The sequence below is a fragment of the Megalobrama amblycephala genome, linkage group LG13 (genome assembly GCF_018812025.1).
Source record: "Megalobrama amblycephala isolate DHTTF-2021 linkage group LG13, ASM1881202v1, whole genome shotgun sequence".
Taxonomy (NCBI): Eukaryota; Metazoa; Chordata; class Actinopteri; order Cypriniformes; family Xenocyprididae; genus Megalobrama; species Megalobrama amblycephala.
This window is the reverse complement of record NC_063056.1, coordinates 29,884,122-29,956,210: the sequence shown is the minus strand read 5'-3', so window position 1 is coordinate 29,956,210 and position 72,089 is coordinate 29,884,122. Positions and strand designations below refer to the sequence as shown.

Genomic DNA, 72,089 nt, shown 5'->3' with positions numbered 1-72,089 from the left:
GATTAAAGAGAGCCTTTTGAACTTTTTGACATTATAATAAGATGCATAACTTACCTGTTTTCTTTCAGCTCGTTCTACTGTACAAGATTACATTCCACTCAAGTTAAAGAAAACAAAATGGAAAAAAAGAACAATAAACTTTACATATTGTCAAAATGGAATTATAGAAAACATTACACAGATGCATTTGAACAGTTCTTAGCTTGGAGCAAAGATAAATTTGTGTTGTGTTGCCAGCCGGTGTATCGTGTAAACTTAAAACCTGCACAGAGCCTGTGTGGAATGCGTAGATAATGGCTTCTGGGGCGGCCCACACAGTCAATGAGAACCAGGCATACCTTGTATAATACTAGTATTCTATAGACATAGAATCCAGGGAAATATCACAGATCATCTTTAATAGTCTGATGTTTCTACTTAGCTCTAAATATTTTATAGATACTTTTTATTTATAAATAAAAACTTGTCCTTTTCTTGTATTTTCTTTTATTTCAGCATAAGAAAATAAATAGCATTAGAACTTTCCTATATGTCTTAAGTTTTGTTTTCGAATCATCTTTACACTGTTGGGGAATAACTTTGAGAGTTGAGAGAACCGATTTGCACTAATATTGTAGAAACAGTTCAGACTCTGTAATGTTCTTTTTGTCATGTTTTTCTTCAGTTGTTCGCTTTCACTCAGTTAAAATCAAATGTGACAACAACAGAAATGCACTGCAAATAGGGGTCGACCAAGCAAGAAACTAAAACAATGCATAAATTATTTTCAGATTTAATTTTCCCTTTTTAAGACCCACATCACTCTGATGTCCAACTTGTCTTAAACAAGAAGCTGACATCATAAAAGAGAATGAGAGGCAAATCATCATGATTTCCTGAGACATTTTCTCAGAGAACTGTCTCTGAAAGTTGCGGTTGCATGAAATTCTATATTTTGTTTCCAATCCTTTTATGAAAGCTCCAGACTTTTTACTCATTTCTATGATTGCTTGGTATAAGCCACCATAAAAACAATACTTTTCAAAATTGGATGGGATTCAAACAGTATATTGTTGGCTATGAAAAATTATCATCAATAATATTTGAAAATTACTGATGGCATTTCATGTATAGTATTAACTAGAGCAATATTTGATTTGGTTGTACTGAATATTTGAAAATTGAAGCAATGACAGTTACTTAAAGTACATCTGGAGAAGGATTTGTAGAAATTTTGTTTTTATTCCAGAAACTTGTTGAGCTATTCATGTTCGGAAATACAACATTGTTACATTTGCCAGATATTACCATAATAAATAGTACGTAAATAAATCTAAATCGCATTGAAATGGTGCATGTGTGAATTGTTTTTCCAACTCTAAAAGTCAAATGAGGACACCACAGTTTCATGTTAAACACTAAGAATAACAGCCCAGGTTGAATCAACTCTTTTCAAATAATATTATCCTAAAATAAAGGATTCAGCATGCATTATATTTTATTGAGCAATTCAACAGCAGTTGCAAACAGGTGTGCTCCAACAACCGATGCCAGAGTGAGAGGTATTTTTAAGATGGCTTGCTGATAGGTCCACTTTGTTTTAGTCGGGGAGGGAGAATTTGCTTGTTTGATTTTTCCGTCAAGATTAGGTAAAGTTGCAGGGTCATGATATCCCTTTAGGTATTCACTTAATCTGTTCTCGGCACTGCCAGTAAACTGCTCGGCAGCCACACAGGAGAAAGTAATGATCAAGTCCACAGTCTTTGCTGGATTTGGATGCATCTGGCTGGTTGTGGGAAATGCAGTAAGCAGGCTGTTTGTTCAGGGCCTGATCGCCTTCATCATTCAGGTGTCCACTCCACTGTCATCAGTAACTCATACTTCTTACGTCAATAAAAAACAATTCTTTGCAAAAACAATTTCCCATTTCTAAAGCAGAAAAGGAAAGTTAAAAATTATCATAGCACCACACATATATTTGTACAAAGAAGACTTATTTGTATACAACCAAATCTATCTGAATATATATATTTTATGACTGATAAGAAAATCTGCTTAATTGAAATTCAAGATTAATATTTATATTATTTACATTATATAAAATATTAATATTTAAAAAATAATAATAATATAATTGATTGAATATATTTTTAAATCTAACAGACATATTGGTAGCACTTTAGAATAAGGGTTCATTTGTTAACACTGGTTAACTAAATTAATTAACATGAACCAACAATAAGCAGTACTTCTACAGCAGTTATTAATATCAAAAGTTGTATTTGTTTACATTAGTTAATGCACTGAACTAACCTTTTTATTAAGAAACATTAACAAAGGTTAAAAAATTCTATAAAAATATGTTGCTCATTGTTCATGTTAGTTAATGCATTAATTAATGTTAACAAATGATCCCTTTATGTACAGTGTTATTTTACATATTTAATAATAAAGAGTATATGCAAATATATTTCAAATTATATTATAATAAATATTAAATATATTTAAATTATTCCAATTATACATACATACATAATGTATTATAATCATTATAAGCACACTCTGCTGGGTTAAAAACAACCCAAGTTGGGTTGAAAATGGACAAACCCAGCTATTGTTTCAGTGGTTGGGTTAAATTTGGGTACAACTATTGTTTTAAAATTACTATATGTCTGGTTTAAAATGAACCCAAAATTAAAAATCGGAAATTAAAAATTAGACACATAATTACTAGAGGCAACAATAATAATCAAAAGGTGAACATTTATTAATAAGCAATTTAATAAATGTTTATTGTTTAATTATTATTACTCATTAAACTTATTAATAAATATTAATTTATATTCATTTAACCAAGCAATACAGCAATTTTTAAACAATAGTTGAGTTAAAGGTGCCCTAGATTATGTTTTTAAAAGATGTAATATAAGTCTAAGGTGTCCCCTGAATGTGTCTGTGAAGTTTCAGCTCAAAATACCCCATAGATTTTTTTTCATTAATTTTTTTAACTGCCTATTTTGGGGCATCATTATAAACGCGCCGATTTATGCTGCGGCCCCTTTAAATCTCGTGCTCTCCGCCCACAGAGCTCGCGCTTGCCTTTAACAGTGCCTTAACAAAGTTTACACAGCTAATATAACCCTCAAAATGGATCTTTACAAAGTGTTCGTCATGTATGCGTCGGATTATGTGAGTATTGTATACTGTTATATTGTTTACATTGATTGTGAATGAGTTTGAGGCTATGCTGCGTGGCTAACGGCTAATGCTACACTGTTGGAGAGATTTATAAAGAATGAAGTTGTGTTTATGAATTATACAGACTGCAAGTGTTTAAAAATGAAAATAGCGATGGCTCTTGTCTCCGTGAATACAGTAAGAAACTATGGTAACTTTAACCACATTTAACATTAGCAACATGCTAACGAAACATTTACAAAGACAATTTACAAATATCACTAAAAATATCATGATATCATGGATCACGTCAGTTATTATTGCTCCATCTGCCATTTTTCGCTGTTGTTCTTGCTTGCTTACCTAGTCTGATGATTCAGCTGTGCACAGATCCAGACGTTCTGCCCTTGTCTAATCCCTTTCATAATGATAATGTTGGGAACGTGGGCTGGCATATGCAAATATTGGGGGCGTACACCCCGACTGTTATGTAACAGTCGGTGTTATGTTGAGATTCGCCTGTTCTTCGGAGGTCTTTTAAACAAATGAGATTTATATAAGAAGGAGGAAACAATGGAGTTTGAGACTCACTGTATGTCATTTCCATGTACTGAACTCTTGTTATTTAACTATGCCAAGATAAATTCAATTTTTCATTCGAGGGCCCCTTTAAATAAAACTATCAAGCAGGTTGGGCAAACATTTAACCAACCGCTGGGTTAAAACAACCCAGTTTCTGTGTTTGTTCATTTTCAACCCAACATTTTTTAGAGAATATAATTATATATAAGTATACTTATATTAATTATAATATTTAATATGAAATATTAATATAAAAATGTTATTAATTAAATTAAATTCTTTAAAAATATTAAAACACACTCTAAAAATTTTAAAAACAACCCAAGTTCGGTTGAAAATGGACAATGGAAAATGAAATGGACAATGAAAATGGGTTAAATGTTTGCCCAACCTGTTGGATAGTTTTATTTAAATTCAACTAATGTTTAAAAATTACTGTATTGCTTACTTAAAATGAACCCAAAGCAGGCCTATGTTGGAAATTAACATTTATTAATGTTATTAATAAATGAACATGTATTAATAAGTGTAATTAATAATAATTAAACAATAAACATTTATTAAATTGCTTATTAATAAATGTTCACCTTTTGATTATTATTGTTGCCTCTAGTAATTATTTGTGTAATTTTTAATTTCCAACCTATTGGGTTCATTTTAAGCCAGACAAATAGTAATTTTAAAACAATAGTTGGGTTAAATAAAACTACCCAGCACATTTGTCAAACATTTAACCCAACCGCTGGGTTTGTCCATTTTCAACCCAACTTGGGTTGTATTTAACCCAACATCTTTTAGAGTGTATAGATATATATATAAAATATACAGTGTTTGTGTGCATATAACACTGATGTCCACAATCGATCTTTAACAACTGACTTTAATAAATGACCATAACAAAGCCATGACAGGTTACAGATCAAGAAGTCTTTTTTGTTTTTATGTCAGCACATTTATAATTATAAAGAAAATGCACTAAAGATGAACGTTGAAGCACAACTCATAGAATCATCTGTAGTGCAGAGACGATCTCTAGCTCCAGAGTTACCTTTCAACAGTCAGTCATCATGGCCTACGGCCTCGTCACCCCTTTTTGCACGGAGCAAATCATAGCTGAGTCACTGGTAAATGATACAAGATTAAAGCTTAAAAAAAAAAGAATTGAAAGCGGACAGTTTGTCCTTTTAAAAGAGCAAATGCTATCAATTATTCTCATCAGCAAAGGGAAGTACATGAAGCTATACTTAAAGCAGGATTTAGGCTAAACTGGTCATTAAACCATCAAGTTAAATACCCTACTGGCAACACTTGACTGCTGGCAAAACAGAAAGGCAAAACACTAACAGACTAAAGACCCAATCAGTTGCTTTTTTATGCAAAAGCAAAAGGATAAAGGCACAAGTGCAGACAAATTAATACAGTTTGACCTCACATTTATTATTTACATTCTATTCATTTATTTTAAAAACCTGCTATGGGAATGAAAATGACTGTTTGCACACTTTGTGACTTTGTAATTTAATACAGGAAGTCATATGCACTCTATCCACATTTCTCACACCAGTGACAGGCAGTGAATATTTTAAGTCATTACAAAAGCCAGAATCTTTGTTTAATAAATTAGGTGTTTTCCTGGCATTCAAAGACATTCGGCAGTTTGATTGAAACTGCTTTCGAAGGAAAAAGGGTGATTTTTTTGTATCAGAGTGGTGAATGTTATTGGCAAACATGGAAATGCAATATAACCATCATTTGTATCTCAAAAAGTGACATTACAATTCATTCCTGACAACCACCGAGGCTTTCTAGAGACTTCACATTACTTGTAACATTGTTAGTTTAACAGAATTAGCAATGCTAAACCTTTTGCAGGATAGTAGTTATAGCTTCATAAGAAAAAGTCTAAACATTACTTTATGTAAATATTACTTTTACTTTACTACATTTTTCCAGGTTTATAAATGTAAACATTCAAATCTTTCATCTGTTTGAGAGCGTAGCATTTTGTTTTATCCCAAATAAGAGCTTCTGGTTAAACAAAAATATTCCTAAATTCACAATGATCCTTTATAAACACTGTTCTTTGGTCAGACCATAATATGCTGTGGCAGAAATCATAAACATTTTTTTTTTGGTGACTAAAACATTTGAGCTCCCTCTTTGTCACTAGACACATTCCAGATACAAGATGCTACAGTCTAAAAGGTACATCTCTCTTTCAAAACGAAACCACGCCGCTGGATAATCAAAACATGCCTCATGACAGATATTCCATTACGCTGCACGGTCACGTCGAGTTGAATTACTGTCTTATGATTTCATATGTGCAAATCTGGATAATATTTCAGAAGGTACTCATCTTTATCGGACAGCAATGTATAGCTAGAATGAAGCACTGCAGGCTTGAAATGAAATAAAATACTTTTTATGTTGTCAACACAGCCATTTTTTAAAACAAATGCTTTCTTCATGTCTAGAACCATAGCTTCAATGATACAATGAAAGAAGAAAGGTGGTTGCTGATAAAGTTAAGAAGCCAGAGGGGGGGTTTTTTAATGAAAAAATTATCAGGCAAAGACTGTGACAGTCTTTGCCCATGATATTATAGGCAAAACAGACTTGAGCAGTGGTCAGATTTTGGAGGAACTCTAAAAACTGTTCTGTGTCTATGTTTTTAACAAAATCTAACAGTGAGTAGAACAAATGATTTTCAGGTAATATTTAAATAAATTGCTTTAGAATAATGACAGTATAAAGGCCAATGATTATTTACTTTAGTAAATTTAGTATTTAACTTATCATTATTATTGTACTGTATATATGAATAACTGCCTTTATAATTCCCTCACATGGAATTCATCATATTTGGGTGTTTTATGGGCATAAAAAATGAAAACAATTTAAGAAGCAAGTGAATACATACCGCTCAATGCAGATAGGCACATATGAGCCAGGACTTGTGTGTGGCTTTTTTGTGTGTGGTGTTACATTAATCCACTAATGTGTTTATCCTCTGTTAAGTTACTCCTTAAGCTTCCACTTGTTTAGCTCTCTGCTCCCTGGAGCCTCAGTTTTCGCACCACATAAATCACAGGGCAGCATTATCTGCTGGCAGCAGTTGATAGAGATAGTGCCAGGAACACGCTCCTTAAACCACCAGTGCTTATGACGACCCCTCTCCTATGTAATTCACCAAAGCTGAAGACAAGGAAATAATATGGTTAATATTTTGATCCTAAAATAGTGCGTGACGAACCCAATGAACTTTGCCGTACTCTTTTTTTGGCCCTCTCGGTGGGCCTCTTTATACTGTGTGTCAGCACTGTGTCTGTTTTAAGAAGATCAGCCAGAAGCTCTTCTACTTGTTTCATAGCAAGAGACAGGAAAACATCTATCTGTAAACCCACTAGCCAGGAGCATAAGAGCCATCTGAAAAGCCAAGTTATTATAAACTTAGGAATTAAAGCTTGGCTTATGAATATTTATTATATGGAGTTACTTTTACATTACTAAACATGTAAATATAACTGTTTCCACGACTAAATTACACACAAAAAAACAAGATTTATGCTGCTTTTTCAATATACCTAATTAAAATGAACTAGCAACACAATTCTTGAACATTTTAACACAATTTAAGTTCTGTCATGACAACTCTCGTAATGGTAATGGATGTGACAATGTTGATATGCTTGGTCTTGGCGGAATAGATCTGCTACACTACACAGAGCAAGTATGGGACATGCTACTGACACGCTGCTATGCACAACTAAGACATACTGCTGCTGTATTGCATACATTAATTACCCGTAGCTGATTTATACAGGTGGAGCTGGGGAAGGTGGAGGGTTTCTGAAAGCGCGCTGCAACTGCTACAGCAAATGCTGACCAAGTATATAAAGGTTGAGCAGCGAGCTCATTGGCTACTGCTACAGCAGCTGTGCCCCATAGAGAATGATGTGATTGCAAGCAGATTGAGTTAAGGTCATATCAGCCTGCGGCATCTAGAGTTTCATCACACTGAATTTGTAAAATGGAAGTTAAAGTTGCATAAAACGAAAACTGTGGCAAGTTTTCTTCCGTATTTTGATGTATATCTGAGTGAAATGGCTTCTCGAACAAGAAAAAATGTAGGGCGGGACATGATTTTGTCCATCGGGAATTGATTGTATCATTGGATCGTTGTGGTTTGCTGTTGCTGTGATCTCATGTGAGTGACAGGTTGAATGCGGACGTATTCGGCGTGTGTGCAATCGTGTCAGTGGTATGAAGATGTAATGGTAATTTTCCCTTCTTTCTCAGTTTCTGTGTTTGTCTAAAACCAGTGAATTAACTAAAACATATCGTAGAACAATTACTTGTCACAGACGGAAAGTAAATAAGCTATTCCATTCTATTCCAACATGCCGTACCATTTTGCTTGGCATGCCCATTCTGTTCATACAATAACTTTTTAGTGCCTTAGATGGTACAACTAATTGTCTTCTGTTGTGAAAAATATCCGCACGATGGTTTCCTGTGTTAATCTAAAGTGTAATGCAAAAATCGCTCTCTACCCACAATCTCAGTTTCACGAACCTATAGTACTGCCAGACCAAGTCTGTTTTAAGTCTAGCCAAAACAAATAAGCTTTTCCATCTCGAAAAAGTCAGACAAGCTGTCATGAAATTCTAGTCTCTCTTTGCATCACTTTAGTGCATCTGGTTTGGCGATCATCCTCAGGTATTTGAAGGGGGGATTGAGTATGCTTTGGATGGTCAAGCATCAAATTATGATTTTTTGTGATCTGTGATCTAATTAATTAAGGCTAAATAATGACCATTCTGATTCAATGAAGAATCATTAGCTGTGGAATCATAAGTTAATTTATTTCTTTAAATTTCTTATTTACTCATAAAAAGCTCACTTCACAGGGCAACCCGGGAGCCTCTGACTCCAGTGGTTATCTTTTGCCCTTTAACATAGATAGAGACAACAGTGCAGGCCATTTAGCTCTCAGTCATGTTCTTTCTGACTTAGTCTTCTGTTCTTTGTTCGCTACCTAGACTGTAAAGACGCAGGCCCATCTCTCCAGAGGAAGTTACTCAGTAAAGATCAAAAGAGGGCACACTACTATAATCCATTCTATCTCCTGGAAAACAGTCCGTTTCCACCCTTTCCCTTAGAGGAAAAAAATCAGCTGACATAAGAGCTTGAGAAAAAATACTTTGCTCTATGTTGATTGAGTGCATAATGTTCAAAATGTCTGAACTTTGTGAATTATAAACCAATGCTTTAAAGGTTTCCAAAGGAACACATCTGTGGTCAGTTCTGATCACTGGCTCTGCCTGTCTGGCCGAGGAAGAACAGGTCAAAAAGAACATCTAAATTATGGAAAAGTTGTACAATATCATTCAATTGTAAGAAGTAAATGTTTAGCTGTGTAATCGTGTTACAGAGGTGCCACAGAATATAACATCTCAAAATTGAACTGGTCATGGAAGAACTGTTGGCTGTGCTATATGAACATTTTCTGAGAATCTAAACCATCCCAATATGTTACCCATTCACATAACTCCAAGAGGCTGGAAGATCCCTATATCCTTTTGGTTTGACACTACAAAGGGTTTTTACTGTTCTGCTCACTCGAAATGAAGAAAACAGGTAAAGTTTGAATTATTTGACCTGTCCCATTTTCTGTGGGCCAATCTTGGTCTGCACTCAATCTCTACATGTAACCAGGTGAATATTTTTTCATGTATCTTGTCAAAGGCTGCGCTTTGTCAAAGGTCAGGAGTGTTTTTGGCACTTCTCTTTCCCCTACATAAACACACAAAAATACAAATGAGTTTATCAATACTGGCCAAAAAGCACGCTCATTTAAATATTGACTTTGAGTGTCAGCGAACTGTTGTTATTTTACAGCACAACAGGGAAATTTGTTCAAAAAAAGTTTCAGAGCAGTCAGCCAGCTATCCTCGGATTCCTTGCTTCCTTCGACCATGAAATCAAATGACTTTTCCTGTTTCTCTTCTCTGCTCTTTACTCAGGCCCATGTCTGTTTGACATCAAACTGACCAAAGATGATTAGTGTTTGGGTCTGATGATGTTTATTCAGAAAATGGCCTTGACTTTTCAGCAGCTGTTTCCAAGAGAATCATATGCGGTTTCAGTAAATAAGGGTCTACGACTTGTCACATGTCAGCCTCAATCCCACCTTTATATGCCTTTTTGACTGCTATAGAGCCATCGTGGATTTGTTTAAAACCAGGCAGTGGCATTTTTACGAGGTGAAAATATCACTGCACACTACTCATTCTGGGTCAGTGTTACAGAGTGGGCATGTTGTTTGTGTGCCCTTAAACTTCAATGAAGTGTATACCTAATGGAATTAGACTTGTTCTATGATGTTTGGATTCAGCTGAAGAGAGTCTTCAGATGCACCTAGATGGCATGCTTCATCAAATACATCACACTCACTGTTCTCCTGAGATATAAATTCACATGAGTTAAGGATGCACTTTAGTATGCACATGTATGTTAATACCCAAGTTTACAGGGCATGGGCAATCCTGCAACATGACCATCTCCAGTGTGCTTCTGTTGCCTTCTAAGGTTACACATTCACTCTCTGTTGTGTGTTTTCATGCTACTTCTCCATACACAGGTCATAATGTCTAACCTGCATCAATCACAGTCAAAACAAGAGGCCAGAGATAGTTTTTTAACATTTAACAGACATGTTTACCCAGCGCAGTCCTACAAAATAACAATCTGCACCACTACTCTCAAATAATTTAATGAGCTCTGGCGAGGTGGTCATAAAAAGAGACTTTAACTGGCTTGTAACGCAAATCCGATAATATTATTTATTTGTCAGTTTCATTGTTTAAAATGTTGTTGAATCTCTGTTTTCAGGATTAAATTTGATTGTAAATGTAAGATTTTGGGGGATGTATCTGTGTTTTTTCTTCTTTTACCAGCAATGATTTGTGGGTTCTAATGTTCGAAGTTAAACACTTTTAAATAAAATGAAATGAAACACTTCTGTTTATTTTGTATCAATCAAAGGTTTATTGACTTTGATTTAAAGCAGCATAATGAGTTTCTGTTTGCACAGAAACTTCACTAAAGATGTTTGTTAGAAGTTAAGTTAGAGGATTGAACGATATCTACAATGTTGATGCCCAACATATGCATAAAATGAAAAAATATATACAAATGTTCAATAATTTACAAGAAATGCTTTATGTGATCAATATTTTGCAGACCAAAAATATACAAATATTATTTATACGATCTCATTAGTTCCAAACCCATATGACTTTCATTCTGATGCCTGTTCATGTGGTTTTTATCCATTTAATGAAAGTGAATGGGGTTGGAGCTGTAAAGAAAATCACCATAAAACTAGTCCAAATAAAACCATTTTCCAAGTCTACTGAAGCCATATGGTTTATGAAGCACAAACTGAAATTTAAGTTAATTTTTCCACTGAAAATATTCAAAATGTCAGACATTTCTGATTTTCAAATTTGGATCCGTTTCTCACACAGCATCTCCTTGTATGTTGCAAAGAAGAAAGAAAGTCATACAGGTTTGTAACGACAAATTTTTAATTTTTGGTTGAACAATCCCTTTTAAACTTTCAGACGGGTCAAGATGACTGCCGGTATTAATGGAGGGTTACCAGATATTCAGCAGTATGAGAAAATGTTCTTAATTCGCAGCCAGCTCTCAGTAGAGATGACGTTTTCGGGCCAAATATAATATTCCATCTGATGCATGCTCCAGGACCTGTAAATTAAGGTCCCCTATGCTCCTTTGATGAATGAGCCTTGCCAGATAATGGTGTTCTCTAGCCGGGAAGGCATCTGCGCAGGCATTCGCACTGCCAAAACTGTCTTACTACACTTCCTTCCATAAATTTGTTGAAACCGAGGTCACACCATTTCTGTGTGTCCAGGCTTCATGTCAAGTGAAAGAAAAAAGTTAACTCTAACGTAAAGGCAAAAAAGGAAAGATAAGCTCCATCACTGTGGAAAAGTCAACCCTGAATAATAGATGTGTGTCCTTGCTCTTTATTTCAGCGCTTTTGTAAACTTCCAATGAAGTGATATAAAAGTTAACTACTGAGTTCTGACAGAAAGTCATGTCTTGCACCTCATTACGGAGTCCATACTCTTTTGTGTGTTGAGTGAATAGGGCTTTTACCAGCACATCACCAACAGCCTAAGGAGATGTGCTCCAAATGTTCTCTGGGATAAATTAGTCTGTACTTCCCTCTCTGTACTTCCGTGGTACTCTTTTTTCTTCAGAATGGATGCCAATATTTGTACCAACAATTGCCTTAGTAGACCGTGGTCAATTGCATGAACTGTTTTTTTTTTTTTTTTCTGATTTAATTTTCTTCATCGTGTTTATCTTCAAATCTCCATGAAATTGTAGAGAAAACATATGACATCAACAAAGTGACCTGCCCATCATAAAGCAACATCTTCATTACATTTTTCTTTACTCACATTCCAACTAAATGTTTTCCATCCTCTTAAGCTCTGCACTTCTAAATGTCCATTCAGAAGAAAGCAAAACAAGTGGCACAGAAACAGCCCTTGAAAGAGACACGGCACTCACGACTTTGAAGTACCTGTTAAATTAATTTGAACAGTGTGGCGTTTGTGCAAACAACACTTCAGGTCATCTTCTGCAATGAAATCCATAGTCAGTCAATAACTTGTTTGTTATAGCCTACCTTGTTTTGCTGTCTAGAATTAAAATAGAAACAGCTGCATTTTATGTATATTTTTATGTAGCCTATAAAGCTTTAGAAAGTTTGCAAATTCAAAACATGTATCATAAAAACATCTTTTAGTAGCCCAATGTGGCTTGTGTGCCTTTTTTTTTCTTTTTTAAGTATAATTGAATAATTGTAATATAATTGTAATTTTAATATATACTGTCTGTGTATAAGTAATTGTAATATAAGTAATATAGTTGACTGCTGTGAATGAATCATTCATACCGGATTTGTGAACTTAACCAATTGACGCAATAAAAAGATTCGACTCCAGAGATATTTGATTGAAATGGGAATGGCTTCTTCATGATTCATGAACTTGATGAATAGAACGTCTCGGTTACGTATGTAACCCTCGTTCCCTGAAGGAGGGAACGGAGACGTACGTCAGTAGTGACCGACGAATTGGGATATCGCTTAGAGAGCCCTATCATCTTCGTGTAAACTAAAACAAGCCAATGGAATTGGCGTGCGATATTTGCATAATGCGCACCGCCCCCGACAGGTGTATATAAATAGGAAGCGGATGCAATCGCACTCTGTTTTTCGCTGAGGAGACAACTGGTGTCCGCACTACAGCGAGGGTACAGAAACTGTGGCGACGGGACGTACGTCTCCGTTCCCTCCTTCAGGGAACGAGGGTTACATACGTAACCGAGACGTTCCCTTTCAGTCGGTCACGTTCGACGTACGTCAGTAGTGACCGACGAATTGGGATCCCAACTAAAACGCCACAGTTACGAAACCCCTTCCAGTGCCCAGCGCAAGCTCAGCCGCCCATAGCACCGGCTGACGGTGAAGGGGGCGAGCTTACACCGAGAGAGTCTACTGCTGTCTAACCACTACCCACTAAGTAAACTAGACACACTGGGGAAGCGAACCCGAAGGGACGCTGCGGAGACCACTACCTACCCAATGGGGGAGGAGTTTACGTGGGAATACACATATGGACTGGCCCGGGGGGCAGTACGCATATGGAGTCCCTGGGATGGCTCCACCTGGTTAGGGGGAGACTCATCTGACAGGTGACAGCAGAGCTGGCTCTGCTAAGGGAAAGACACGGACTCGGCCCGTAGGGAGTTTTAAACCGTGGAAAATACACATATGGGACCGCTCACGTAGAGGGGTCACGACATATGGGCCCCAGCCAACAGACAGCGTCAGCGACGGATGTAGGCCTGGCATCAGACACTCCGCAATGTCCGAGCCGAAGGGGGAGGCGGAGGAGCTCGACAGGGTTCGCCAAGCGGGGAACACGACTGGAGAGAAGTATGCACGTATCCGGCCAGTGGCGGGAATGGCATTGCAAGCCGACACTTAGAGTGGGTACAGCACGTCTACCGACTAGTGGATGCGAGTACACGTGAAGATACCGGCTCTACACGTAGGCTATAAAACCTAGCGAACGTGTTGGGTGTCGCCCAGCCCGCAGCTCTACAAATATCTGTCAGCGAGGCGCCCTGAGCCAGCGCCCAGGAAGAGGCCACCCCTCTGGTGGAGTGGGCTCTCAACCCGAGCGGGCAAGGCACGCCCTGGGATTCATACGCCAAGGCGATGGCATCCACTATCCAGTGGGCCATCCTCTGCTTGGAGACAGCCTTTCCCTTCTGCTGGCCTCCGTAACAGATGAAGAGCTGATCTGAGGTCCTGAAGCTTCGCGTTCTATCCACGTAAACGCGCAGAGCGCGGACGGGACAGAGCAAAGCTAGGGCTGGGTCTGCCTCCTCCGAGGGCAGCGCTTGCAGGTTCACTACCTGATCTCTGAAGGGAGTGGTAGGAACCTTGGGCACGTATCCAGGCCGGGGTCTCAGGATGACGTGAGAAACACCGGGCCCGAATTCTAGGCACGTTTCGTCGACCGAAAATGCATGCAGATCCCCTACCCTCTTCAGGGAAGCCAATGCAACCAGAAGAACCGTCTTAAGAGACATTAGTTTCAGATCGACTGATTGCAAAGGCTCAAAGGGATGACCCTGGAGAGCTGTGAGAACCAGGGTCAAATCCCAAGAGGGTACGGAGGAAGGGCGAGGAGGATTTAATCTCCTCGCTCCCCTCAGGAATCTGACGATCAGATCGTGTTTCCCCAGGGACTTACCCTCAACTGCGTGGTGATGTGCGGCGATAGCGGCAACATACACCTTAAGGGTGGAGGGAGACAGCCTTCGCTCCAACCCTTCTTGCAGGAAGGAAAGCACGGATCCGACCGAACATGACCGGGGGTCCTCTCGGCGAGAGGCGCACCATTCGACGAACAGGTTCCACTTCAACGCATAGAGACTCCTAGTGGAAGGAGCTCTAGCGGAAGTGATGGTGTCTACGACCGCTTGCGGGAGATCACTCAGAACCTCCGCATCCCGTCCAGGGACCACACGTGGAGGTTCCATAGATCGGGACGCGGGTGCCACAGGGTGCCCCGTCTCTGAGTCAGGAGGTCCTTCCTCAGAGGAATCGGCCAGGGAGGGGCTGTCGCGAGGAGAATGAGGTCTGAGAACCAGGTCCGAGTGGGCCAATACGGAGCCACTAACAGAACCTGCTCCCCGTCCTCCCTGACCTTGCACAGGAGCTGTGCGAGAAGGCTCACTGGGGGAAACGCATATTTGCGCAGACCCGGGGGCCAGCTGTGTGCCAGGGCATCCGTGCCGAGCGTGCCGCCGGTCAGGGAATAAAACCACTGGCAGTGGGCGGTTTCCGGGGAGGCAAACAGGTCTACCTGGGCCTCGCCGAAACGCTGCCAAATCAGCTGGACCGCCTGGGGGTGGAGCCGCCACTCGCCCGCAAGTGGAGGCTGCCGTGACAGCGCATCGGCTGCACGGTTGAGCACACCTGGGACATGAGTGGCCCGAAGGGACCTCAGATACTTCTGACTCCACAACAAGAGATGGCGGGCGAGTTGCGACATGCGACGGGAGCGTAGACCACCCTGATGGTTGATGTATGCAACGGCCGCAGTGCTGTCTGAGCGGACTAGAACGTGCTTGCCTGACAACAGCTTCTTGAAGCGGGCCAGCGCAAGACGAACCGCTAGCAACTCGAGGCAATTGATATGCCAATGCAGCTGAGGCCCCGTCCAAAGACCTGCCACTGCATGCCCGTTGTACGTGGCCCCCCATCCCGTGGCAGAGGCATCTGTGGAGACCACAGCGTGCCTGGACACTTGTTCGAGGGGTACTCCGGCCCGCAGGAACGAAGGGTCCGACCACCGGACAAGGGTGCGACGGCAGCTCGGTGTCACGGGGACACGGAGCGTGCCGCACTGCCACGCCCATCTCGGGACCCGGCCGCGGAGCCAGTGTTGAAGCGGTCTCATATGAAGCAATCCGAGCGGCGTGACCGCGGCTGCAGATGCCATATGCCCCAGGAGCCTCTGAAAAACTTTCAGTGGAACCGCTGTCCTGCGCTTGAGCGAACTCAGGCAGTTCAACACCGACTGGACACGCGCCTCGGTGAGACGCGCAGTCCGTGCAACCGAGTCTAGCTCGAGACCGAGATAAGAGATCCTCTGCCCGGGGGCGAGTTTGCTCTTGTCCCAGTTGACCCGAAGACCCAACCGGCTGAGGTGAGCTAAAACCATGTCCCTGTGTTCGCACAACTGCTCTCGCGAGCTGGCCAGGATCAGCCAGTCGTCGAGATAGTTGAGAATACGAACGCCCTGTTCCTTGAGGGGAACAATGGCCGCCTCCGCAACCTTCGTAAAGACGCGGGGTGACAGGGCCAGCCCGAAGGGTAGGACCTTGTACTGATATGCCCGACCCTCGAACGCAAACCGGAGGAAGGGTCTGTGTCGAGGTAGAATCGAGACATGAAAGTACGCGTCCTTCAGGTCTATTGCTGCAAACCAATCCCGGGGACGGACGCATTCGAAAATGCGTTTCTGCGTGAGCATCTTGAACGGCATCTTGTGAAGATACCGGTTCAGGACGCGCAGATCCAGGATTGGCCGTAGCCCACCGCCCTTTTTTGGTACAATGAAGTAGGGGCTGTAAAACCCCGACTTCATATCGGCTGGAGGGACCGGCTCGATTGCATCCTTCGCCAGGAGGACAGCAATCTCCGCCCGGAGAACAGGGGCACTGTCCAACGACACCTGAGTGAAGTGGACACCCCTGAAGACCGGGGGACGCCGGGCGAACTGAATCGCATAGCCGAGTCTGATAGTGCGAATGAGCCAGCGGGACGGGCTGGGAAGCGTGCTCCACGCCTCCAGACTCCGAACCAGCGGGACCAAAGGCACCACAGACGCACCGGGGGTGGGGCAGCAAGGCAGAGAGGGACCCGACTCGGGCGGCTTGGAAGCGGCCGCGAGTGGGGTCGGACTCTGCGAGGCAGCAGTGTGCATGGGAGACGGCGCACGGGACGCGGTCTGCGCCATCACACTGCCGCCTGCTGGCGAATGGGGAGGGTGCTGCCAGCGGCGAGGCGGGGCCTGGCACACTGGCAGACACACCTTGTTGTGACCTGGAGCTTGAGGAAACTGCTCTTTTTGTGGCAAAGTGGGTACCGCTGGACTCCGGAGAGCCAGCGGCGGTAGATAGACAGACGCCACAAAATCCCCCCGGCCCTCCTCCGGGGGTGGGAGAGCAGATGGAATACTCTCCCGAAGGGCAGGAACCTTCCGCTCCAGGTCGCCCGTCTCAGGGCCGAGTTTTCCCCGACCGCTTGCCACCTGGCTTGGCAGAGACGGGCTGGGCACCACGTCCGCGACCGGCACCCTGCTGTTTGGCTGGTGTAGGCTGCTGCTTTGCCGACTTAGCAGGGGCGGAGGAGGACGCAGGCGGGCGCCCTCGGCGACGAGCGGGCTGAGGCTGAGCCACGGGCGGCTGGGTGGAGGCAGCAGCGGACCGCCGTGGCATGACATGTCTGATAGCCTCAGCCTGCTTCTGTGCAGCGGAGAACTGTTGGGCACAGCTCTCCACCGCGTCGCCGAAAAGGCCGACCGGAGACACGGGGGAATCCAGGAACCGATGTTTGTCGGTCTCCCTCATGTCTGCCAAGGTCAGCCAGAGGTGGCGTTGCTGGACTACCAGTGTAGACATCGCCTGGCCAACAGAACGCGCTGTCACCTTCGTTGCCCGGAGGGCAAGGTCAGTGGCAGCGCGCAGCTCCCCAAGCAGCTGTTGGTCAGGACCTTCCTGGGGCATCTGCGACAGCGCTTTTGCCTGATAGACCTGCAAAAGGGCCATCGCGTGCAGGGCAGAGGCAGCCTGCCCACAGGCACTGTAAGCTTTCTCAGTCAGACCGGCTGAGAAATCACAGGCCTGGGACGGGAGACGCGGCTCACCGCGCCCGCCAGCGGCCGTTGGACACAACTGCATCGCAACAGACCGCTCGACTGGCGGGAGCTTCGCGTACCCCCTGGCTTCCCCGCCGTCCAGGGAGGTGAAGGCGGACGAGGGACCAGGCCCTGTACGAGCCCCATACGGAGCTTGCCAAGACCTGGTCACCTCATCGTGTACTTCCGGGAAGAAAGGCATTGGGGCGGGACGCTGGATTTGACCAGCGCGACCCCCCCCAAGTACCAATCGTCCAACCGAGATGGGCCGGGACAGGGTGGAGGGTTCCACCCAAGCCCGACGCACAAGGCGGCCCGGGAGAGCACAGCCGCGAGCTCGGGATCCGATTCGGGCAACACTACCGTCCCGGGCGGCAGCGCGTCCGGATCTTCCCCCGAGGACTCAGGCTCACCTTCCGACGCAGCGGTCGACATCCGATCCGCCGCCAGCACACCAAAGGTAACGGCTGGACAGTCCGTAGAGGGCCCAGCGGAAACCAACGGTGGCACGATGGGTTGCGGTGCTGATGAGGCGGCAGGGGCCCGAGGAGCGTTTCCGCTCGGCGGGAAAGCCCTGACCGGAATCCTCAGGTCGCCCTCTCTATACAGCGCCGTACCGTCATTCCGGTTCCGGGGGCCGGAAAAAACGGTCGTACGCGGCATAGGAGAGGGGACCCCCGCTTCCTGAGACTTCAGGAAGGAGAGCCTCGACCTCAGCACCGCGATGGTCATGTTCCCGCAATGGGAACATGAACCATCCACAAAAGCTGCTTCAGCGTGCAGAATGCCCAAACACGAGATGCAACGATTGTGCCCATCAGCAGGGACCAGGGAACGACCGCATCCATTAACGCACAGACGAAATGACATACTGTCAGGGTTCGTCTGTAAAGCTCTTTTAGAAGGGGAAGTCAACTCACTCGTGCTGAAGCACCCAGGGAGCGACGCGATGTGTCAGGTACACCACTCCCTGACACACCGAGGAACCGGCCCAAATCGCTCACACACACACTCTTTGTGTTGCTGTGAAAACAGCAGTTTTAGAGCTTATAGCTCAGCTCCTCGGACACTCGCGACCTCGCTGAACGTGCCCTCTTCACCAGCACTAAAAGCTCGCTGTGATCCTCTTCTGTTTTTGTTTTAGAATAAATAACAAACGAAGAAAAGAGTCTTCTAAATAGGACACCAGAGAATGGCTCCGAAGCGAAAGACAGAGTGCGATTGCATCCGCTTCCTATTTATATACACCTGTCGGGGGCGGTGCGCATTATGCAAATATCGCACGCCAATTCCATTGGCTTGTTTTAGTTTACACGAAGATGATAGGGCTCTCTAAGCGATATCCCAATTCGTCGGTCACTACTGACGTACGTCGAACGTGACCGACTGAAAGGGAACTAGAGTATATATCAGCATTTTTATTGAATGAGCTGATTTACACAAAACTCATTTATTTGTTATGCTATGCAGCTTTTAAATGATTTTAAAAATAAAAGTCCTAATATTTTTGATTTTTTTTCAGCATCTTGTGCATGAGCGCCGCATTTTTAAGACATGGTGTAAATTTAAAGCGGACCTATTATGCAAAATTCACGTTTGCCTGGTGTTTGGACATGTTGGCAGTGTGTGTACACAACAACCCTATAATGATAAAAATCCACCCACTCCTATTTGTTTAATCCACATAAATCACAAGCAGTGTCTCAGAACAAGCCGTTTCCAGATCAAGCGGCAACCTCCCCCAGTTACTCGTGAAGCCAATACGGAAGTGACTTAAACTGCGATTCATCGACTGGCCGCTAGGGACAGGCTGCAGAAGAGAGCAGAATCTCATTGAGTCCCATGTTAAATTGGCCAAGTTTACAGCAGAAAAAAACATGTTTACAGTCTGGTTCAAATTTTGGTTTTGATCTGTATAGCTAATTTTGCCCTTCATGACAACTGTGAGGGGGGTGAATTTTCTTTTTATAACTCAACCATTTAAATTATACTAAGCCTTAAAGTTCTGCATAATTAAGGGCGTGGTCACTTGAGTGACAGGTATATGCCGCTGAGGCTGCGAGCCGTCATGTCACCTCAGCAGCTAATTCCAGCCGCTGAATGTGGCATCTCAGCCGTATTTGTGCTTTTTTTCTCTCTTTTTTTAATACAATTATAAAATATGGCTTGCTGCATTAATAGTCGAGACAGATGTGCGTCTGTGAACGTGCTCGCATGCGGAAGATAAACAGAACACACGTTGTTGGATCGTGGCATTGGCTAAAAGTTCCTGAGATTTACTACAATGACAATAGCAGGAGGATATAAAACTCCGACAGCACTGCTTGGATATTATATCTAAAACTGCTGCACTATTTTGAAAAATTATACTTTGGACACGGCTCATTTGTTTGTTAGATACGATCACACACAGTTTTCAACATAAATGCTGCTCAGATTGCATTATTTCTTGAAGAACGATGATGGAGAGCAGATCATTCAGAAGAAATGTGATGCAAACAATGGATAATATATCAATATTTCATGGATTTAACGCTTTCGTGGACAAAAAGTACTGTTTTTTTGTTTAGCAATGGACATTTTACCCAAGTGCCATGGATTGGATTCATCTCGCGATCTCTATTTCATTATAAAGGTATGAAGTTCCGTTTGATTTTTCGTGTTATTTGCACACCGCACACAAATTAATTAATGGTGTTGGAGCATCTATATCTTATAAAAGAAAAAATAAAAGAAAATACCGTAGATTGACAGTAAAGCTTGGCAGTAAAACATGGGCTCCAAATACCTCCCGCCTCTTTGCCCATTTTCAGTTATCCGGGAGTGACGTGCGGTCACGTGCTGCTAAGATGGCAGCGGCCTCATTTTCGCTTCAAAACTGCTGTTCAGAACTCTATGGGTGACGTCACGGACACTATACGTCCATATTTTTTTTTTTTACAGTCTATGGCTGTTTCTCAATTCCAAGAACGCAGAGAACGGACTTGCGTTCTCGTGGAGTCCGGTCTTGCCAGGCGACCTTGAAAGAACGAACTCGGAAGGACGCGAGGACACAGAACGCATTATTTGAGAATTGAGATGTGCTGCGATCTTGCTGCTCAACTGACCGTCTCAGCATCAAATAAGTGGCTCATGCACAATAAATAGCCTACAACATAACATCACAAACATATGTCATAACATATTAAAAGATTTCTTTCATATTATTATAGACATTGTTTTCATATAATTGTATGTTTTTATTTCAACACGTGTATTTACGAAAATGAGTAGCATTGTGTTACCTATGCTTTGTCAATGTTAAGATTATTTTTTATATGCCAATAAAAATATTGCAGGCTTTCTTCAGTTTATCACTTTATTAAAATTAAGTAAAACAAACGGTTTACTTTCACGAGCCGTCACGTATTTGCGAGCTTGTAATGTTAGCTGGAATCTCACGAGAACTTTAAAGCTTACAGGCTTCCGTACGTCGACCGCCGCAGCGTCTTCTGGGATTTTTAACGGTTCGATTCTCTCAAGTTTGCATTCGATGCATCCTCGATATCAAGAACACATCCGGGTACTTTCATGCATCCTCTGTTCTTGCGTTCTTGAGTAATGGAACGAACTTCGACGGTTGATGATGACGTAGAGCAAGAACACAAGGACGCAAGATCGCTGAAGACCGCATATTGAGAAACAGCCTATGTTCCAGATCCCTGGCAGTGTGACGTCACAAAAGCCACAGGCCCCGCCCACAGTGTTGACTGACACTTAAGTTTGAACATAGAACCGCCCTGAGCGCGTTGTTTACAAGGAGTCCGCCATTGCTGCACTAACGAGAATGTCTCCCAAGCGTTTTAGGTGTTCTGTAGCTGGATGGATTAATCCACATAGCTCTCTTCATTTACTACCTAAATCTGAGCTGCTGAAAACGAGGTGGAATAACTTGGTTTTCCAGGAAAATGCTCCCTCAGTTCTGTCGAAATTAGTTTATGTCTGCGCGAATCATTTCACTCAGTGAACGAATTTCAATACAAAGGAACAATACAAAACAGAGACTGTGCTAAAGTGTGCTAGTCAAGGATGTACAAGAAAAAACTGTTCGTGATCCAGCTTACAGTCTCCAGAGTGACACTATACGGCAGTAATGAAGGTGAGCGCACATTATTACAGTTCATCTGAGTTTATTTACGGGTATAAAGTAATACAAGGATAAGAGAGAGAGTTTATGGATAATATTTTAATGCACACTTGCAGTGTTTTATTAAGCTCTTACAGAGATTTTATGAAGCATCCGTTTTCAATATGAAGAGTGAAAACGGACGCTTCATATTTTGTGTGAAGTACAATAAACGTCATAAAAACTCACCTGTATAGTTTTGGCCATCATTCGGACGGTACAACAGGCCTGTACTAATATAATGGATAAAAAACAAGAAGACAATATAAGTTATAACCATAATTTAACTAAACTATACCTGTTCTATCTCCATGCAGCATATATTCGCAGTTTCTGACATTATAGTGCGTCCTGACTGAATCCTGTCACCGGAGAATCAGCTCGTGAAGCTCCGCCCTCTTTTAGGCCAACGCAGCATCTCATTTGCATCTAAAGGGACCGCACTGAAACGGCTTGTTTTTGCTCAACCACTAAAAGTAGCAATTTTAACATGCTATAAAAAATTATCTGTGGGGTATGTTGAGCTAAAACTTCACATACACACTCTGGGAACATCAGAGACTAATTTTACATCTTATTAAATAGGGCATAATAGGTCCCCATTAAAAGAATGATGCGTTCAAATCATGTCAGAAAGATCGTAGAGTTGAATGCACATTAACGGTAGACTACATGAATACAAGTGGGAAGCTTGGGATTTTCTTTAAAGGGATAGTTCACCCAAAAATGAAAATTATTCCATGATTTACTCACCCTCAAGCCACCCTAGGTGTATATGACTATCTTCTTTCAGACGAACACAATCAGAGATATATTTCAAAATATCCATAGTCCTCCAAGATTTATAATGTTTGTAAATGGAAGCCCAAATTCTGAAGACAAAAATAATGCATCCAGCCACAAAAAAAAAAAAAAAAAAAAAAAAGACTCCAGGGGGTTAATAAATGCCTTCTAAAGTGAATCGATGCATTTAAGTTTAAGTTTAAGTTTATTTATTTTTAAAGCTTCTTTAAAACACCCACAGGAGTCAGGACTGACCAAAGTCGTACATTTGTGTACGACAAGTATCCTTATTTAAAACTTTATAAAGTAAAATAACAAGCTTCCGGCGCAACAGCCATACGCATTCGACGTATGTCCAAAAAGCGTTAACTTCCGCGACGTAGTACACAATGACATGACATTATACACTATGCCATAACGCGTAGTGTCATTGTGTAGAACGTCATGGCATTGTGAACTATTTAGTGGAAGTTAACGCTTTTTGGATGTACGTAGAATGATGGCTTGAGAGTGAGTAAATCATGGGATAATTTTCATTTTTGGGTGAACTATCCCTTTAAGCCCAGAGTTTATGCCCAGAGGCTATGTGCAACAAACTTACTTATTCTGTAAAACAGGTTGCATTGATTCCGATGTTTTGTATGTGCTTTGTTTAATATAGAGCTGTTTACCAAAAACTATAGATATACAAAGAATGGGAGAAACTGCAATGAGTCCCGCCTTCTAAATAAAAGAGCCAATCACTGATTGGTAAAGTCATTGCGTCACTGCAGATGTTATTTAATTGTGAGTTTGGCAAGCAGTTTTTAAGATTTCAGGATTCCACCAATCAAACAGATAGGACTTATTCTTGGATGTGGACTTTCAAGGGACTTTGATTTTACTCCATATACCTTCAAAGGAGCTACCAAAGATGAGCATAACCAATGTCCATCGCATATGCAGATTGAGATCTAAACGTTTTTTATTTTTCTTCTTCTCGCTAAGATTAGGATATTAAAATCTATTAAAACAGCAACAATAAAAATAACTAGCATGGTTACCTTAAAAGTCCATAGATATCACTGTCAGTTAATATTGCTGTTGACACTTTCTCCGACAATAAAGAAAGTGTTAACAGCATAGATAGCTTGCTGATGATTCTGGAATTTCTGTCAAATACTGTCTGTTTTCTCTGTGTGTAGCCTAAAACAGATTGATTATTCATATTTCTAAATATGTAGTACTTTAATTGTTGTGGAAAAAACGAATAAAGAATACCAGTCCCAGCAGCAATCGTTTTCCCCTCTGCCATTTTTTTCAGTTTGTGGCCAGCCAAACTTGGAAACTTGCGTTTTAAAGTTATCCCTGAGCATCCCAGTGATGAATACGACTGGAGAGGGAGTAAAAATCATGTCCAATTTTAACTAGGAAACTCGAATTTACGAAAATTCCAAGCACGTAAAGGCAGCATTTAACGCGAAACCCATTTTCCCATTCCGCTTCTCTCGTTTTTAAACGCGCATGTACGGGAAGCTTGAAAATCCACAAGACGTCACGTGACGGTAGATTTTTATACAGTCTATGCAGTCGTGCGGTTTCAACTTACATACTGCACCAGTCATATGCACGACGTTTACAATATCTTTATGGAATTTTGCTTTTAAGTTTCGACCCAGAAAAAAAGAGCGATCACTTGCATTCTTCAGCAAATATCCTTGTGTTCATCTACCAAGTAAAAGGGTTTGGAATGACATGAGGGTGAGTAAATGATGACAGAATGTTCATTTTAGGGTGAACTATCCCTTCAAGGATGAGGGGAATTTTGAGGTTCTTCCATGTTTCTGTCTCTTGGGGTGTGGCAGAACAAAATAAGAGGCGTCTGTGCCATAACTTCATGAGCTTGTTTTTCAGTACCTGTGCTGAATATCACGTACAAGTGTTTGAAGTCTGATGTAGTTGGGAGGGCAGAGCCCATCTGGTACAGCAATATTATAACTTCTCCATAGAATAAGGTGTATTTGTCAAATGATAAATTACCATTGTGTTGATTTACTGTACTGTGTGCTCACACACAGCCGGTGTGTGATGAGAACATAAGTGTGCAATTTACTGCCACCTCACTTAGCCTGTGGCTCGCACATCTGGAATGGATCGGGTGAGAATGTTGAAGAAAAATTAAGAAGCACTTTAAACACAGCAAAATATTTAAATTGAGCCAGCTGATAGGATGTGTGAACTATGCACACTCCTGCTGCAGGAATGCAGGTTGTGAGAGCATATGGTGCAGAGGCTTGATTTCAAGCAGACATAAGAGGGATGCACAAACAAAAGCCATACTCACACAGGTCATTCAATCTACATATTATAAAGCTCTTTCACCAAGAGGCCTCTTCATCATATGAACTGTTTTGTCATGGCAGTGTTTTAATTTTGCGTCCATTTGCTCATTTAGACACACTGGCAGCATCTGCATGTGTGCATTTTAGTAGAACAATTAGGAGAACAAAAACATACAGTTCAGTTAGTTTATAGGTTCACAAGAGAAGTGTTTTTGATGTATTAATGAGACGGCAGGTCCATATGGTTGCCTGCAAACTTCACCTTGCCACTTCATCACACTGCATGAAAACAGAAAACATAGGAAATTCCTGGTGGTATTCGATGTGTATGGCCTTGTGTGTGGAAATTGCCCAATTAAGTGTGTGACACGTCCAGACACATGTGCAGCTTGGAAGGTTTGTGGCTTATTGTACATGTCTGTTAGCTTTGAGTCCATGTATCTATATAAAGTACAATAGCATATAGATGGATTTAAAGCTAACAGCATACACTAAGAGGCATATATTGATATTAAATCAAAATGAGAATGTCATTCATATATATATATATATAATTTTGAAAGAATTTGTATTTGATCAAATACAGTAAAAACAGTAACATTGTGAAATATTACAATTTAGAATAACTGAATATATTTTAATCTGTAATTTAATGATGCAAAGCTGAATTTTCTGCATCATTACTCAAGTTTTCAGTGTCACATGATCTTTCAGAAATCATTCTAATATGCTGATTTGCTGCTCAAGAAACATTTCTTATTATTATCAGTGTTGAAAACAGTTGAACTGCTTAACATTTTTGTGAAAACCTTGATACATTTTTTGTCAGGACTCTTTGACTCTTAAAACAAACAAACAGATGTTTTAAAAATATTTTTTGCATATCCAGATGGGTTTTTGCAGGTCTGGACAGCAAAAAAATCCAATTCAAACTACAATCAGATTTTTACTGATGAGTCTCAGTCTGAATGCTCTGGCTGCTCAAATTGGATTTCAAACTCTTAATGCAACACGATAACAATAACGTCAAAACTGGTGACTGAAATGCCGGAAACATTCATATGGTGTTCAAATGGTATGTCCAAAGATTTCAACATTTTCCTGTGCAACGTAGGAGTTCTACAACACAACTCAACAGGGCACTTATTTGAAGAGCAAGATGATTCACCTCTATTTTCCCTGCATCTGTTTTAAAGCCTCGTCACACACGTTGGTTATGTGTGGACACACAAATATTACTTGATCACTTGCGATTAATAGTGTGGACAGTCTGCCTGAAAGCATCTGATCTGAGAAAAAAATCAGATTTGCCTACAGTCTGAACATAGCCTTACTGGTCCAAAACTTTTGAACAGTAGTGTCTGTATAACATTAATCCAAATATTAAGTTAACTTCAACCAAAGCTAAAGTTTGCAATGTATAATCAAGACAACCCAGTGATTAATTATCTCCACTTTCCAGATTAATGTCACCAGTCAAAGCCATTGTGACAATATTCCAATATTTTTTTAGTCAAGCAAATGACATAATTTGTTTTAAGGAAGGATTACAGTGGGCCAATCAGTGGTGAACTCAGTGTTTAGACTGAGAGCTACTTGCCAAGAGATGAGCTCATCTATACTCCCAAAGATTGCAGCTATGTGAATGCAAGTGTGAGCGTGTATATCTTTCTGGGAAATTTATTTGCTTTATTTCAAGCAAATAAAACCACCTTTAAAACAATCTTAAAACACTAAAGATTTACTTCAGACAAGGAAATTTTGAAATAATTAAGCTGGAAAAACAAGCTAGATTAATGTGGAAACGTGTTAAATTATGAAAGTATAAGCGTGTTATTATTACAGCATTCATACTGTCAGTGTGGTTATAGTCTGATTATGTTTGCACACAATGTAGATCATTTTTAGGGGCTCTGCTTTCTCATTTTTTTGGAAACTTAACAGATGCAAATAGCAAAGCATTACAAGGCCTATGATCTATATATCTTGATAAAGAGAGACACTGTGCATTCATAGATCATCTGTTTTGAGGGCTATAAGCTTGTATCTGCCATTATGCAGCATGTAAGATGCCTTGCTACTGGATTAATTAGAAGAAGATGAGATGCACTCATCAAAACTCTTCGTAATTTATAACATTTTTTTTTACATGCTATAGATAACAATGCTTTTAGGAAATGTGGCATGGAGATTAAGCACTACTTACATGCAACCAATATTCTACCAGCTTTGTCTCATCTGACAAGAAATTCGATTTTTGATACATGGTGTTTACTGCAAAGTGACAGACTAATTACTAGCATATTGACATTTCCAGTACACGGGGTGTGTTTAAAGTCACAGATGTACACAGCTCTGGTTTCTATTGAATGACTCCACCATTTTGACATTAGCACGTTTTAAAGGCTTTGTGCAAAGTAGAGACATCTCCTCTGCATATTTACACTTCCTTTTAAAGATTTGACACAAAAAGAGAGACTTTTGTAATGAGGTGATATAAAGAAAAGGCAGAAAATCTTTTGGTAATGCGTTTCTTTTGGCACAAATAAACCATTAAATGGGTTCACTAACCAAAAGGTGGCACAAATAAATACTCTTTACACTTTTTATCAGCACTGCACTATTGGTTGCAATGTATAGACTTTTATGGTCTTTTTTGGTGAACTTTGGAAAAAAAATAAAAAAAATCTGTGAAGCTAGATTCAAGTTTCCAGTCTGTAACAGACACACAAATAGCACTTATTTATTTAACAAGTCTGAAAGAACACAGACAGTTTAAAGAAGCTAGATTATGTTGAACTTTACAGAAATTAGCTCTGGAGAATTTAGAATTTTGAAAGAATTTTGTTTGGACTTAATTGACCTGAGGTGACCTTAATCTTATTTTTTTCTCCATTTGACAAAAGCAAATGAAACCATGGAAGTGTTTATTTGAATATGCTGAAAGTGTTTGTTTGAAAAGCGTGAATGTGTTTATTTGAAAGTTTGAGTATGTTTGTTTGAACACTGAGAAAGTGTTGAACTTGCCCTTTCCATTTCTAAATTGTTTGATTGGTTGCATTTTATTTGTTCTTTCTCTCATAATGCAATGTTAATTTCATTTATTGAACTTTGGGGATTACTGTCTTTACTGACTGTACCCTGTTTAATGAATGTCACCCGCTAGTATCAGTCCATTTTAGATAAAATTGTTGCACTTTTATTCTAATTATTCCATCTGTAATTTAGTATTGTGCATCTTCTGCTGCAGAGTATTGTGAGCAGCATTAGCAAATATATATGATTGTATCAGTACACCCAATCTTAAATTGCTTTCAGTCAATAAATGGCCATTGTTTCTCCAAACTGCAAAAATTTGAGTTAACTTTATGCACTTCAAAAATGTGTTTTTCTAGCACTTGCAAAATGTCAGTTTTCATACACTATTAGAGGTTAAATCTGGTGCCATGACCCAGAGGGTTTGGAATAAAACACATTTTAATTCCGTCAAATTAAAGTTAAATCATGCGATCATTCAGATGTGTTTGTCTATACATACTTTAAAGCTCGTGAGAAAGTATTTATTTATACAATAAACAAACAAAAGTGGTATAATAAGAGTGTCAGGTACAGCACTTCCTCACCATGAAACAGCGAACCCATGAGACAAGGCTGGCAAACATGTTGCTTCTTCTCCTTCTTATTGTTTTTTTTTCTTGATCTCACACTAAATGTTGAAAGGTATATTTATGGAGCAAGATTGTAAGAGTTGTTTCAGATGGTTTCAATTCATCAGCTGGATCATACATCTGTTCCTGCTTCAGACAGTAAAAAAAAATGCTTAACTTACAAAAAATGTTTATTTTGGATTATGTTTGCATCAGCCTCTCCAGTTCTAACAAGTTGTCAAATATGTCCAGATGTATTTGTGTATTTGCAGATGCTGAAATCTTCAGTGCAAGCTAAAGACTTCATCTGCAGTTGACTGGCACAAATCAAGTATATTGATCAACGAGAGCTTGTGTCTGCTTTTCATTATTTCACTATTTTTTGAACATCAAAATGACAATTTCCATTTTGAATAACTTTTAAAATATATCTTTAATTAAAGGATGAAATAATGATTTAACATGCTCTATCACTAAGAAATATTCATGGTTATAATCAGTTAAGCAGTGTGTTAAAGCTATATTATTTTCCAGTAAAACATAGGCTTTGAACATAATACAGAAAGCATGAAATGAAGGCAAATAAAGACATTGACCAGTATCTTTCTACAGGTATTTCTATCAGTATTTGTTCAGCATTGCTGGCACACAATGAAACATAGTCTGATTCTTTCAGTATCAGCAGTGTGGTCTCCTAACTAGATTTGCAATATTTTATACAAACCAAGAGCTCTAAAAACAACCAGAGTAATCTAAAAACATCTCAAAATGAAAAGAGTTGCCAGTTAAAGGTCATGATGTTAATGAAATTTGCAAGTTCAAATCTGTGTTAAAATTTTTAGTGCAGCTTTGTTATTACATTTTCTATTGAATTTGAGTTTACAGTACGGATTTTTTTTTTACTCAAAGTGAAGAAAAAATGAGCTGAGAAGAAAAACTAGACAAATGCATGCAACCAAATTCCCAAAGAGCTAAAACAAAATGTTTCTCCCAATCACTTCCATTTGATGCCGACGAACTCATTACCCCTGTAATGTAAAAAGCACAAGAGTTGATACTGGCAGGACAGAGACGGGATAGAGTGAAAAAGAGGACATTTCCATTGATTAACACCTTTAACTGTTCCCAAACATCTGTGGAGGGGTATTAAGTAAAAATAATAACAATAAATTTATAATAATATTAAAATAATATATGATTAGTCAGATTTTTATTGGGTAATTCATGGAGCTTGTAGATGCTGGGCAGGGACAAGAAAACTTTGCACTAGTTGTGAGATTTAACATTTAATGCATCTCCTTGGGCTAATAAATAATGCTTTGGAGAGCAGGTATTGCATGATGTTCTGTACGAAGAGAACAGTGACAAAAAACAATTGGAGAATGAACAACTGGCCATACTTACACAGGAGGTCTGAATGGTTTTTAATATACACTAGTGACCAATCGAGGCTAAATAAGAACTAACACAGCATGCCGTCCTAAAATCTATTAAAAGTGACCACAAAATATTGAATTTTTTTTTTCCTTTCACACAAAAAAAATCCACCAGATGCCAGGACATTTGATGTACTACCTAGCAAGATAAGATGTCCAGTTTTTCCTTTGCAATATCACTTATATCATTTTAAATGATCAAAGCCTTGTACGTTGTTCCACTTTTCAAAGGGCTTGAGAAGGGAGATTTTATTCTGTTAATAACTACACATTTGGAAGCATTAAATATAACTCAGAGATTGCGGTGCAGTCCGTTCCAAGCAAAACACATTTAGGAAATATTAGCCATGGCTTCTTTGATTTTATCCAAAGCAGTGGAAACATGATATACAGTACAAATAATAAAATTAGGGAACATTAGAGAAGTGCTTATTTGGTGAAATATACCGTTTTTGATGTTCACTAAAATAAAATGTACATAAAAAAAGCAGTAAAAGGAAAGATGAACCTAAAGATAATAGTGGTATTACAAGACAAATAAGAGCTTTCCTACATTTTGGCTTGGCATTACTCTATTCCTGTATAGTGCGACTTAACTGCAATGGATCTACTTGCATGTGATTTGGATAACATTTTGTTTTGATATGGGTTATGCCTATATTAGGTTTGGTTTCAGAATGTCTCGATAATTCAGTAATTTCGTTGCTTAAACTCTACAACACTTGAACGTGGCTCAGCTGGTACCAAAGACGCGTTTTAAATCTGTCTGGTACAAGTAAAACCCATTTGCGGCTACTGCGTATTGCCTACATTAGCTTGGCCGGCCATCATCTTGCGGGAGTTCGAGAGCCAAGAACATTAAGGTCTGACCATGAATCACTTCAGTTTAATTGCTCTGATACACTTATGCCAGTCAAAAGCAAGGTTTCCTTTCTTAAGTGCCCAGTTCTCCAGGAAAGTGCCTAATAAAAACGAATCGCTTTCAGACTGAATGTGGGCTAGCAGTCAAGAAATTGATTTGAAAATTCACGCTTGCATCACAGGAGTTTTTCTTTCTGGCGATTGATGCTATATTTGCTTTACTCTATAAATGTCAATCCAGAGTTGTCTTTCGATACACCTGACAAGCGTAAAGATTCTCAATTGGATCCCTAGAAAAGAAAGCCTCTGAGGTCTCTTACTGGGACTTACATTATAAAAGCATTTGTAATGTATTCCGGCAAGGGGTTAGACAAATAAACAAAGCAAACCAGTTCAATAGTGACATCCTGGTCAGACTTAGGCATTACACCTGGTTGAAATTAAAGAGACTATATATTGCTTTTAACAATTTTATTTTTACCTTGGAAGGAAGACATAGTTGAACATGTGGTAAGATAAATAAACCCATAAAACATGGTCTTGGACAACTGCCTTTTCCTCCTTCTTCAGGTAGGTTGAAAAATAATCTTTTTTTTGACCTGGAGAAACAAAGAATCTTTAAAAGAATTTCTGCGTTGTCCAACTTGTTAGTTCACCACCCCTTTGCGTGTCTCTGTTTATGATCAATGGAGTCTCGCTGATACTGGATTGTTGTCTACGCCTATATCAGGTTGGCAAACAGTAACCGTAGCTATTGTTTTATGCTCCACCAACCAATATAGATCATCCTTTTGCACAAAAGCCAGGCAGTTCCTCAGCTTTATGGCTTCGACCTTCAGGGCCTTACCTTCACCTCAGGCTGCCTTTGCCTCCCGGAGATGAGTAGTGTCGGTCAAATAAGGGCACAGCCTTTGAGCTCAAGCCCAAAGAGCTCATACCACAGGACATAAATTGCTCTGCTTGTTAGGGCTCTGTAGAAAACATCTGTGTATCTGACTGAAGATGAGAACAGAGAGAGCAAAAGCTACTGATTGAACTATCATCGGTCTCTGAGAGAGATTAAGATGACCTGGAGTTTTTTCAAAGCTTTAGCGAAGTGTAGGCATAACGTTTTTTTCTGTGCCAGGGAGTCTAAATATGATCCAGTTGTTCGAGTCTCACTAATAAAAGATGCAAATATTGTATATTTTTGCTTTAAATGTACACTGCCATTCAAAGTTTGGGGGGTCAGTAATATTTTTTAAACTTGAAAAAGAAAAAAGAAGTCTCTTATGCTCGTCAAGGCTGCATTTAATTAATCGCAATGCGGTAAAAACAGTAATATAGTGAAATATTATTAAAATTTAAAAATAACTGTTTTCTATTTTAACATATTTAATAAATGTAATTTATTCCTGTGATGACAAAGCTGAATTTTTAGCATCATTTCTCCAGTCTTCAGTGTCACATGATCTTTCAGATATCATTCTAATATTCTGATTTGGGGCTCAAGAAACAGTTCTTCATTTTCAATGATGAAAACAAAATATGTTTGTGGAGACCATATAATCTAAGGGCAGATCTATTATGCCATGCAATTTTATTTATTTTTAAGCTATTTTTGTAATTTAGGCCAAAGATTCAAACGTGCGCAAGCACGCTTTTCATGCTGGAATACCTTTGATACATAATTTCTTACCGTTATTTGGCCCTAGAACCGGCAAAACAAAATGTACCATAATTCAATTTAAATATTTTAGGTCACCGTCTGAAAGATGCATTTGCACTGATGTAAGATTAAACTCGAGAATGTTTCATGTTGTTCTTTTGAAACTTAAGAGCACATCAACCGCACCTGTTTCAAATCGCATTGAGAGTAGCGCATGAAATGTTTCAAGCGTCCTTTGAGAGACAGTGTTGAAAAATTTGTGGAATGGAGATCATCTTAGATTGGTCTGCACGATTACAGAAACACCCTCATGTTCTTGATTAGACATCACACAGAAAGGTGCTCCTGGTACATGTTTCTAAAAGGAATCTTAAATGATTCTTTGATTTGTATCCCTAATTAATCAAACCCAAATGAAATGTTTTTGTATGATCCAAAAGAACAAATCACTATGAGTACGCCTTGACAGAACAGCACCAGATCCGCTGATGACACCCATTCATCTCAATTCTCGATCCATATTTGCCATATAGCTTCTGTCTTCTTTCTTTGCTATCATGTATTATGACTAAATGTCTTTTCATCTAGAAAAAAGGAGTATTTTATGTTGAAAGTGCTAAAACTGAGAAGCTCGAGATCAAAATAAGGGAAAATAAAATAAAGGTCAGTAGGTCAATCGATGCTATTTTTGGAAACTTGTGAAAATTCATTGAATATTAATGTTGTCTTTTACTTGACTAATGTAATGTATTTCTGTTACATAAAGATGTAAATGCTAAAAGATACTTATTGAAGCCACATTATTTTTAACAGGAAAGCCAAGAAAAATGACTATGGCTGCAAATGGCTAAAACAGACAAAGATCACAATTTTCAGTATGCATGCAATAATGAATACTGAAATGATGCTTTACACATCATAGTATAATGCATTTTTAAAGAATAATATAAATAATTATAGAAAATATAAAGAATTAACTATATTTGTTAAACAAATTGTAATTATATGTTTCATTTTGATCCATTTTGGTTGTTGGCTGCCTGAAGGTGACACCACCTGCTGAGTGCTACTTGTAGCCAGTGCTATTCTTGCCTGGTCACGAGTCATAATATGGCCAACATATGTTGGCAGTTGTGATGTTCTGGGCATATTGTTTTCAGCATGATCAATCCTCATCTTGAGGCAGTGGGAAAGGATTCAAAGAAAATACTTCCCATAACATTCTTGAGTTCCACATTTACTTGCATGGCAAGGCAAGATTTTGTTTGAATGCTCTCAGTAGATTTTGGATGACTTTTGAACAGTAAGACGAATTGTAACAAAGATAATTTGCAATAAAACAGTCATCGTCTTCTGTGCAAGACTTGGACTGATCAACTGATTGCAGTATCCATGCGCAGCCTTAATCTCCTGCATAAACAAATAGATGACAAAAAAAGAAGATAAAGTTCTTTTTTGATAGTACACACATTTTCTTTTATTAAAGGTGCCCTAGAATTAAAAAATGAATTTATATTGGCATAGTTAAATAACAAGAGTTCAGTACATGGAAATGACATACAGTGAGTCTCAAACTCCATTGTTTCCTCCTTCTTATATAAATCTCATTTGTTTAAAAGACCTCTGAAGAACAGGCGAATCTCAACATAACACCGACTGTTACGTAACAGTCGGGATCATTAATATGTATGCCCCCAATATTTGCATATGCCAGCTCATGTTCAAAGCATTAGACAAGGGCAGGACGTCTGGATGTGCACAGCTGAATCATCAGACTAGGTAAGCAAGCAAGAACAATAGCGAAAAATGGCAGATGGAGCAATAATAAATGACATGATCCATGATAACATGATATTTTTAGTGATATTTGTAAACTGTCTTTCTAAATGTTTCGTTAGCATATTGCTAGTGTACTGTTAAATGTGGTTAAAGTTACCATTGTTTCTTATTGTAGTCACAGAGACAAGAGCCATCATTATTTTCATTATTAAACACTTGCAGTCTGTATAATTCTTAAACACAACTTCATTCTTTATAAATCTCTCCAACAGTGTAGCATTAGCTGTTAGCCACGGATCACAGCCTCAAATTCATTCAGAATCAAATGTAAACATCCAAATAAATACAATACTCACATAATCCGACGCATGCATGCAGTATGCATGACGAACACTTTGTAAAGATCCATTTTGAGGGTTATATTAGCAGTATAAACTTTGTTTATGCACTGTTTAAGGCAAGCGCGAGCTCCGTGGGCGGGGAGCGTGAGCATTTAAAGGGGCCGCAACATGAATTGGCGCATTTCTAATTATGCCCCTAAAAAGGCAGTTAAAAAAATTAATAAAAAAAAAAAAATCTATGGGGTATTTTGAGCTGAAACTTCACAGACACATTCAGGGGACACCTTAGACTTATATTACATCTTGTAAAAAAACGTTCGATGGCACCTTTAAACCATTTTATGTAAAAAGTAAAACAGGCCATGGGTGCAATTAAAGCATTAGGTATAATTTGTATGCTAGTATATGCGCTCAGTCGAACGCACAGCCTTGGAAAGTAAACTTCATTTGACGCATACAGGCATTCGATGCATGAGTTACACGAGTTACAACCCGTGTAAACATCTTTGTATTCTTTCATGCTAGAGTTGTACAAATGAGGGTACTTTATAACCTCTTCGCAAAATCTCTCATCTATCTCCATTGTCACTGTAGCTGGCATGTGTTCCTGTCTGTTCTGTTTATGCAGTTTTTCTTTGATTACCTTGTGAATCGATGCCCCGAGAGCACGGTTGCCACCTTGTGGATAAACTAATTACTGCAGAAAAAAAAAAATTAAATGCGCATGTGCAACCTGCACATACAAGTACGCATGTACTCTTCTGATGAGGAAATTCGCGTCATGCGCACTGTATGCTGACCCTCGCATACGCGTAAAAAGTAAACTATTACTTTCCAAGCAACACACAGTAATGGGTTTTCTAAATGAATCGGTTGAATGAATGATTCAATGACTCATTCATAAAGACTGTCACTTGTCGCTACCTACTGGTGTAACGATGTAACATGCAGGAAGAAGTAATGCACAAACAAAACTTAAAGTCAATAATTTTATCCATTTAAAAATCATCTTTGATCACCAAAATGACATTTTTAAACATTTTTTTCCTGTGAAAAAAACAATTCTTTATGCCATAAAATAACTTGAATGTAACTCTAAACCCCTCTCTCATTTAGTATGCATATCTATGAATATGATAATTAGCCCCACCTCCACTCACTTGCACGAGCTCAGAGATCCACTCAGTCAACTTACTGAGGTAAATGCTGCACAATGGTATTGCTTTTACAACTCTGGACACATGACGTTAATCAATATGATTAGCCTTTTGCTTGACTACGTTATCAAACAGCTAATAATGTGTTTTTCTAATGGTACACAAACCATATTCCCGTTCATCTCAGAGTCAGACAGCTCCCTTCTAAAAATCAATATCCTTAGAAAGGCTCTGAACAATTTAGAACGTCAGTAGACAAAGACATATAGTTCATCATAGCATCATAATACACCCACTATATTGCTAAATCTACCAGATTTTTCATATCAAGAAAAAAATATACCGGGATAACCTAACTTCTTTTGATACTCCCTTGCGTGGTCAGTCAATGATATGCTAAAGCCTGCCGACATGTTGATGTGATTGGTTACAAGGAAGTTTGTGACGTCAAAACACAGCGATTTCAAACCGTGTTTTTGATACTCTCTATTAGGGCTGGGCGATATATCGCATGCGATTCTCACGCGCATTTCGTCAGTAAAGCCGGTTCCCTGATTACCGCTAAATCGTCATCACCTGCTTTCAAATGGTGCGCCATTTAACAGACAGAGCCGTAGTTCACTGATAAGCCACGCAATATCACGTTCATATCGCAGATGAATCGCCTTCGATAATGAACGCGATATTTGCGTGGCTTATCAGTGAACTACGGCTCTGTCTATTAAATGGCGCACCATTTGAAAGCAGGTGATGGCGATTTAGCGGTAATCAGGGAACCGGCTTTACTGACGAAATGCGCGTGAGAATCGCATGCGATATATCGCCCAGCCCTACTCTCTTTAGATCACTGCAGTTTTAAACAGAAAATACTCAGCAATGGTGTTGACTGATGAATTTGCACACAGTCTGTAGAGCACTAAGGCACGGTCCACACAAACAGGTATTTTCAAAACCACAGCTTTTTCTAAGCAGTTTGGCCATTCGTCCACATGCAAATGCAGTATCCGGTCACTGAAACCAAACTTTTTTGAAAGCTCCTGCGAGGGTGAAGATTTTTCGAAACTCTGGTTGCAGTGTTGTCATGTAGACGGTGAAACCAGAGATTTTGGCTTGTGATGTCAGAACTGGAACTGGTAATAACCTTTTTTCCAGGCTTCTGATTGGCCAACATGGCTTTCCGGTTAGGGTTATATCACAACCTGTTGGTTTGGCATGCTCATACCAGCTCTTCATAGCTTGTTTTTGCTTTTTCAGGTGGATGCAATTTTTTTTTTAAATGGAGGAAAAAAAGTTTATAACAATACCCATGTACGTGTGGACTAGACCTAAGATTTGTTTTGCTTAAACTTTTTTTCTCTGGAACATTTTAAATTTAACTTATTTTATTAATTACATTTTAAATCAACTTATTTAATTATTAATATTAAACATAATTAGTAAATATAAATAGTATTGCTTGCCAAAACTGTAACACGAAAAAAACAAAGACAAAGTGTCAAAGTGGCTGTTATGAAACAGACAAAAATAGATTTGATCCACATCCCTAGCATTACTAAGCAGTTTCCTTGGATTCCCACACTTCAGCATTAGATGATGGCCATGTTCTTTTTGGGAGGGGATTAACATTTCTGCAAATGCTGCAGACCCCCAGTGAGCGACTAACCTGATGGCAGACAATGTATGAGCTGTGGAGGGATTAGGGTGTCTGCATCACACCCTGTTTATACCACCCTGCCTTTCACACTAAGTGTGCAGAAATGTCGAATCAGTCAAGATGGAATGTTGCCCAGCCATAAGAGAGCTGTAGGATCAGGTCAAAGTCCTGGTGCCAAGCTTTTTTCACATTCTGCAGCCTTAAAAGGCCACTTTGGTTTGATTCCAGAGCCGATTTGATTTGACTTTCAGACAGCACGTCTATCATATACACTTCACGCTGTTGCCATTATTGGTTTCTTGGTTTGAAAGGAGAGGAGGAGGATGGATAGGCTTTTATTTCCATTATATATTCCAGTGATACTATTGTAACACAGTAAGAAAGTTGATCAACACAAAGTATACATATAAACCAGATTTCTTGGATAAATGGATAAATATATGAAAACTGAGTTCAGGAATTCCAAAGTTTATTGCATTTTTTTTTTTTCATCATATAGTGGTTTGTTTGCTCTGATGTATTGCAATGATGAAAAGATCTCACATGGAGATGACGAGAAAAAGAAAACCAAACAAATTAATGCCTGCTTATAATATAAATGATTCCGTCTTTCATCAGTAACACATGTACAATGAGTGTGTGTCAATGACTACCATATGAAGAAAACCATAGAGGCACAACTTCAGAAAGCACATCGAGGAACAGAAGTGTCACTTCACAATTTGTTCGAGTTTTGCTGTGAATCATAAGAGATGGATGACACAAGCTTTTATAAGAACAAAAGAAGAGTTTAGTGGTGAGGACAGAAAGCAAACATGCAGAGCACCAGATATCCTCACGGGATGTTACCATTTTGGCATTAATGAAAAAATAGATGATTTATCAGTTTACCCAAAAATATAAATGCTGTTATTTTGAACTTTCTGTTCATCAAAGAATCCTGAAAAAAAATGTATCATGCTTTCCACAAAAACATTAAGCAGCAGTTGTCAACATATTGATAATAATAAGAAAGGTTACTTGAGGACCAAATCACCATATTAGAATGATATCTGAAGGATCATGTGACACTGAAGAATGGAGTAATAACTGCTTAAAATTCAGCTTTGCCATCACAGGAATATATTACATTATATACAATATTAAAAAAATATTAAAAAATACAATATACTTTTTTTATTGTGATAATATTTCAAAATATTACTGTTTAACTATATATCATTTTAATAAAAATGCAGCTTTGGTCAGCATAAGAGATTTTAGATACATACTGATATTTTTAATTAAAGGAAATTTAATTCCTTTTAACACAAGTCAAATGTGGCATCAGAAATAAGATAGAACAGAACTAAATGTGAATATAATATTTAATTAATCTCACTGCTTAAATACACCAACTTAATCATTCCACAAATTCAGTGTGGATTTGTAGACATTTGTACATCTCTAAAGTTGTTCATATATAAAACGGACTACTTCTATTGTGTGTTTCTGGCGTTATTTACCTAATGTGAAAGAAACGATTTATGCACATACCGTAATTCTAAGAAGCATGCAGCAAATGTCTATCTGCACATCTCACGTATGATTCTGTGTACAGAATCACAGGTTCACGACAGACTGATGGTCAGTCTCTCTCTACAGATATTGTTACAACATTTCACATGGTTCTTTCTCTCCCTGGACAAACTTGAAATGTTTAAGCCATTAACCCATGACAACACGGCATTGTACTCTATTCCATTTCTTACTGTGGCCCATTATTCATTTCTCCGTTTTAGCCAAAGGATTATGATGATGTTTTTTGTTTTCCTTTTTTTCCTTTTAGCCGTGATGGATCCATATGTTTTATTTTGACATTCACATCCTGATGCTGGAGTCATAAACCTATCATTAAACATCATTAATCCCCAGGTCCCTCATTAAACCGGCCATTCTGCAGTCTACCCAGGAGGTATTACAACAACCTTAACTACCATTGGCTGATAGACTTCAGCAAAAATTATTACCTTAATAAAGTATATTTTATAATATTTGCATGCACAAGCATCTTACATCTGACACTGCAAAGGCTGTCTGGCTCATTTTAAGTGCTCCCTCTGGGAAATTTCTTGGCAGGATAAGTGATGTGTGGCACTCCCATTTGGAGAGGGACCGCAGTGATGCCGTTTGAGTAAATATGGGCTTTTAACTCCGTTCCAAGTCATCTCATTGCGTTTTAGGTTAAAGTCGATGTCATTGCCTTCTATATCATTGCCTTCTCTACCCTTCTAGCTGGAAATATGAAAATAATACTGCAACGTCACCTCATGCTGCAGACCTCCAGAGACCAAATACAGCTGGAGGCGTCTGCAATCACCAAATTTAAGAACTGTGTTGTAAATTTAATTAACGATCACAGCAAAGCTTGTAAAATTCAATGTCCAAGAACACTGTTTATGGGTATTTAACATTTAATAGCAATGATGGTGGGAGCTGGGAATGCTTTTTGATTTGGCATGGAAAGTGTGAAGAATCCTGCTGATACTTGCACCACAGGTTAACAACACAATTTCAGTTCACAGTAGAAAAAAAAAAAAAAAAAAAAAAAAAAAAGATTGATTTTGCAACAGTTGGTTTTGTTTAGGTTTAGAGTGAATAACATTTTTAAAGGGGATAATATAAGGAATAACATTAATGAAATTAGATTAAGTGTATGTACAGTGGACTCTTTATATGAACACTTAATCCACTGTTAAAAAACTAAAATAAGAAGAAACGGCAAATGCCAAAAAAGATTCGATAACCTAACTTTTAAATTTGAAAGATCATGGCTCTGTGACATTTGGTATTAAGATTAAAAGTCAACACTAAATTATTCAATGTGAGAACGACAAATGGTACAAGACACATGATAGTTGCTTTGCTTTCTGTTCCTTACTAAGAGGAGGGGTGTCTGAAGGGATAGCAAGCAGATGCTTGGCCATAAACTTCACAAGTCCTTCCCAAATGAAAACCAAAGGTCATAAATCTCATCTTAGTAATGGCTGTATGTGCTTTTTTAGAATCGCTCATCAAAATATTACAAGATTTAACTGACATCCAGACATCCAGAAACGGTCTATAATTGTTAGGGCAGAACGAGGTTAGTTGTCACAGTTTTTAGTCCAGTGAATATTTTTCTAGTGCAGGTCAGTTTTTCTACAGTCATGTACCTTAACAAGTTTCACTTGAACTACTGAAAATATACAGAAAATTTACATGGATAATATTGCCCAGGTAAAAAGATACAGCCCCAGACTAAAATGCATGTTTGAGCTGTTTTAACAGAAAGCAACTTGCACTGACAAATCTTAAAATATGTCAGTGCCATTTTTTGTCTCAAGAACAGATCTCGCCCCCCTTTTATTACCATAGTAGGGACAATAAATACTATAGTAGTAAATGGAGGGCGAGATCTGTTTGGTTACTGACATTCTTCCAAATATCTTCCTTTGTGTTCAGCAGAACAAAGAAATTCATACAGGTTTGGTACAACATAAAGGTGAGTAAATGATAACAGAATTTTCATTTTTTGGTGAACTATCCCTTTAAATGTATGCTGTGGTTTTACTGTACCTTACTGACCTAACCTTAAAATTACTTAGGTATATCCTTTGTGACATCCTCCCCTTGTGAAATTGTATCTTATATAAAGTAGCTCTCAGACAGGATTTATTTCCTTGAATGAGCCCCAACTCCAGAAAATCCTTTTCCCACCATTTCTTAAAACCTAATGCTTTCTTTAATGTCTTGCATCCACTGTGAATTCTTCACCCTTCTTGAAGACACGTATTATACTCTTCTATATGAGCGAGACCACCACTGCTTTCCTTTCGCCTCTGTCTTCATGGGGAGCACTGGATTAAAATCCTGGGGGGTGGATTATGGCAATAACCATTTATTCATTTCTACAGGCTCAAAGGTACAGTATGATCTGTGAGAAAAAGAGCAGGACAATAGAACTCCTTCATATCCTGGTGTCTTGCAAGATTCATTGCCGTGTGTTACTTTACAAAGCGCCAGTGAAAAGAAACAGATGCTGTGTATCTGATACTTATAAAAACAGTGTAAATCATTGCTACCTTTGAGTATACATTTTTAAGATGATCAATAATACCTATACTTAAAGCTTGAGAACAAAGGCTTAAAGATCAGGTTTAAAGATAAAACTTCATAAGCAATTCAGAGCAGAAGAATTACAGCATATCTCAGAAACTTGAAGATTAATCAAGCAAGCGATTCTGCCCATATCTGGACAAAACGTTAACACAAAAACTAAGAGGAGTGCTATATATTGAACGTGAAATTATTCACAGTAAGACAACCTATCGCCAATGTTAACATATGTCGTCCAGGTAATATCATAAGGCATGCATGCTTAAGGATGAGAAGATAATGGTACAATGTTGGAGTCCTGTTCTGTATATTTATTGATAAGTCCACAACTTCACTGCAAACATATTTCATCAGAAACAAAGCTGTAGTCCATATCAAAGCTTTTCTAAACCCCTAAACCCAAGTATTAAAGATATTAATGATCCCTCAAACAGTGCGAGTTGTTGGGTGTACTTTTCCAAGCAACTGGACTGGACTCGCCAAGCAGATGATAAAATGAGCAAAACAAAATTCCCTAGACAACCACCCAATCAACTGCCTAGCTATTGATGGAGAGTATATCATTGCTAAAAGCAGCAAATATATTAAAGTACAATTCACAGTGAGAAGCACTGCTATTATATATGTATAACATTACTGTTCAAAAGTTTAGGGTTAGTCTTTTTTTTTTAAAGACAATAATATTTTTATTAAAATGATCGGTAACGCTTTACAACATTAGTTAATGTATTAACTAACATGAACTAACCATGAGCAATACATTTGTTACTGTATTTACTAATCTTCGTTAATGTTAGTTAATGAAAATACAGTTGTTCATGTTAGTTCACAGTGCATTAACTAATGTTAACAAGATTTTAATAATATATTAGTAAATGTTGAAATTAACATTAAAGATGAATAAATGCTGTATAAGTGCAATTCATTATAAGTTTATGTTAACTAATGAACCTTATTGTAAAGTGTTACCAAATGATCAAAGATGACAAATAAGACATGTTACAAAAGATTTATATTTTAAATAAATGCTGTTTTTAAACTTTTTATTCATCAAAGAATCCTGAAAAAAACCATATCATGGTTTCCACAAAATATTAAACAGTACAACTGATTTAAACTTTCATAATAATAAGGAATGTTTCTTTAGCACCAAATCAGCATATTAGAATGACTTCTGAAGAATCATGTGACACTAAAGACTGGACTAATGATGCTGATAATTAAGGTTTGCCATCACAGGAATAAATTACATTCAAAAATATAATAAAATAGAAAGAAAATGTATTTTAAATTGTAATAATATTTCACAATATTACCGTTTTTGTTGTATTTTTGATCAAATATTCCAGACTTTTCAATGGTAATGTACATTTTTCTTGGCAATATTTTAGCAATAATGATGTGTGTATAGAATCAGAAGAAGCTGGAATTCTCAAATGAATGACTATTTTAAGTCAGTTCTTTTCAGTGAACAGTTTGAAATGATCTGAATCAAAGTATTCGTTTGACAGGTTTGAAAGCATGCAGTGTTTTGGCTTGCTGATATATAAAATTACCTGTCTCACTTTCATAACCACCCACTTTCTCACATCAGTAACACATGCACATCTTATGCAAACTCTCTTAAATACATATTCCTGCTAGAGATGTTTTGTTTTATGTGGTGTGTATGCAGTATTATCATGGAGATAAGCATTACCTGTCTCTTGACCAATGACAACGCTGAAGAATGGCTGAGATTAATGAGATGTGCGCACAACAACTGCTGCCCGAATGCTTCACTTACTGCTTCATGGGAAGTTGTCATGGTCCTGGCAGCGCATGCTGTTGAGATGTGGATTTCACTGTGAAACATTATGGGAGACACAAAAACAGCATTTTTTCTCACTCCACATTTAAGGACATTGTAAGGTTGCAACAGAACAAATCAACTCCAAATACTTGACAATAAACTTACCTGTTAGCAGAATTTAGCAGCTGTAGATGGGTCAAAGTTTTCATGGTATCTGTTTAGAGGAGTCTCCAGGAACTGATGTTAATGGCCCCTTGTTGAATTGTGAGGAAATGGAAAGTGCCTTATGATTGATGTCAGCTTCATATGCAGTCAGGTCAACACTTTGCTGCTGTGAATGGACCATAAAACACTGAATACTGATTTCAGAATTGCAGTACACACTTTCTCAAACTTATTTCGTTTCTTTCATAGAATATCAATGAACTTTACAAATAAAAGATTAAAACTAAAATAAAAAAGTAAATAATTTTAAAAGATATAATGCTTATATGATGGACAAAATTACCTTATACAACTTCTGATTACTGATGTAGAAAAAAAAAAATTCAGAAAAGCTCATTTTAAATTCTTTCCTTTATATACTGATCCCTCTCGGTAACAATAAACAGACAGGAAATGACTCCCAATTATGTAAATTAAAATGGCAACACCTAATCCTCGTTTAAACTCACAGGATGAGAGAAAGGAGAGACGCTGCGCTGTGGGCTAACTGCTGTTTTTCAGTGGAAACTTTTGATAAAACGTTTATCCTTCAACTAGGAAAAACTTTTAGTATGATTCCATGTCATGCAAGATTGGTTTATATGAGGCCAGATCTGGTGTAAACAATACATATTTTCTTTTATATTGGTAGCTCAGCCAAAACTCGTAAGAAAACTCTCCTGCTCTTTATTAGACTACGGCACGCACTCTCAACTTTGTCCTAACAACTGACAGGCAATCCAAGGACTGGTCAAGGAGTAAACAAGCTAAAACAATGGAGGAAATCTAGATGACTTAGAGATCATCATGATATGGGTTGGAGGTAAAAAAAAAAAAAAAAAAAAAAAAATCATAGCTTGCTGGCACAAAAATTACTGGCTCAGCCCCAAGCAGGGGTGGGCCTGGACAACTCACTCTCATGGCAATTCATAACTATTTTACGCTTAGGTCAGTTTTCACAATCTCATTCACACGTTTTCGTATGATCTGCTTACGCCCTATTGTGGGTAAGGTTTAGGGGTAGGATTAGGGCTGGACCTTCCTTTTTCCCCCTGAAAGTCTTGTTTTTGTACAAAAAGATATTTTACAAATTCATTTGAAATTTAAAACTTGTAAAATAGTTACATTTTCTCATGAGACTGGGATGTATGAAAAGCTGGTGATGCACTATAGGCTATTTATATTGTACAATCAAGCATTCATAAACACTGATTTTCAATAAATATTGAGAAAAGACAAAAAGTTCTTAGTTTACATTTAGTTTTATATTTAATTTTGTGTTATTAAAATCTTAACACAAAAATGAACATAATTTTGTGTATATTGCCAAGGGTGAATAATAGCCTGTCTGAGCTCAGTGTTTTACATCATCCTTAAATTAACCACTGTCAACACGTTTGAAGTGTAGCTGGCAAGAGAGTGTTATGAGTGAATTAACCTACCTCAACATTTTCATCACAGTGAGTACAAGTACAGTGGTGGCCACTGAAAACATTGACAGTCTTGCAGATGTTTTAGCTCACTAGTCAGTTTGCACTAGGCCTATATTAATCTGCCCGGTGTTACTTGAAAACTATCTGGGGCTTTAAGAAGCTCTCCTCTACGCCTTTTGTCAAACGTGACACTGAATTGCAGTGAAGAGACGCCAGTGCTGGTGAGTAGCTAACTTATGTTCACTTACTACATTTTCTTTAAGCAGTGCAATTAGAAATTCAGCTGTTTTTAAAGTTCACTAACAAGCTACTTCTACCAACAAGCAGCGACCAAACGCTACAGCCATTGCTATTTTAATCAGGCTAATCTTGTTTTCTGTCTCGAATAATCAAATTCGCCTCACGTTATGTAGCGTTGACCGAATTATTCTTGTCATAAATTGTAGAATAAAGTGTAAAATAAATAAATAAATATCCTAAATGGTCGACTTTCTTGTTGGAAAGTTAGATTCATTCTAGTGAGTCGGTTCATCCTAAATGGTCCGGAAAGTCCGATTCATTCTAGTGAATCGGTTCGTTCGGACGGTTCACGTAAATGAACAGATTAAATCATGATGGTTTACGACTTTTTGCAGCTTTATGTAGCCTAAATGTCAGTGTTTTTATGATATTTAATATAATTTCGTTAACTCTTGCTGCTGTCACTCTATTTTTCAAAACAGTATCTTATTTTAACTTCTTAAAATTATAATTAGCTTAGGCTATATTGGCAATTAATCTACAGTTTAAAAGTATCTTTCTCAACACAGAGAAACACAGTAGGTTTTTCTGATTTGATGTAATCCACTTGTCAGTCATCAGAATTTGGCTACCAAAATTCATATATAAGCTCTTGTCACAACAGTGTCACTTTTGATTTCTTGTTCATCGTAGCTTTGATCCATAATACGATTTGTGCTATTGAAACATGTCATAGCTATTATGCTGTGGTTCTTAAAAGCATGTTTTGGATGTGGTATTAAGAATATAAAGAATATTGTAAAGAATCTTCTCGGAAAGTTTTTGTTAGCGTGACTTCCCAGTGGTAAGCACATGCCGGCTAGCTCACTGGCAGGTATGAAGTTATTTTATTTGCTAAATGATTTGACAGAGTTTATAATGTCAGCCTTGTAACATTCTGATTAGCTGTTTAATGTGCTGCTCTGGATGCTGTCCATGTGTTCTGGGCATAGAACCATCATCAGGTGCCACCCATAATAGAAGCTAGAATGTGACTGTTTAATGGTAACATCAGTGCTGTTTGTTTACATTATAAACAGAGTGCCATGGGGACAAAAGATTACATTTTTATGTTGCCAATGTGGAAAATAAAGTAACTTTGGCCAGATTTTAAATAAAGAGGTTATTTAATGCATTAACATTCAGATGCAATATGTGTGAAGTAGGATAACTCGTAGGCTACCAAGTAAAACAATATGGCCTCTTGTGCCAAAGTTCAGTATCCATCTAATGTACAGTGTAGAACAAAGATTAAACATTAAACTGAGTCATGAAAAAATGTTTTAAGGTCACAATGAAATCAAAAGGGGCAATTCTTATTCTTTTATGGAATATACAATAGCAGTGTTTATATTACATCATGACTTAAAAAAAAAAAAAAAAAAGCAAAATAACTTCACAATGACACATCTCTTTATGAGGATGTGACAACCTGTCACTCACATGAGATCACAGCAATAGCCAACCACAATGAGCCAATGATCCAGTCAATTCCTGATTGGAAAAAAAAAAAAAATCAAGTCCTGTCCTACATATTTTATTTTTTCCAGAAGCTGTTTCACTCAGATATATGTCACAATAGATAAGAAAATACTATCGCAACGTTTCATGCTGACTTTAGGAAACAAGTCAACTCTAATGATTTGAACCCAGGGAAACATGTCCTACATTTGTACTTGTTTTTCTTGCCTGTTACCTGTTTTGAAGATAGAAGTCACCAATTAATGGACTGCAATCCAGATCCAGACTCTGGATTAGTTACATCCTGGCTATAATTTTACATAAATGAACACTGCCTATTCATAAACAAAGGTGATGTAGAGAGGCTGCATCTAAAGCAACATATGTACCGTAATTTTTCTGCTGATTTTTTTAATGCCACATTGAGGTAGAAAATGTGTTTATACAGCAAATCACAGGAAAACATTTAGCTCAGTGTCCGTGGTTTATAGATTCACATGAAAACAAGATGCTTGCTGATTGTCATATCAATTGCAAGGTTTAAGTATTTTTACAAAGAAAAAAAATGATTAATCATATAACTCAAATATCAGAATTAGCTAGTTTGAATTAAACGTTTTTGAGCATTCCTTGTTGCAATTTTATTTGTCTTTTAAACATTAATATCATAATCTAACAAACGACCAAGTGGTCTTTGAAGGTCTCCACAGATGTTTTTATTTTTATTTTGTTGTTACAGATAGATGGATGGATGGATGGATGTTTGACACTAAATAAACAACATTCCGACACAATTCCATCACAGGTTTTTTGTCTCTCAATGTGTGTTTGTTGAGGGGTGGGGCCAGATCAAACTTCAGCACGCCGAAACTGCTCTAGATGGAGTTGGATGCAAACTTCGTGAGGTAGAAGCTCTCCGCAATGACTTGGATGCTGTCCGGAGTTTAAAAGTGGATTTATGTGGGACTTGCTTCAGAATTACGGCAGAGAACCGCAAAATAAACCAGGCCTATGTGGGTTCCACTATAAACGCAATTCAGTGGAATTAGGGGATTTATCCTTGGGATTTTCTATTTAAAGTCATTTTTGTTTCTTTTCCATTCTCCCATACCCACTATTGCTCAGATTACGCACGAGGACACTGATGTAAACTGTCATGACATTTTAACTGAAGTCAAAGCAAGTCAAGAAGCGCTTGTCCCATAATAATCACAGTAGACAATCTGTTGCTCAGCCGCTGGTGTCTGCTAGCAGCGCGAGGAGAAGCCCATATTACAGACACATTTAGAGCCTCGCGCGCAGTGGATCAATATGACGCTCGCGATACATAGTAGGTAGGTTATACGATCGGCTTACTTCATTACTTGTATTGTATAAAATCATTAATTACGTCTGAGAGATCGCCACGGAATAAATTGGTTTGTTTGAACAATTTGAAGATGTCCACAGCCAGTTTCATTAGACCGCGAGCTTTTCATTTGCCTGAATATTGACATTTTTATTTGACATACATTTTTATCTGTCGAAATGTTTACTTCGATTATACAGAGACGATGTCAATGTATTGACACTTAAGTTTCATCCATCTTTTTTTTTTATATGCTAACTATTTTCATTTTGATACGAGATTTTTATAAACTTTTTCATATACCTCCATTTTATTTCTCCTTCTTAAATTGACATCATAATAATTATAAAATATGAATATTAAAACAGAATATCTTTGTATTATCAATAATATAATATAATGTTACTATATATATATCATATATATATTTAAAAAAAAAAAGTTAATTATTAATAAAAGGCTTATTATAAAGAAATATTCAGTAATTCAGGTTTCTAGACCAAAAATAAAAAATACTCACAATATTTAAATAATTCATTTTTAGTTACTTAATCAATGCTCTGGTATTTGTGTTTGATATATTATTGAGGGCAAATAGGGTTGAGAATTGAGACAGAAAAACATGGAGGGATATCCAAGCGTTGACCTGCCAGTTATTAAAATCCATATCGTATGGCTTTTAAACATCCCTTGTTCTGTCTCTGATCCAGTGTTAGGTAATCTGGCACCATCATTCTGCAGTAAAACCATTAAGTGTTGTTGAGTGGACCGGTCCAGAGGGAGAGATGGTGGTATTGAGATAAAGACAGGTGCAGTCTGACAGCTGCACGCCTGGTGCCAGTAAACAGATTTAACAGCATCATTTACTGCCGTAGACAGATATTGCGATGAAGCTGCTGCGGTCCTGACTCATGGGTGCTGGCGTAGATCCACTTCAGATGAAAAGAGAGTGTGATGTTGAGGGCAAAGAGGGGGTTATCCATTAGTGTGCTGAATGCATCAGATTTATTGTATACTTTACTCATAGTTATTGCATGATCATTGGTTAGTTTTGTGGTTTTATGTTTGGCTGCCGTATATATACTAAGTCCTTTATGCGCCAAATACACAGTCCGTTCAACCATTTTAAACACCAGCACTAATTCTTTGTCAGTTTATCAGTGTATTTTGAGTCTAGTCCATAGGCTTTTATTGCAAGCCATTTTGGTTTTAACGTTGAACGTTTAACTGTCTTTCCTCATTTCTTTGGGGTTCCTGGAGCGGAGGATTTCCAGGGGGTCTGGGCCATGGTTCTAGAACATGCCAGACAGACATCCACTCTGTTTTTGCTCTGCTTCATTACAAACTCTGTTTATGGCCTGTTTACTGCTCTGACCTTTTTCATGGTTCTGCCTGAACTTGCTGCCTAATACAACTGCCTGCACACATGTTCTGTGCAATAGGCTGGGCTGTTGGCCTTTGTCATACAAGATGGAAAAAGGTAGTTTAAAGAAACAAAGAAAAACAGTTGTGGATATGCTGAAAAGGACTAGAGCTGAGGGATTCTAGGTGGCCCGCGAGTTGATTGGCTGATATAAAAAGCAGAGCTGAAAATAATGTAATATATAAAAATTATATAACATATATATATGCGCATTAAGTGACTAATTTATACCCAATGAATTAGCTGATTCATTATTTTTAGTACAGAAAGTATACATAAAATTTCAGTCCAACTTTTGCAGATTGCAAATATTTGGCTAATTTAGGTTCGTTAGATGAAAGTCATTTCATTGAAATAAAAACAAAACTGCAGTCTAGCAAAATTATGTATCAGCTGCTGACCTCAAATGAAATTCAAAATCGTTTCGCCAACTGAAAAAGTTGAAACTCTATAGAGTTAATTGCTGCACTTTGCAACATTGGGAGAACTTTCACAACAGACGATTTAATCTTCTTACTATTAAATGAGACAGAGTTTTGGTTTGTTATTTAGCTGAATGAGCATGACAGAAGAACAGGATCTGTTGTTTGTTAATGGATGAAAGAGCAAAGACAGAGTTTACTCCAAACATGTAAAGCTGTCCTAAGAAAAGCTCAAAGGCATAATCGGTCAGATGGTGGGGATGCTCCTCATGCTGTAATTTGGGAAATGAGAATAATAATTATTAAAGATTTGCTTGGATTCAACTTAATTGTAGATAAATATTATTGATTGAAAACAGAAAGGCTATGCACAAGAATTTCTTCTTTTGTTTTAGATGTACAGAATCTAAAGCAAATCCAGATACTTCCCCTTTTTCAATTTCACCTGAGCTTCTTCTTTTCCTCTTCTGAAAACGTAAACCCGAACATCATCTATCTTTTATTTTCTGGAGAATTCCCCTTTCTGCTTCCAGGGCGATGGCATATCTGTGCGTCAGACTTGACATATCTCTCCTAATTAATATTGCTGACGAGCGCTATGAACAGCAGGCAACGGGAGGTTTTGGCTTTGGGTAATAAATACAGAGAAAGCGTCGAAGACATTGGAGTATTATTCATTGTCTAAGATAAATAAACTTTAGGAAAAGAAGATGTCCGCAAAATTTTGCTGGAGAGAGAGGAGGGTTTCTTCTTATTCCTTCTAGACTAGAGATCATCTTTTAATGCTTGATGTGCAAGATAAATATTGTTTCCATTTTTCCCCCCTTATTTAAATCACGTCCACTACCACATCTGTGTATGTGGCTTATTAATCTTTGCTGTCGCTTAGTTTTACCACATTTTACGCTGTAGCCAAAAGATCCTGTTAACAACCCTTTAAAAAAAGGGCAAAATGTTTTTTGTTATTTGTGATATATATCATGTTACAATTAAACACTTTCACAGTTCTTTATAATTGCATGACATATTTGCACAAAGTGGCTTTTCCACCCGCTGTATTTTCACCGTTGCTTTTGGAAGTCAAATTCAAACCAAACAGAGGGAAAATCATTTTTGTCTTGCATGTTAGTTCATAAATTACAATTTATAGACTCAGCAGCTTTTCATATTTCAGGAGTGTTGAATGGCTAAAGTGAAATATGGATATCTGCAGAGTTTTTGTTGGCATTTAAAAGCACTTTTTGGTATGCTAAGAATTAACAAATAACATGATACAAGATCCAGAGGACCTGTGGCCAAATATGGCCCTGCTTTCCTGATACTTCTAGGCATGATGTCTCTCTTGCGTAAATCCAGAACGCTCATCCATTTCTGCTGGAATGTGATTAAGAATCATTCTATAAACATATCTATCTGTCATAGTGAGAGGCGTAAATGTGACCTCTTTCTTTCCTTTAGCTGCTCCTATTGTTTTCTGACAGATAGATAGGGTAAATATGTTTTTGTTTGTTTGTTTGTTTGTTTTGTCTCCATTCCTCACTTTTGGAAGTGTGTCGACCAAAGGCTATTGTGGTATTTGTTTCACGGTGCCCTATTTCTGGTCATATCGGTTTTAGCTTTAGTGGCCTGTCTCTTCAGCTCTTGTCAGTCTTAATGGGAAATTACAGTTAAAATGAAACATTTTGTTTGCTTTCCCAGCTCATGAATCTATCTGGCTAAGGAAAAAATAAGCATGGCAGGAATGTGTGGTTTAAACGGACAAAATACCAGTTTCAGCTTATGTTACACAAACTATTGTGTCCACATTTATAGTTCCAGACCAGACTTCCATGAATCAATTTAACAAATTTAGAGCGCAGAAATGCTGAACTTCGTTGAGAAAGAGCAGTGATAGAGATGAAAGAGTGCAGTTATGTAAGCCCTGCGTAAGACTATTTTCTTTCCATCGCTTTTTCGTTGATTACAAAAAATATTTTATGACAGTTTACAGAAAATGCAAAAGTAGTTTTTAAAGTATTCACACACACACACAAAAAAAATGCATCTCTTCCCCTGGGCAAGATATTTGGACTTTCTTTTGACATGCTGACTTAACAAAGTACCGTTTTTATATACATGTCTCATTGTGCTTTTCTCCCCCCATTCACCCACTCCTCTCCACATCCAACTCCCTCCTTCCCTCGCTCGCCCCCTTTTCTCTGTCTCTCCGCTGCAGATCTTGGCACTGACGGATGCGTTGTCACGCGTAGGAGTCCAGAACCTTTCTCCATCTCTCTCTCGTTTTTTTTTTTTTTTTCGGCACTCACCCTCCTCCTCCCAGCATCCCTAATAAGACACATGCTCCTGGGCTGGGTTGCTCACTCACGTTAGGATCTCCTGGCAAGCTCCCGCCACAAGATTCCCTCTCCTCTCGGTTTCGCCCAAGGCTTCATGGGTTGAAGGGCAGTTTGCGTTGTCCACAAGATCTCATCTCACCTCGGCTCTCAGCACCTATACTTCATCCTTCTCATCTTCGTCGTGTTGAGTGCTATGGTTTGTTCTGCAAAGATGTTCGGACTTGCAGCGGCAGAGGCCTCAAGCCAAGGGCTCCGCGACCGGCTGTAGTAGACTCCGTTCCACCTGCCACAGCGTGAAAGGGGCCCCCTCAGCTGTGATCTGTCTGCCTGCAGGCGGGACCCAGCGTGACTGGGCAGCAGGGACTATGCGTTTGGGACTGGTGGCGCTGGCAGTGGTCTTCCTCAGCTCCATGGGTCACGGCGATAACCTCAAGGCCTCCAAAGGAAGAAGACAGAGACGGAGTGAGTGTTGATGTCTGTTTTTTTTCTTCATGTCTCAACATTAAGTAGCTCGGGTTAACTGTCCCTTGAGACACTGCAGCATTTCACATTTCATTTCTATGCCAGACCCTATTATTTGTGGCTCATTAGTGTTTCTGACTTCCTTGGAATGTTTTAGTCATTTTTCGAGCCAGTTTTGGTGGGGTATTAATAGTGTAGGACCTGTTCTGCTGCTTTTAATAGCAAATGTTCTTTTAAAGGCAAGTTGTAAATGAGCATGTCATGTTCCAAAGCGTAGCCAATTTTCACCCATTAGAGGTTTTTGCCTGGATACCTAAATATAATGTCTAACACACTTTATTTTTGTAATTTGTCTGGCTTCAGAGCAACTTCAGCCTTTTTATGACTTTTTTTTTTTTTAATAGTTTCTCCCCCATTATTTATTTCTTTTATTTAAAACTTAGTTTTGAAACCCACACATTGCAGCAGAACTCACTTCTAATATTGAATAATGTTTCATATTTTAATGAACACATTTATGTTTATGGAAAGTGGCCTATCTTATTTTTTTGTGTGGTATACTACTTTCAAATACTCATTACGTAAATAATTTTTGGAATAATGGTGAAAAGTCAACCTGCACATTGCAACAGAGCTCACTTTGAAATATTGCATATGTGTGCTTGTCTCATAGGAAGAGCATTTTATCTTCATATTTTAACAAAAACATTTATGTTTATAAAAAGTGGCTTATTTTTGTGTGTGTAGTGTACTGCCATCAAATACTCAGTAAGTAAATACATTTGGGCTTTCATATAATGTTAAGAAAATCAACCGGACAATCAGATCAATTTCTTATCATAATGTGACTTTTAAATTAAGGGGTGAGTGTGAGATTATTCAGTGGGAAATGTACATTGATGACCATTTGCAGTGTTGAGGAGTGTACAGCCTCCTCTAGAGGAAGTTGTAGGTAACGCAGAGACATTCACAGTGGCTGTACACAAAGCTGCATTGCATTTGCTACTGGTTAGACTGCTCATATTTAACTTAGTCAATAAGAGACAATAGTATTAAAACATTTTCATTTATTCGCCCACCATACACTGTCGGCAACAAAACAAGCATATATTGTGTTGTGACAGTTACAGAAATCAAGTAGCACGAGGAAGCCTAGAAATGCTAATCAAAACACAGCACCAATGAGAATCTAAAGCTATCGTTGGAGAAATAAACAGTGAATAACTTGGTCAAATAAATCAGCGGATGCTTCACAATCTGTTAAGACTTCTTGACCTCACTGTAAGCTCATGCTTCTTGATAGTGGAGTTTCCTAGCGTTTTATCAACAAAATGAAAGCAAACACCTCTGACAGCTGTTATTATACAAGTGATTGTTCAGCAGTCACACTTTAGTGCCTTTTGGTACTTTCCCTTTTTTTTTTTTCTGTTTCTAAAAATATCCAAACCATACCAGCAAAACAACTAATATTTCATTTTGTCTAAGTCTTTATTTTTGTTCGTTATAAACTATTTTAAATTATGATAGCGCTCTGTACATTTATTCTATGGCATGGTGCCTGATGCTTAAAAAAGGGGTCCAGCAATTCTTCTTACATCAGTATTTTTGCCCTGTTTTTCAGTAAAAATGTCTAAACATTCATTAATAAACATTAATTTTAAAACGCTTTTAAAATTGTGTAAGCAATAAGACTTGTTTTCAGGAAATATATCTTAAGTTTATTTTTCTTACCCCATTAGCCATTTTTTTTTTTCTTGCTTAAAGCATAAACCTCACTAAATTTTGCTAGGCTAATGCTTTAAACAGGAGAAAATATATATGCCAGTGGTATAAGCAAAAATAACTTTAAATCAAGGAATATTCTCTGACGCAATTAATGTTATTCTAAAAACATTTAGCTATTTTCATTTTTAAAAAGCTTGCCAATTTATGTGTAAAATGTGTTTTTATGTATCTAAAAATCTTGTAGTTCCTCAATACGGTGATAATTTTCCAAGAAATCTCATACATGTCTGTTTCTTTTTGGACCCTTTCTGACTTTTAGGTCATTTATGTTCTGCCTTTATATGTGGCAGAACATAAATGACCTAAAATTCAGAAAAAATTCAGGCTTTTTCACACTTGCGTGTTCACTAAGTGGAAAATTTTAATATTTTACTGTACAGTATAGCTCATCAGCAACCGCTTGTATAAAAAGTCCACCATCCCTGATGTTGTAGGGATAATGAAAGGGATAAAATGTTATTCAACTGGATAAAATCACTCATTTTATGGTTTCAAGGGGGGTACATGTGAATGTGAGCAGCACAGCCTGACAACTTTGTTATTATAGAAATGCAAAAAAGCAATGCAAATAACTTTAAAGAGCAAGACTGGTATGTATTCTGGGTAAAGATTGTACAAAATAATTAGTAATAATATTTGGGTTACTTTCTTACAAATTCTTACTGAATTCTTATGTTTTAAGACATATTTTAAATTGTTAAAATGAAGGAGTCTGAAAAAAAGATGAAAATGTCACAGTGTCTGGACTCGGAGGTGCATTCGCAACCAGAGATTAACATGATGCCAATGCATAAACGATGAACAAAGCTAATGTAAAAATTAAAATAAAGCAATATCTTCGACTTGAACTGGCTACATTCAGTCATCTGATAAGTCACCTCTTCACTGGCTGTCTTGATGTTTATTGTCAATTTGGATTGATTTATTCAAACTGGTGAATGACAATATTGATAAGAATGCAGTTTGCAAAGTCTGATGTGACCTCACATGTATTGGTCCATTATGTATAAACATGCTTGTTTTAGTGATGTTCAGTGAAGCGAAGCATGACTACTTTTTCATTTCAAGGAAATTTTAGATTCTCTGGTAATAAATTGCCTTTAGAGTTTGGTAATGAGATTTAAGGGTATTTCAGGTTGCACGATGATCTCACTGTGTGTTTGGTCATAAAAAGGTCTTATTTGTTCCTTGCACTTTCTGTAATCTTTCACTTGAATCCAAAGGGGACCTTGTAGTCATCACAATATAACAGTGTCTAGAAGTGAAGGGGCAGCTGAGGCTGTCTTTTTTTGTGCGTGTGCAAGGTTTGTGAGCAGCACATGCTATGCAACCTAACCAACCTTCCAGCATATTTGTCCGGGCTAACTGCCGATTTATAGACCCGTGCAAAACAATCTTTCACGTTCATCATTTATAATGCTAGTTTCATATTTGTTGTTCCTGCTGAGAGGCTTTTTCATTTATTTCAGCTGTGGAGAGGAATGCAGTGATCGGATTAAGGACACCCATATGCCTGAAAATGATCCACTTCTAAGAAACTTTTTATGGACTTTTTTTGGAGGTCCTTGTTCAGATGAACCCACCAGGGAGTCCTTGCTACTGAATATTAATAGATAATTTTAATATTAATGGTTAAAATATTTTTTATTTGCTTGATGAATGAGATTTTATGATCTAATAAGTATTTTTGTCATGTTTTCCAGTAAAAAGTATGTAAACCTCCTTAAAACAAGATCAATTGAAGGGATTTATTCATCCATTAGGTTGCGTCACTTACTGTATGTTCAGCTTATTTACAGCTGGATGGTTATTTTAACAGCATAGAGATTGATTGCCTTTTAAGAGTGTATATTTAAAGCTGATGCTACACACATAGACCCATAAATTAAAGCAGATGACCGTGGTTTTGACTCCAGTCAGCCTACCAGGAACAGGATGTGCACTCTGACATGCTTTCAGTGTAATCGTTTATTTCTTCTTGGCCACAAACACTGAAATTTTTGGACGTTACAAGCAAGGCATGGAAGTCACAAGGGATGAGTGAGCTTTCTTAGATATCTGTAGCTGATTTTATTTCATCATGTGTCAGCATTTTGGGGCACCTGGACAGAACGAGCAAAGATTGAAGTTTCAGGCCCCTACTGTCCCTAGTTGACCCCAATTTTGACCACCCAATCCAAAATAACATCCAATAAGATCCGACATTTTCCAATGAAAGATTTTCACGTGGATGTTTTTTAAATGAACAGCGTGAAACGAACAAGGGTACTTGGCATAAATGAGCTGCAAACACAGACCACTGTGTGTATCAAGATAAACCAGTGCCATGTTTACAGCCCTGCAGTCTGAAGTGCTGTTTAGAAATCCTCATGCTGATGTGTCGTAATGAATCGCCTGTTCTCCCAGTGCTATCTCAAATGAATTATATTACACCTGCTGAGTTTGTGTTATCATACACATTATTGTTGGAATGACTAGCATAAGTTGTTTCATGTTGTGTTTTAGATCTCTCTCTCTCTCTTTCTCTATCTATCTATGTATCGATCTATCTGTCTAATCTCTAAATTAAATGTCTGTCTGTCTGTCTCCATCCATCCATCCATCCATCTGTCTGTCTGTCATTCTGTCAATCTTTCTATATATAATATAATACGTTTATTTATCTTGATATTTAGGGGTGATGGTAAACTCTTAGTAAAGGACCTTGGTTGTTCATTCAAAGGCTGCAGGTTCAAATCCAGGTATGGGTTGCTTGAGAGTGTCTGACATTGTAATCCAGCTGTCTACTCCTGTGCAAGGCATTTAACGTGTTTACTCCTTGGGAACTAGTCATCGTATAAGCACTTTGGATTACAAAGGGTCTTCTATAATTTAAGAAAACACTGCCAATATCACGCTCACTCCTATTTTTCTTTTTCTTTTTTCCATCAGTAAGCACTGAAGTACCACCATCATGCTCGAATGGCTGCGAACACTGCTCAGAGTACAACGGCTGTCTTAAATGTCGACCACGACTCTTCATCCTACTGGAGCGGAATGACATCCGTCAGATAGGCATTTGCCTCGCTGCCTGTCCTGTTGGATATTATGGCATTCGAAATCGGGATATGAACAAATGCACACGTGAGTCTTTAAAGTGTACTGGAATATTTGTATAATTTCAAAACTGTAAATAAGTATGAGGTAAGCTGTGATATCAGCATATTAATCATATATTAATTTCAAAATATATATATTAATATATTTTTATTATATAAAAATAGCAAACATTTTATTTTAAATAGTAGTGTATTACACTGTACAATATTGTACTGACTTTTGGATCTAATAAATGCAGTCTTTGTGAGCATAAGAGACAAAAACATTTAAAAAATCAGTAATATTTGTGCATCTGTCAATCATAGGCAGCTATATATATATTATCAAATGACAAAAAATGTGCAGTTTGTTAGATTAACAAGGAGTGACACTGCTTGCTCACTGACACATCTTACCCCGTCTCTGTCCGTCTATCCGTCCATCCATCCGTCCGTCTGTCTCTCTGTCCATCTTTCTTTACATAATATAATACGTTTATTTCCTCTCCCCTCATGAAAGATGAAGATGAATTGTCTGACCAACACACAGCATCATAAAATAACCTTTCTTTCCCATTTGCACAGGCTTTAACGTCAATTATGCCGTGTTTAACGTCATTGGGCTGATGACACAATTACGAAACGATCACATTGTTCACCACATTCATTAGTACTGTAACCCAACGACATTAAACTAGCGCAATCTGACCCGTGAATGCCAAATCCTGAGCCAGTGATCTGTTTTCTCTTACTCTGCGGGTGAAAAACAGGATTGAGGGATGAAATACAAAGCAAAACATTGGTAATACGCTGCTGTTTGTCTGTTTCTCCAAGGAAGTCTGTGTTATTATTGTAGGCTGTAAATGCAGAGGTCATGATAGTTCAGCTGTGTCCATATTTTTCATTCTTTCTATGCAAACCCTACGCAAAAAGCATGAGGACTTACCTTTAATCGGCCTCTTTGTTTTAACAGTGCGCTCTCTAGGTTTCAGCCGGAGACTCGGCGGCCTGTTCCCATCATGTGCGTGAGCATTTTTACTGTGATAAAGGCAAAGCAGGGGAGAACTGTGGACAGACAAGGAAATGCCTCTCGTAAATTGATTGGTGGTACCTCTTTACTCCTGTTGTGGGAGGAAATTAATAGCTTTATTTGAGCCCTTTCTAACTTCAACCTACCGAAGCTTTTCCAGTTGTAAATTGAACGTCTTGCTCCCTTTTCAAGCATGTTTTGATAGCCAATTAGTGTGAACCACAGCTTGGAGTCATTATATTTTGTTATAGGAAGAAAATACTTTTGTTACCAAGATACACTCTTGCATCACTCCACCTAATACCTCTCAGATGGTTCTGATTTAAACTTTCATTCTAGATAACCTTAAATTTAAATGTTAGCATCAAGGGAAGTGAGAAATTAGTGGAGCGCTGTTTTTATTTCACAACCCTCTGGAGCCTTTAATTCATCATTTCTTGACTGTATACTTTACACTTGCTTTGAAATACCACATGCAGCTGTCCGCTTGTTAGCCTAAGTATTTTTATGACCCACACATTGAGAACGAAATGCGTCGTATCCACAGGTGTCGACTCCAAATCACTCAGAACGTCACCAGACCTCTTGTTGTCAACATTTTCCCCTCGACTTATTTGTTTCTTTCTCACTTAGAGTGTTTTTGTCGTGTTTTGAAAGATGGCTGTGCATGCGAACCCCTCCTTTATCTCAGGCCTCTTAGTGGCTGCCCTGCTGCAATTATTCAATCAGCTGCGTGCATTTGATTTGTCTCCAAATCCCCATGATGTCTTGTTAACAACATTTGTCTTGCATTAAGGGTCCATTTGTAAATGCTTGAGTGCAAAAGAATTTGCTCCAAACATTACTAATTTAGTTGTCAGGCATTTAAAGTAGTAATTGAGAGCAGAGGTTATAACAAAAAACACGGCTCAAGGCCCTCTTCTGCTTTTGGCCGGGACTCCGAGATATCCGAGATATCCGTGTGCTGCTGCTCTGAGAATGTCCCAGGTATTCGAACGGAAATTTAAGAACCTTATTTTTGCACATTTTCGCATATGTCACGGTAATTTACCGTTTAAATCTGTTTAGCAAAATTATTAGCAGTCCTTCTTGGTTTAAAGTTCAGTCTGTGTCAGTCAGAAGACTGTTGGAGGAGAAAATAGCAGGAAATATTCAGTTTTAGGATTTTAAACATTTTAAAATGAGAAACATTTACTGGGTGAACTCCACTGAAGCACTTTGAAACATCTCAAATCATTCTCAACATGATCATCAGGTTTTAGAGCAGCGGTCTCAGACTTTTGGAGCTCACTGTAAACCCTTTTAGGTTTTACAGCACCAAAGGAAAAGATTGAGATTGACATTTAAGAACTGGATCCCCTGTTTATCAGAATAAGATAATGATGGGGAACATTTGGGGTGGGGAAATGTATTCTGTTTCTAGTTTTCATTCTGCCAAAATCCACAATTGCTCCCAATTTGAGGCAGTTTGTATGTTTGATCAAAGATTGTAATGAGACAGAGGTGTGAGGAAGCCATTTGAGAGTCTTGACATTCTTGAAAGGATACTTTTTGGATAATTGTTTGTAAGAGCCACAACAATAAGTCACCAGATGGTGGACCACTTGTTCATAGTTTAAAACCGCTTTTGATAAAATAATTATATAACTTTTTTTTTTTTTTTGTCTTTCTTTATTTCAGAATGTAAAATAGAAAACTGTGAGGCGTGTTTTAGCCGAAACTTTTGCACAAAATGTAAGGAGGGCCTGTACTCACACAGAGGGCGGTGTTTCTCCAGCTGTCCTGAAGGATTTACCGTCAATGGCACCATGGAGTGTGTAGGTGGGTGAGACCGCATAGTTTATTATATTTTGCTTTTTCATATTGTTCATTCTATGATAAATGAGTGCCTGTCACTTTAGAAATCTGATTTGTAACGTTAATTTCTGTTTTTTATTTTTAATTTTATACATTTTACCAGAAAAATGTTTTGAACAGCATTTTGCCACCTGCTATGCTTGATGAACTTGGTCAAACTTAAAAAACTAATTGTGAATGTTAAATGAAAATAGAACTTTAGAATTTTTCAAACTTGAATTAAAATGTAAAAACTTTGAGACCTAAATTATCACTTCTACATCACTGTGTCTTTTAGTTACAGGACACATGGCAGAGTTTTGTGGTTATCGCATTTTTTAAAGAAATATTTAGTATATAAAAGTTTATTGTATAAAAATTAGTGTTGTCAAACGATTAATCATGATTAATCGCATCCAAAATAAAAGTTTGTTTACATAATATGTGTGAACTGTGTATTTTAATTATGTATATATAAATACACACACACATATATATATATATATATATATATATATATATATATATATATATATATATATATATATATATAAGAAATGTGTGTGTGTATATATATATATATATATATATATATATATATATATATATAAAAATAAAACACAATACAGTTTGTAATAAAAGTTTGTGTGTGTGTATATATTATTTTGGATGCGATTAATCATTTGACAGCACTAATGAAAATACACTAAAATATCATTGTTCATCATCCAAAATAAAAGTTTGTAAAATATATATATATATATATATATACACACAAACTTTTATTATAAACTTTTATTGTATTTTAATTTATTTTTAATTGTATTTTAATTTATTTTATATATATATATATATATATACACAAAGTTTTATTTTGGATGCGATTGACAGCACTAATCAAAATACACACAATGATATTTTAGTGATATTATATTTTATAATAGTATAGTACAAAAATTCATATAATCAAGCTTTTTTTATTTTACATGCAGCCTATGTCTTTAAGTTATTTTTTGTTTTTTGTTTAGCGCATGTCATCAGTTGTTATGGACACATGGTACTGTACTTCTGTCATTGCGAATCAACTCCGCTGCTCGAATGATGAAACTGGAAAGTTCTTGAATATCTTTTGTTTTTAGTATTCCTTAAAATTCTGTTTTCCTTTTTCTGTGGTTTCTCAATCGCTGTTGAAAGGAACGTTGGCAAAAGGCCTGTTGGATGATAAGAGTTTATTGATTCCTTTTGAAAATATTTCTGTCAGAAGCAAGCAAACACAGCAACTATTAGCATTACTCGCAATGGTGGTGCTGGCTCCTCCAGGCTGCTTGGCCTTTAAATGCGGAGCCTCGACTTCCAGGGTGACATTTTGCCAAAGCTTATGATGCCTCACCTGCGTCAATGAGTCAGTTCACCACTTTGCAATGCGTATTGTAATGTGGATTGTTTTTGGCATGGATGAGTTCCCTTTGACCTTCCTCCCCCCATTAAACCCACAAAAATTGGATGCTTAGAAAAAGACATTGCACTCGAAAACAGCTCAATCCAATTGAAAGTCTGGAGCTTGACAGCTTGTCATTACGTTGAATAAAAATGGAGCCTACCTCATACAATCATAACACATGCTCTGCTTTTTAGCAAAAAGTAATTGGAAAATGTGAGTGATGCTGGATTTTAGCAGTCTGAATCTCCAACTGTGGATTCTTTGGGGTTTCCTAATGCAATTTCTTCAACTTTTGTTTAGAGTAACTTGTTTCTCAGACCCCCTTCTAGAGGAACAAAATGTTCAAACCCCAAACAATTTCTGTCTTTTTCCTATTGTCTGAAAATATATTAAATTTTGTAATTGGTACATACTAGATTCATTCTAAAAAAAAAGAAAGAAAAGGTTATTCTGTTTTTTTTTCTTTTTTTCTGTGTTTCAGTTCAATGTGATCTAAGTGAGTGGAGTCCATGGGGCCCTTGCATGAAGAAGAACAAAACATGTGGCTTTAAAAAGGGTAACCAGACCCGTACCAGGGAGCCCGTACAGCTTCCAAGTCCTGCCACTTCCACAGGGGCCGCGCCGCCCTCGGCCTGCGTCCCAGAGACACAGACCCAGAGATGTACCGTGCAGAAAAAGATCTCTTGCAAAGGTAAATCAGAGAAAGAACAACAGAAAAATGTTGGAAAGAGGGTGGATAGGAAATACTTGCGCCAAAAGGAATGCGTGAAATCTGTTATCCAACTTCAATACGCGTGTTTGCAAATTACAGATTTGTTGATTTATTGATCATTTATCTTTTTTGGCCACTCGGAAAAACATGTAAACAGTCTCCTGAAAATAATTTGATTTCATTTATTTACGGTTTTTGACATAATATGGTGTAAATAAATCCTCAAATGTTCCCAGTAAATAAACAGAAGCCCAGCTGGTTTGTAATCTTTTCGTCGCTGGCTGCGGATCTGAGGGCAGCCTTTTGTTTGTTGCTTTAACTTACTGGAAAGTGAGGTTAATATGCTGCTTTGGCTCTAGAGTAGGAACGGAACGTTAGTGGACCTGTTAGACGTAAACTGTTCAAAAAAATGTTGTTTCTTCCTACAGTTGCACTCGCCTGGATGGCTTGTGTAGATTTCATAGAAGTAAGAAGAGTAATGTCCGCACACCAAGTTCACGTTGTTTTTGGAACTGTAAACTCTGTGTGCTGAAATTATTCTTCTTGCTTCTATGATTGTCATCTTTTTGTCTTGCACCTGAGCCCAATTAGGGTTTGGGATGTGCACACCTTTTCGTTTTTTTTTTTTGTTTGTTTTTTTATTCTTAGATTTCAGCCTGTAGGAGTTTGCATTTATTTATTTATTTTTGGAGATGCCTCCTATATCAGCACTTACACTACCATTCAAAAATTTGGGGTCAGTAAGATTTTATTTATTTTTTTAAAGAAATGCAACTTTTATTCAGCGAGAATGCATTAAAATGATCAAAAGTGACAAAGACTTTTATTATATTACAAAAAATTATATTTCAATGTGGTTCTTTTGAGCTTCCTGTTCATCAAAGAATCCTAAAAAAACTGTTCAAGCTTCCACAACAAAATTAAGCAGTACAACTGTTTTCAGCATTGATAATAATAAGAAATGTCTCTTGAGCATCAAATCAGCATTTAAGAATAGAATGATTTCTGAAGGATCATGTGACACTGAAGCCTGGAGTAATGCTTTGCCATCACAGGAAAAAATTAGAAAATAGAAAATAGTTATTTTAAATTGTAATAGTATTTCACAATATTACTGTTATTTTCACCAAATAAATTCAGCCTTGGTGGGTGTGAGACGTCTTTGAACATTTAAAAAAATTCTTACCAACCCCATTTCTCTTACCAACTGCATTTTTTTTTTTTTTTTTAGCGTTATATTTTTCGGATGAATAACAAAATGGTTTAATTACCTTTTCATTATTAAAGTTAATCTGAATTAACTCAGTTTTATTTTCAGTACACTTTCTGCAAACGAATATGTATTTTTTTGTAGTTATTAAAACATTGTGAAATTTATTTTGAAAGGCATCTTTGCCCAAAATAAAGAACCCTTGTGCTGCTCTAAACCCGAAAGACGTTTTCATCCGTGAAAAACAAGTATGGGAAGATAATTGTTGTAACCGTCAAGCTTAAAAAGCACATAAAAGTACAGTAAACGTAGGCTAGTTAATATATTTGTACAATCAGTCAATCATTTATTTGTGAAGACTGCAGTTTTTACTCAAAATCTTGTGCTTCGAATCTAGCATGCATACAAGAACGCCTGTTTTTTAACACGTACAGTGCAGTGAGCGTGTTCGCGTAAGCAGAAAATAAGAAAAAGTGTTTGTCATCAAATTGAAAATCTGCAAATGAGTGACATTTGAGAACCAAGGAAGTCTCCTACACTTTAATAACCACTGGGCTTTACAAGTAAAGATAGCTCATTTGACCAGACTAGCTTACAGAAGACCTTGCAACATGTCATCAACAATACAGAAATCAAGCCAGGCTAATAAAACGTGTTTGAGTGATTGTGATTGCTTTCACTCGTAAGGCTATTTTTGTTTTCTCTCTTGACTTCCAATAGATATCTCTCAAAAAAAATGTGGTCTCCTTAATTTATTCATGCCAAGATGCCATATTCAAGCGATTCTTATCAGTTTAGGAAATTGCATGACGCATGACTCATTAATAGTAATGCCACCCATTGAGTGGCTCCTAAAATAAACAAAAGAATATACCTTCTAGAGCTCTTAGTTTTCTTCACACTGTTGAGAAACAGCGTGTTCCTGGAAATTATACGTCTTATTCATGCGAACAGCCTCACAAGATCAAGTGCTCGCTGTTCTTCTGTCGGCCTCCATGCTTTGGACTAGGTGTGACAGCGCCATTTGAGAAATGAGAAGCAAATTTACTCTGCATGACGCCCGTATTGTGGAAAGAATTTTCACCCGGGGTCCATAAGAATAATTAACAGTGAAATATTATAAACTGCCCCATAAAAGTGCTATATCGCCTGCCAAATTTCTAAACTTAGAGAGTCCACTTGTCGGAAAAGCTTTCGGAGAGAGAGAGCTATGGTGAACTAATAGGTCCGGACACATGTAAAGTAATTTGTTTGTACTTCAATCTCATAATATCATGCTTGCCCTCGCTTAACTATGTTAAGATAGGATCAGTTAGAAAAGTGTTCTGCCAGTTGGATTCAAAACATGTTTTCGCCACAAAAGTAAAGCGGCACCACCTACCCGAAAAGAATTAATGCAACTCAGGTGTCAAGAACTCATAGGTTACGTGTTGCATGACCCGATTGCCCTCTTTTTTTTTTTTCTAAGTGTGTAAATTTTCACCTCGTGCTAAATTAGCAAGGCTGTGAATACATCTGCAGGAATTGGCTGACAGGGCTGCTGTAAAAATCACAGGGGGCAGTGCTTGTATAACACCGGTGATTTACTGGTCTGCAGATCTCACGCTTTGTGTTGATTATGCCAAGCTCCCCCCTTTCTCTTTCCCTTCCTGTAGCTTAATAAATGTCTTTGCACGAAAACCGAATACACTAAATGCGTGATTGCCTTTGTCAGGCGATGGTGTTTAGGTTGGATTGAGCAGCACTGTAATTATTGCTGTCATAAATGAATGGATCCTCCCCAAGCGCTCTTACCGCTTTATCAAAGCTAACAAGTCTCCACCATGTGGATCCAAAGTTTAAGGCTCCATTTTCACCTCGGTTTTAAAATCATGATTAACTGACACTCGAGTTGAGGTTCAATTTTTCGTGAACTCAAGGCCTTAGAAGTCCTCACACGAACAAGATTGCTCTTCTCAAAGCAGTGAACACTAAACGACTGAATTACACTTTACAGTTACGACTCAGTTACACTTGATTTGTTTTGTTTGTGGAAATCACTGATAAAAATATTATATAATTAATTGTTTTTATACAATACATACAACATTTCAGTCTCCCAATCTGATTGGACGAGCACTGGGAGGTTTCACCAGTTGTGAATATTTCAGTAGGTTATACGACGCAAGTGTTTTTTGCTAGTTTTAGGCCGACGCAGTTATCATTTTCACGTCCAGCGCCACGTTCTTTAGATAGCAAATGCATTTGAGCCCATTTGTGGGCCAAGGGGTGTGCTGGTCTGAAAACGAGGTGTGTCCAGGCGCATTGTTGGTGCATTACTATTTTGAGGCAACTGAAATAGACTGCGCTACTGACCAACTGAAACCTGGTTTAAAGTCAATGGCACAATATTGGTTTTGTTATTTAAAGAGCGCGTTAGTAATGTGCGCCTATATGCGACGCTGCTTATTACACACACACAGGGACTTGCAGCAGCACACAAACATGCCAAATATTAAAATTAAAGGATTACAATGTAAAAGATTATTATTGTGTGCATAAAGATAAAAATGCTTTGGTGGAATCTGACTTTTCCCGTAGATGGTCTGTTTGCGAGTCAGTAAATAGAGAATAAACCATGGCGCGAGTGCAACTGGCTTTTAAAGTGAATGCGAGATGAGACTCTGATTGGTTTATTGCATGTTAAGCCCAAAACACACCCATTACTCATTAAGAGAATAGGGACAACCCTTTTAGACCATACACCGGGTGCGCCGGCATTTTTCCTGTCCTTAAACTAGCAAAAGTGGATTCGGACATAAGTGCACTTGCGCCGTGCACCTTAGACCATGCACATAGATCGTTAAAATAGGGCTTCACTGACATTCCCAACTCCTCTCCAGTGGCCTCATAGGATAGTAAAGTGTCCATCAGATGTGCACTTCTGAATCTAGCCAGAAGTAGTAGGTCACCTGAGTACTTTTCGCATATTGTTTTATGAATACTGTGAAATCATACATAATTCTCTGTTCTCTTTTTCACCTACTATATATTAAGGAAGTCACTGCAGCCACTGTCTTAATGAGTGAGTCATTAAATCATTCATTCAACTGATTTGTTCAAAACATACTGATTCATTGTTGTAGAAAACATTCAACTGTCTTTATAAGTTAGTCATTTAATCATTCATTCAGCCGATTAGTTCAAAACACACTACTGATTTGTTTAGGAACAAAACAAGTGAGTGTCTTAATTGAGTCATTAAATCCAATGATTCGTTTAAAAAACTCCACTACTGTTTGTTTCTCAGAGACTCGCAGTGGCTCTCCTGTGGCTTCATTTGGAGTAATTTTTGCTAGTGGAGCAAAACAAACCAAATATATGGCCATATTGTGTCATGTAACATGTTATTATGATATTATTGTCTTTTATCTGTCGGATAAAAGCAATGGCACTCTCAAAAATAGAGCTGTTAGTTCTGAATAGTGGTTGAGATCAGCCAAGTTACAGTGCAACTGCACTCTTTCTCTTGTGATATTGTGAAAATGTTTAGTTGTTGATGCATCAATAATATAACAGGCATAATTGCAAACAGCATTATATCTCTGATATATATACATATATAGCAGAAAGAACTGCTGTTTGTGCTTTATAGACCTTGGCAGGTCTGTTAAATAAACTGAGGGAATTCTAATTATTGCTTGTTTTGTTGTTAGATTCAAGTCCATTAAGCTCTTAAATGTTTGCCAAAGAAAGTCGTTTTTTTATGTTTACGATGATGCCATTTCAAGTCAAAAAATCTGTAAAAGTGAAACTGCTTTTTATATAACTCTTATTAACAACCAAAGGTTTAATTAAACAAATGTTTGTTTGCGCCCTTTCCATTCTATTTTTAATCATGCATTTTATGTAGAAGCAAATGCAACAGTTTGTGGTAGAACATCAGGGCCTTGAGATGAGCAGAGAGCCAATTTCAGGAGCCGCAGAGCGGCTGTGTGTGTGGCTCATGTTATCAAGTGCAGAGTGAATGCTCTCCAGCACCAAATGAGTGTTGACTTTGGTTTCCAGGGAACACTGAGACTCACAACACTAACTTCATAACAAATATCAGTCAGTCCGGAGGCCCCGACTCCCCCTTATAGTAGTGCAAGTGAGGCTGATGGGAAACGAACCAGCCTGCGTTTTTCAGTACTGTTTTTGGACAGTACTATAGTTCAGCATGATCTAATCTGTATTCCTAGTTATTTTAATGTAACGTTTACACATAAATTTTTTTCACATTTTCACTTCCATATGCACAGCTTTAGAAATGTTTTTTTTAATGAATCATTTGTATTTATATTAAAAATATACATTGTATAGCTATATTTATCTATTTTTATTTATCCTAAACCTAAACACTTCTCAACAATATATAAAGAAACATAATAGGCAGATAAATGTAAAATGGCAGTAATTTTAGTTACAGTATGTTATTAAATAGATATTTTTGTGTTTGAATTTAATTTTTGAATTGCTTGAAATTCAAAATTACATATGTATTAACTTAATTGTATATATTGAATATTTTTTCAATATAAGTATAAATTCAACTAAATTTTGTGAGGTTTATTCTGAAAACAAAACAAAACAAAGAAAAAAAGGAGACAACTTTGTCAATGGGGTGAGAAATATAAATCTAATTTAAAATATACAGTTTTGTTTCTCAAGTATATTTATCTTGTTTCATATATTTTTTTCCTGGAATACAAAATTAATCTTGAATTTTCTAATTGCAACCAGTGTTGGGAGTAAAGGGTTACAAGTAACTCAAATTACGTAATCAGATTACTTTTTCAAGTAACTAGTAAAGTAACTCATTACTTTTAGATTTATAACAAAATATCTGTTCCTTTTTCAAAAAAGTAACGCAAGTTACTTTGTTTTCCCATTTAGAGACTGACACCTCTCCTGTCCCCACGTTGAGAGAAATCGGGAGTAAGTTTGCACTTCCTTAAGCCTGAGGCTTATTCATTTCACTTTTGGTATGGAAGGTTCTTTTTACATTTGCCAGAAATATAAGTTTTTTTTTTTTTAATTTTGTTAAAAATCAAACAAGCAAGCCCAGCCCAGGTGAGAAAAAGTAAGGCAAAAGTAATGGAATGCATTACATTTCATAAAAAGTAACTAAGTAAACCATTTATTTTTCAGGAAGTTATGCAATATTTTAACACATTACTTTTAAAAGTAACTTTCCCCAACACTGATTGCAACTTTCTTTTATTTAGAGGAAAATAAGAAGAACCCACAGAACCGTGGAGAAAAAAATGGTAAGAACCGTGGGCGAGACTCCAAGGAAAGTGGCAAAGGAGGCAAAAAGAAAAAAAAGACCCCTAACCGGTCCACCACTGTCCCCACCATTACAACAAGCATGGTGACCTAACCTGATCATGTGTCAGGTGAGCCTAAGAAAGAAGAATCCCTGGCTCACCTTCGTTGACTGAAGACGGACATTATTTGATTGACAATATCAAAATTATGCAAAAAAAAAAAAAAAAGGAATAACGCTGCTACACGTAAAACATGCTCAATGAGAACTGGAGGATTGCTGTACTAAATAATGAACTGTGTAAACTGAGTAAAGCTTGCGGGAACCAAGGAGCTGGGTTGGTTAGTCTCATGCTATTTGGAAGCACTCAGAAAGACTGTGCGTGTGCAGGGTCGTCTTTTTGTAAGCCTTCCCACAGGAAACAACATTGTTTGTGGTTGGCGAAATGTTCCATATGTTTCTCTTTAGAACTATCAGAAAGGTTTCTGAACTATAGAAGACACTGCAAATGAGGCCCGCCGTCCTAAAAGAACATGTAAAAACATACTCTTGTGATTCACCTAATCCAGCTGTAATCACATTATTTTTCTCGAGTTGGATTTCCTTATGTTCGTGACAGGTAGCAAACGGTCTGGAGTCTGTCTGCGAGTCTGTCTGCGAGTGAAAAGTATTGTTTTTTTAAATGTTTTTTTTTTTTTCTGTTGTTTATAACAAAAGAAGGCACTGGAACTGATATTGTGGTTTACAGAGAGAATGTGGAGAAAGTTGAACTTTAATGATGATGAAACTATCCAAACATGAAGAAAATAATGTTATTATATACCTTGAGACAAACGCACTTATAACTTACAGCCGGTAGAGCGGTTTTACATGTTTTAGTGGTCTATGTAAAATAAAAGTCTTTCAATTAGGGGAAAATACAGTATTTTCTGCACAGAAGGCAGCAGTAATATGAGGAATGTACAATGTTTAAGTTTATGTGTATGAAAAATTGTGCGTGTGTCAGATTGTGTGTTTTTGAATCTGTGTTCTTGTGTGCACCTTTATGTTGTAAAGTGAGAAGAAGAGAGAGGTCAACAGAAGTCTTCAGTATGTTTCTTGTGACCAAACTAGTGAGGAACTAAACCAGCATAATGCTTAAGCAGAATTGATTATATGCTTTATAGGTTTTTCATTGCTCAGTTATCAAGTTTGCAACAGGTTCAATATATCACATCATTCATAATGCTTTGCAACATACAGTATCAGTATCAGAGGAAGGAATGCTGTACATCATACAGTTATTTAAATGTAGCATCCAGTCACACTTTTCTTAGTCTGTTTGCTTCACACAGCATCTTGAACTTGGCTGCATTTTCCAAAAGCATTGCAAGCATAACTAGATTGTTGAGTCCTGTGGTGCTAATGGTTTCTACGTTATGCTTAGGCTTACGAAGCTTTTGGGAAATGCAGTGGGTATTTACAATATACACCCCTAATGAGAATTATAACACTGAAAATGTCAGCTTCCGTTTATCTTGATGCAATATACATATTGTTATTATATATCTATTTCAATAAAATTCTACAAGGTAAATGCTTAAACGTTTGGATGCAGTTTATATGTATGAAGAACGTTATGAAATCTTTTTTGTCTTGTGTGTCTTAATGTGTATTTGTATGGGTGTATATGTATATATATGTGTATATACATATACATATGTATATATATGTGTAATTCTCCACATATATATATGCACACTATTTTTTTTTTACTGAAAGGTTAGTTTTTGTGGTAACACTACAGTGTCCTTGTTACTAGTTACATGTACTTGCAATAGTAATAACAGTAAATTATGCATTATTTCAAACAACTAACCATAAACAAAATCCTAATCTAACCCTAACACTATAGTAAGTATGTGTTGTTAATTAATATTACTCAATACTTAATACTTGTATAATTACACTGTAACAAGGACATTAAAATAAAGGGTTACACTTTATTTTAAGGTGACGTAGTTACATTGTAATTACTCAAATAAGTACTGAGTAATAATAATAAACTACATGTACTTACTATACACTGTAAACCCAGATAAGTTCAACTGATTGCCTCTATTTTTGTAAGTTCGCAAACTTAAATATCATCAGTAAGCATAGCTAGTTTTTTGAATAACTGTTAATTACAAATAAACATTCATTTAAATCAAAATATATTTAGTTTTGTTCATCTTAATTTAATGCAACTCAAAGTTTTCACTGTAAAACCAAATAAGTTGGCAAAACTCAAAAAAATCAAGGACAATGACTGATTGCCTCACAATTTTTAAGTTAAGAAATTCAAAGTTTAAGTAAGCAGAACTGACAGATTTTTATTTTGTACTACTCATACATTTTAATTGTTCTTAACTTCAAATGTTTGAGTACACTCATACATTTAACTTAAAATTATCATGTAACCCCAATGTAAACATTTGTATTAGTGTAAAATTAGCTAGCTATAACAAGCTTATTCAAAAAATACTAACTAGCTAATTTGTTAACATGTGAACTTTAGTATGTTATAGCACTTGATGAATGAGTACAGCAATATAAAGCATTTAACATGCTTGCTCTCAAACCAAGCTGCATGCACCGCTTGTCACCATGATGGTAACTCACCAAAAACCCACATTAACAGAAACTCTTCTGAATTAGCATAACAAAACATTAATCACTACTAAATCTCCCACTTAATATTAATCTTGCACAACAAATATTATGTAACACTTAATTTTAACATTTACTCTCCCTTTCTAGTGCCATGGGCAAAGCATGTTGGGAAATAGAAAAACCAGCCCAGTTTCAGTTAAACTTA

General features: G+C 37.7%; 1 protein-coding gene and 1 long non-coding RNA gene across 6 annotated transcripts; one reads left to right on the top strand and one right to left on the bottom strand.

Moving 5' to 3' along the window:
• Nucleotides 1-29,093: 29,093 nt before the first annotated feature.
• Nucleotides 29,094-45,405, bottom strand: LOC125243742. Of its 2 annotated transcripts, none has more exons than XR_007179105.1 (4): nucleotides 45,151-45,405; nucleotides 43,670-43,835; nucleotides 43,412-43,556; nucleotides 29,094-29,727 (listed from the first exon to the last, which is right to left on the bottom strand). It is a non-coding gene; the product is annotated as an uncharacterized LOC125243742 (long non-coding RNA). The 2 variants fall into 2 exon arrangements; XR_007179106.1 differs by lacking the exon at nucleotides 29,094-29,727 and adding an exon at nucleotides 31,842-31,992.
• Nucleotides 45,253-70,865, top strand: rspo1 (R-spondin 1). Of its 4 annotated transcripts, none has more exons than XM_048153562.1 (7): nucleotides 45,253-45,362; nucleotides 52,290-52,872; nucleotides 57,589-57,780; nucleotides 60,445-60,585; nucleotides 62,523-62,732; nucleotides 68,878-68,919; nucleotides 69,210-70,861. In XM_048153562.1, exons 2-7 carry the CDS (start codon nucleotides 52,776-52,778, stop codon nucleotides 69,362-69,364), a joined length of 837 nt encoding a protein of 278 aa, XP_048009519.1. In that variant the 5' UTR covers nucleotides 45,253-45,362; nucleotides 52,290-52,775; the 3' UTR covers nucleotides 69,365-70,861. The 4 variants fall into 4 exon arrangements, with proteins under 4 accessions (XP_048009519.1, XP_048009521.1, XP_048009520.1 ...); XM_048153561.1 differs by lacking the exon at nucleotides 45,253-45,362 and adding an exon at nucleotides 47,703-48,215; XM_048153564.1 differs by lacking the exons at nucleotides 45,253-45,362; nucleotides 60,445-60,585 and adding an exon at nucleotides 47,691-48,215 and having other exon boundaries at nucleotides 69,210-70,865.
• Nucleotides 70,866-72,089: the final 1,224 nt, after the last annotated feature.

Excerpts from the sequence above, each read along its gene's own strand:
- rspo1 (XM_048153562.1), top strand. The coding sequence starts at position 52,776 with ATGCGTTTGGGACTGGTGGCGCTGGCAGTGGTCTTCCTCAGCTCCATG. Across the intron at positions 57,781-60,444 it reads GGATATGAACAAATGCACAC|AATGTAAAATAGAAAACTGT; the intron begins GTGAGTCTTTAA and ends TCTTTATTTCAG. Across the intron at positions 60,586-62,522 it reads TGGCACCATGGAGTGTGTAG|TTCAATGTGATCTAAGTGAG; the intron begins GTGGGTGAGACC and ends TCTGTGTTTCAG.